Genomic DNA, 72,089 nt, shown 5'->3' on the forward strand with positions numbered 1-72,089 from the left:
TCTTAGTTTGTCTCCCTCTCTGATTTCTTCCCCTTCAGTTTTCCCTCCCCTCTCCTGTGGTCCTCCGCGTTGTTTCTTAAGTTCTGCATATGAATGAAATCATATGATAAATTATCTTTCTCTACTTATTTCACTCATCTGTGTGGATGCAAATGGTGGGTATTTGTCCTTTTTAATGACTGATTGATATTCCATTGTATATATGGACATCTTTTTTATCCATTCATCCACTGAAGGGCAGCTCAGCTCCTTCCAGGCTAGCTACTGGGGACACTGCTACTACGAACACTGGGGTGTATGTGCTTCTTCTTTTTACTACATCTATATCTTTGGGGTAAATACCTAATAGTACAAATTAGCTTTTAGTAGAGGATGGTAGTTTAATGCACTATCTTTGTTACCAGCAATGAAATTAAATATAAAATGGACATTGGACTTTAAAATTCTGAGGAGACAAAACCCTTTAAGCCACATAAAAAAACTAAAATCTAGCTTATTTCATGAACATAATAAGCAAAACGTAGGTTATTTCTTGTGAATGCCTCTGATAATCGTTATGAATTTATCTTTCTAACAAAAGGCATAAGATAGTAATTTTAGCCAATCCCTTGTCATCTGGAAAGCCCCATTGTAATAACCAATCACTGTAATCGCTTTATAAGCGATCCTGGTACATTATGTCCCTGACCTTCACAGGTTTTAAATCTGAAAGCTCCCTGGTCATCAACAGTCCTCATATGCACAATAAAGTCTTACTATTTGTTGACTAGAGTGTTTTAATTTTGCTATTTCTGGAATTTTAACACAGCACAACCCATTTCAAGTCCCTGCTCTGCCCTAAGCAGTAGCTTCTGACAAATACAAATACTTAACCTCTCTCTGTATCTGTTCTCTTCATCTTTTAGTTTACAGCGACAATAGTGCCAGCCTCATGGCTTCGTGAAGCATGAAGTTCTCTCATGATTGCCTTCACAGAAGTGATTTTACATTACAAAGACTCTTTAAAATAGTTACACATTCAACCTGTGGAAAACTCTTAGTAAAAGAAAAACATTAAGTCAACATTTCTTAGTGGAACTAATAGTTTTAAGTGAAGAATAATGGATTCCAGTTGACATGATACATCTCACCAGGGCCCATTCAGGATCCTTTAGCTCAGAAATACACTCAGTCACTGGGAACTGACAAGATGACTGTCGGGGCTCTGGCGGTGGGGGTGATTTCATCATATACTATGGTTGGAATCCTGGGCAATTTTTCTCTTCTTTACCATTACTGGGTGTGGGCCAAGGTCTTTATTTTTTATTTTACTGGGTGTGGGCCAAGGTCCATTGATTTGATTCTCAAGCCGCCGATTATAGCCAACTCCTTGGGCATTCTGCCTAAAGGAGTCCCCACACAATGATACCTTTTGGGTGGAGACATTTCCTCAATGACAAACGTTTTTTGCATGTTCACAGAGTGGGCAGGGTTGTGTCCAAGGGTAGCAGCAGCCTCTGGATTGTCTTCCAGGCCATCATGATCAGTCCTAGAATTTCAGGTAGACGGGGCTTAAAGTGAACTCCAAAGTACATAAGCACGTCCACAGCCCTGTGCTGGATCCTGCCCAGGCTGGTAAACACAATTTTTCTTATGTATATCACCAGGAAATGGAGCAACAAAAAAATCACAAACAGAAATAAGTTTGGATACTGTTCTTCAGTTCGTCATGACAAAGCCAGAGGCTCAATGTATGCAGAATTGTTACCATCCCCTGACGTGCTATGTTCGGGGCTCAGGCTCTGGGTCGGCAGCTGCGTGGTTTTCATCCTGTTCAAGCACAAGCATAAGGTCCCACATATTCACAGGATCAATGTCTCCTCCACATCATTTGAGTCCACATCCACCAAAACCATCCTTTGTCTGGTGAGCACCTTTGTCTATCCTCTCCTTCACCTTTCAAGTCATTTTGTCTGTTTTTGATAATCCCAACTGGATCTTCCTGAGCACCAATTCAGTAATCACTGCTTCCCAACTGCCTGCTCATAAGCCATGAGCACACACAGTCTATCTACATTCTGTCTTGCCTACATAATACAAAGTCCCTCAGCTAGGAGGAAAATGTAAACAGTGTTTTCACCCAATGTTCAGTCGCTTATCCACTCATCCCCCTCAGAATCGTATGAAACAGTGACATTGCAAGAGTGGTGGTAAACACACACACACACACACACACACACACACGCATTTGTGTATTATAGAATGTGTGTGTGTGTTTGGGCATTTCATGGTGTGTGTTCCTATCAATCTGATTATGATCACCCATCAGGTAATAATACTGGAAAACTATTAGAATGTAAAGCTCTTAATTTAAAATACTTATCTTTATCCTGACCTTCTAGTTGATCTTAACATACATGAAAGGTATTTTTCACTTACCTAATTTAGTTCTTATGTCCTAGTTGTATCTCTTGAAAAAAAAGTCTAAATGAATAACATTTATAAAATAAGTAACATTTGACTTTTAGCAGGATTAGTCTTTCATGTTTAATAATGGGCGAATTTGGAAAGCATTTACCAACTTATTATGTGTGCTTCATGATACCTATTCTATTTTATTCTATGTTGACTTCTGTGTTAGTTCTACATTTTGCTTCCAAGGTGATGTAGATTTAGTATCTTAGACTTCAACCCAGAATTTGCACAGCATTTGTAAATACTAATCACAATATAGTTATTTAATAGTTAACCTCCACCTTGACAATACAAGGTCACTGAGTACCAACCTACCTACCTTCTTATAACTAACTTTTTTAGTTGCTGATATGTATTGAAAATTTTTTAATGCATAGCTTATGAGTGCACTGCTCAAATTTCACAAACTGAACACACATGTATATAGATCCGAGGTTAAAAAAGAAAACACTGACAACCTTAAGAGATGTTTCGTCATGCCCTCCCAGGTACCCAAGACTAACCCAAGAGTAACCACTATTATGACATCTAACTGCGTACATCGATTTCACTTCTTTGTAATTCAACTGAATGGAATCCTACTGCCTGAACTCCTTTATATTTGGCTTTTAAAATTCCTTATGTTTGGGGGCACCGGAGTGGCTCAGTCCATTATGTCCAACTCATGATTTCAGCTTGAGTCATTTCTCATGGGCTGTGGAATTGAGCCCCATGTCAGGCTCTATATTCAGGCGGAGTCTGCTTAGGATTCTCTTCCTCTCTCTCTGTCCCTCCCCCTATTTGCATGCATGCCCATTCTCTCAGATAAATAAATCTTTTTTAAAAATTCCATGTTTGTTAATTTATCCATATTATTTCATGCTGTTCGTGACAGAATTCCACTGTGTGAACATCAATTTTCTATTAGTCAATCAATTTAATAATTCTTCTGTCCATGTGTATGAGTGAGTTTCATTTGGGGGCTATCATGAATAAACAGCACTGGTATGTAAATTCTAGAAACTGGTTTGGTGGTAAATGTATGAATGTCTGTTGGGTACATATTTGATAGACGAACTTTTGGGCCATAGGTTTACATCTACTCAGCTTTTGGAGACAACTGCCAGCTTTCCAAAATGTTTGTACAAATTTTATACCCATCAACAGTGTACACACCTGGTTTATACACAACTTTATCCAGGCTTAGTAATTTTTATCATTTTCACTTTAGTCTTGTGGTTGCTATGTGATGCTAAACCAGGCAGTGAGAGGCAGGCCTGAAACAAGCAGCTTCACTAGTTTGTCATTTACCCTCCTTCTGGCAGGATAACTGAGGACTTATCAAGGCTGATAGAGAACTGGGTGAATGAAAAGCATTAAACCTTCATGTCTCTTACCAGTGAACAGCCAAAGGTTGCAGGAAACAAAAAGGAAATGTGCCTGTGAGGGTGGGGCCAGGAGAATGGCAGAATGGGAGGCCCGGAACCCTCCTTTCCCTAACAGACACAGTGACTCAACAACAGTTAACAGATGCCTTCCTTTTGTTTGAAATCCATGAACTAGTTGAGAGGTTCCTGCACCCTGGGTGAGCATCAAACCAGTCAATGAGACCGCTAGGAAAATTTGAGACACTCTTGTCATAATCCCTACCCTTGGCAGAGCTCCCAGCTTCCTGGAGGGAAGAAAGAGCTGTATCATACATCCAAAGTTCCAACTTTTCCAAGGGCTGCCCAGGGGATTGGTTTGTTTTCTGTCTCAGAAGGCTGATGGAACCTGGCATACTCTAGATGCCTGGAGGCCAAGGGAGTAAAGAGAGGTTTAAACAAGCATATAAGCAGGCAACGAAACTCCTCTTCCAGCTCAATGCAGTGTGAGCAGAAGAAAAAGTTTAGATTCTACATTCTCCCTAGGCAGAGAAGGCCCGACTTTATGTCCAAAGTCCCAACTTCTCTGGTGATGACTGAAAGACTGGTTTCTGTCTTACCTGTCTCAGACTGACAAGACCCAACATATTTTAGATGCCTGGGGCCACTATAACAAAGATGGTAGTTTGGACTAGTGTGAAGATTTGAAAGGCTCCCCAAATCTATATGCCCAGTCCCTAAAGACTGGTACAGGTGGCAATTTTTTTTTAAACTAATGCACAACACATTAATAATAGTTAATAATTAATAATCAACACAGAGTCAAGGAAAATGATGAAACATGGAAACATGTCTCAAAGGAATGAGATACATCTCCAGAAAACCACCCTAATGAAATGTAAATATCTGATTTACCTGACAAAGAATTCAAAATAACCATCATAAGGTTACTTAATGCAGGAGAACAATGCATGAACAAAGTGAGAATTTCAACAAAGAGAGAGATAAGTATCAAACAGAAATCTTGGAGCTGAAGAATTAAAACAAAGGAACTGAAAAACTTACTACAGGGGTTGAACAAGAGTCTAGAGCAGAAGAAAAGATACACATAGGCTGAAAGTGAAGCAATGGAAAAAGACATTCCATAAAAAGGGAAACCAAAGAGAGTAAGAGCGGTCATACTTACATCAGATAAGACAGACTTTCAATTAGCATCAGTCAGAAGACAAAAGAACATCAATATATATTGATAAAGGGGTCAATTCATTAAGAGGATACAGCAAATATACATCCATATAATCCAGTACTAGAGTACCTCAGTATTTAAAGAAAATATTGACAGACCTGAAGGGAAAAATGGACAGTAACACAATGATAGTTGGGGACTTCAATACCCCATTTTCAACACTGATGCTTCATCCAGACAGAAAATCATCAAGGAAACAGTCAACTTGAAGAACATTCCATCCAACAGCACTATAATAATATCTTTTCAAGCATACATGGAGCATTTTATATATATTGCACGCTGTGCTATAAAACAAGTCTTAACAAATTAAAGAAGACTGAAATCAAATCGTGTATTTTTTCTGAAACACATGGCATGAAACTAGAAGTCAATAAAAGGAGGAAAACTGGAAAATTCAAATATGTGAAAGTAACACACTCCTGAACCAACAAGTTAAAAAAAAAAAAAAGTCAAAAGGGGAAATCAGAAAGTATACCGAAACAAATGAAAATGGAAATACAATATACCAAAAGTTACAGGATGCAGCAAAAGCAGTTCTAAGAGAAAGTTTATAGTAATAAATATCTATATTAATTTTAAAAAGTCTCATATAAGCAATTAACATTATGCCTCAAGAAACTAAAATGAAAGAAATAAACCTTAGTAGAAGGGAGGAAAAAATAAAGAGAAATAAATGTAATAGAGACAAGAAATAGAACAGGAAAAAAAAAAACCTGAAACTAAGGTTTGTTTTTTTTTTTAAAGAAAATAACAATTGTTAGCTAGACAAAACAAAACAAAAAACAGAGATAGAGAGAAGGGAGAGGGATGCAAAAAATTTATAAATGAAAGGAAAACATTATAACTGATTCCACAGAAATACAAAGGATCATTAAAAATCTATGAAAAATAATATGCTAACAAACCAGGCAATCTAGAAGAAATAAATTCTTAGATACATACAGTCTACCAAAATTGGATAACAAAAAAACAGAAAACCTGAACAGACCAATAACGACTAAGGAGACTGAATAAGGAATCAAAAACCCAACAAAGAAAATCCCAGGTCCAGATAGTTTCACCCATGAATTCTACCACTTAAAGAACTGACACCAGGTCTTCTAAAACTCCTCCAAAAAATGAAGAAGAACACTCCCAAACTCATTTCACAAGGTCAGCATGGCACTGATACCAAAGCTAGATAAGGACACAATAAGGAAACAAAACTACACGTCAATTTATCTGATGAATATCGATGCAAAATCCTCAACAAAATATTAGCAAACCCAATTCAAAAGCACATAAAAAGTTCCATACACCATAATCAAGTAAGATGTAAGGATGGTTCAATATATGCAAATCAACAAATGTGATAGACCACATTAACAGAACGAAGGATAAAAATTATACAATCATCTCAGTAACTGATGAGAGCACTTAACAAACTTTAATATCCTCTCATAATAAAAACTTTCAACAACCTGAGTATAGAAGGAATGTACCTCAACAAATCAGAGGCCATATATGAAAAGCCCACAGCCAATTATCACATACTCAAGAGTTCAAGTAAAGCTTTTCCTCCGAGATTAAAAACAATGGTCCCAACTCTTACCACTTCTCTTCAACACAGTACTGGAAGTCTTAAAAAGAGTAAATCTGTAATTAAAAAAAAAAAAAAAGGCATCCAAATTGGAAAGGAAAAAGTAAAATTATGTTTGCAGATATGATCTTTTATGTAGAAAAGCCTAAAAATTCCAGAATAAAACTGTTAGAATAAATGAATTCACCAAACTAGCAAAATGAAGTCAACAGAAAAACCAGTTGCATTTTTATATGCTAGCAATGAACAATCTGAAAAGGAAATTATAAAAACAAGAATAAGCAAATAGTCAGAGGTAAGAGATTTCTACAAAGAAAACTACTAAACATTTCTGAAAGAATTTAACATAAAAATAAATGGAAATGCATCCCATGTTCATGGATGGGAAAACTTAATACTGCTAAAATGTCACTACCACTCAAAGCAAAGAAATCTAGAGATTCAACGGAATCCCTATCAAGACCCCAACGATGTCTTTTGCAGAAATAGAAAAACCCGTCTTTTCTTTTTTTTAATATTTATTTATTTGAGAGAGAGACCGTGAGAGAGAGCATAAGCGAGGAGAAGGTCAGAGGGAGAAGCAGACTTCCCACGGAGCTGGAAGCCCGATGCGGGACTCGATCCCAGGACTCCAGGATCATGACCTGAGCTGAAGGTGGTCGTCCAACCAACTGAGCCACCCAGGCGCCCTAGAAAAACCCATCTTAATTTTCATATGGAATCTTAAGGGACCCCCAATAACTAAACAATCTTGAAAAAGAACAAAGCTACTGTACTGAACTCACTTTCCTGATTTCCAAACAAAGCTACTATAATCAAAGTAGTGCGGTATTGGTCTTTATGATCAAATGATTTCTTTTTAAAGATTTTATTTATTCGACAGAGAAAGATCACAAGTAGGCAGAGAGACAGGCAGAGAGAGAGAAAAGCAGGCTTGCCACTGAGCAAAGAGCTGAATGTGGGGCTTGATCCCAGGACCCTGAGATCATGACCCGAGCCGAAGGCAGTGACTTAACCTACTGAGCCACCCAGATGCCCCTATGATCAAATGATTTTTTTTTAATTTTTTATTTTTTATAAACATATATTTTTATCCCCAGGGGTACAGGTCTGTGAATCACCAGGTTTACACACTTCACAGCACTCTCACCAAAGCACATACCCTCCCCAATGTCCATAATCCCACCCCCTTCTCCCAAAACCCTCCCCCCAGCAACCCTCAGTTTGTTTTGTGAGATTAAGTGTCACTTATGGTTTGTCTCCCTCCCAATCCCATCTTGTTTCATTGATTCTTCTCCTACCCACTTAAGCCCCCATGTGATTTTTTAAAAAATATTTTATTTATTTGACAGAGAGTTAGAGAGAGCGAGCACAAGCAGAGCACCAGGGAGAGGGGGAGAGAGAAGCAGGCTCTCTGCTGAGCAGGGAGCCTGATGTGGGGCCCAATCCCAGGACCCTGGAATCATGACCCAAGCTGAAGGCAGCTGCTTAACCAACTGAGCTACCTGGGCACCCCTGATCAAATGATTTTTTTTTTTTAAGATTTTATTTATTTATTTTACAGAGAGAAATCACAAGTAGATGGGAGAGGCAGGCAGAGAGAGAGAGAGGGAAGCACGCTCCCTGCTGAGCAGAGAGCCCAATGCGGGGCTCGATCCCAGGACCCTGAGATCATGACCTGAGCCGAAGGCAGCGGCTTAACCCACTGAGCCACCCAGACGCCCTAGATCAAATGATTTTTAAGAGAGCCACAGCTCTTCAAGAAATGGTACTAGGATAACTGAATACCCACAGGCCAAAAAAACGAAGCTGGATCCGTACCTAACACCATATAAAAAAATTAACTCAAAATGAATCAAAGACCTAAAACTCTTAGAAGAAAACATTGGTCAAAACTTTCATGACATTAGATCTGGCAGTGATTTCTTAGATACAACACCAAAGGTACAAGTAAAACAGAACCCTACAATACCTGGCCTTTTGTGTCTGGCTACTTTCATGAGATGTTTCCAAAATTCACCCATTTTGTAAGATTTAACAATAGTTCATTTTATTTTTTTAAAAATTTTATTTGACAGACAGAGTCACAAGTAGGCAGAGAGGCAGGCAGAGGGGGTGGGGTGGGGGGAAGCAGGCTCTCTGCTGAGCAGAAAGCCCAATGCGGGGCTCAATCCCAAGACCCTGGGACCATGACCTGAACCGAAGGCAGAGGCTTTAAACCACTGAGCCACCCAGAAGCCCCAATACTTCATTTTTTTTTAAGATTTTATTTATTTGACAGATAGATCACAAGTAGGCAGAGAGGTAGGCAGAGAGAGGAATGGAAGCAGGCTCCCCGCTGAGCAGAGAGCCCGATGCGGATCTTGATCCCAGGACCATGGGACCATGACCTGAGCCGAAAGCAGAGGCTTTAACCCACTGAGCCACCCAGGTGCCCCCCAATACTTCATTTTTAAAAAAGATTTATGTAATTATTTTGAGAGAGTGTACCTGAATAGGAGGAGGAGCAGAGGGAAAGAATCTCAAGCAGACTCTCTGAGGAGGGAGCCCTACACAGGGTTCGATCTCATGACCCCAAGATCATGATCTGAGTCAAAATCAAGAGTCAGATGCTTAATCAACTGAGCCATCAACGTGCCCCAAACCTTCATTCATTTTTATGGCTAATATCCATTACATGGATACACCACATTTCATCAGGTAGATACTTGGGTGGTTTCCACATTTTTGCTATTGTGAAGAACGTTGTTACCAGTATTTGTGTCTATTTCTTATAGGGACAAAGGTTTTCAATTCTCTTGTTTATATACTTAGGAGTATAACGGGTAGGCAAATGGTAACAACCGTCACATTGTTTTCCAAAGTGAACACACCATTTTCCATTTCTACTGCAAATATATGAGGATTTCAGTAACTCCACACCCTTACCAACACTTGTTATCTGCCAATGTATGGACATAATTACTTTTTTATATTTGTGTCCTGCAATCTTACTGAATTTATTTATTTATTTTTGTGTGTGTGGATTCCTTAGGATTCCCTATATATATGATCATGTCATCTGTAAATATAGTTCTACTTCTTTCTTTCCAATCTGCATGCCTTTTCTTATTTTTCTTGTCTAATTACCCTGAACTACTACTACAATGTTGAAAAGTCTTATTTATCTTATGTGGTAAGTACCCAATCTTTTACCATTATTATAGTATCTGTGGGTTTCTGTAGATAACCTTTTATCAGATTAAGGAAATTCCTTTTTTTTTTTTTAAAGACTTTATTTATTTGACAGAGAGAGATCACAGTAGGAGAGAGGAAGGGAAGAGATCACAGAGAGAGAGGAAGGGAAGCGGCCCCCCGCTGAGCAGAGCGCCCCATGCAGGACTTGATCCCAGGACCCTGAGATCATGACCTGAGCCGAAGGCACCGGCTTAACCCACTGAGCCACCCAGGCGCCCTAGAAAATTCCTTTCTATTTCCAGTTTACTGAGTGTTTTTATCGTGCAAGTGTGGGTTTTGGTAAATGCGACTTTTTAGCATCAATGGAGATGTTGTCATGTTGTCTTTTACTGATTAGGTGTATTACATTAATGCTAGCCTTAGAACGAGTTGAGAAGTGTTCTCTTTTACTTTTGGGAAGAGCTTATGAAAGACTGGTTATTCTTTTGATGTTTTGGTAGAAAATTTACTGAAGCCATCTGGGCCCAGACTTTTGTGGGCAGTGTTTTGATTACTAATTGAATACATTCCATATATTCCTAAGACACACTTATTTCTGACGGTTATGTGTGTTCCATGCAAGAAAGATAAAAACTCTGAAGTCTTAAGTTGGGTTTTGCTACTATAATAGTACAGGTCAGATCAGGTTTTGCCCCCAGTGACTCATTACAAAGCCTACCATGGATTTCTACATTTTGCATCATAGTTAAGAGATTAGAACTCCCTATTTTCTGTAGGACCAGCCATGCCCTGCTTCTGCTCTTCCAGCTTGTAGGGCCAGCTTCCTGTCCTTGGTTGGGCCCTAAAAGGATCTTATGCATTATTTCCTTAAGAGGAAACATTTTTTTTTTCTTCTTCTGGAAGAGACTGTTGAGTTCTGATCTGGTAAGCCCATAAGAGCATGCATCAGACACCCAAAACACTGTGGGTCTGTGTTCTCATCTGAAAAAGTTTGGACAGGGAAGATCTAAAGGGAGTGGCTACAGTGGGGATTTCCTCGAGGTAGGAGGGCTGATAACAAGGCACGTGTTAAGACTTCATGTTTTGATTAATCTGAGAATAGGAGAGCAACAGGGCCTTCCTTCCAGCTGCTTCTTTTTTAACTTCCCATGGGTTTGAAAAACAGAAGTGGCCTCAAGTCCACCTCCTCAATCTCTCTGCCTATTCTCCTCAGCCCCAGACCCAGCTGAGGCCCTGCCCTTGCCCCCTAAGACCATCATCCCAGCCTCCTCCCTAGCACCCTGACCTTGTCTGACCCTGGAAGAATCTCTATCCCTATTCCCCACCACTAAGTCTTACTCGATCCTGTCCCTCAGGGTCACATTCAATCCTTTCAAGGTATTTGGAGGCTCTTCAAGATCTGGCCCCTACATACTTTTCCATGCTTACCTATGCCACTCTGCCTCTTTCCTCACTCTCCATACTGAATTACTTTGGTTTCCCAAGAAGTGAGGAGAGAAAGCTTTCCAGGTAGATGTTCATGTTACATGTGAAAGGCTGGAGATGTTGAAGCACATGTGGGTTTACAGGAACCCTCCTTTCCCAGGGAGAAGCAGGTGGTGAGTCTCAGAAGACTTGAATCCTGGCTGCCAAGATGACTGCATCCTTCCCTTTACTCCCCTATCCAGGTGTCACCCAGTCCCAATCTGTCTTCTTGGGAAGCTTTGTTTCCCCTTTTTACCTACAACCTCCTCAACTCCACGATACCTGCCTCCAGCTCAAAATTCTTTTGCTTAGACCATATCCTCCCAGGTCTCCTGGCTTCATGTCTCCCCCTTCAATTCTGATACTGTCAGTCCTTTACCAAAAACCCCTGTGGCTGCTCTGGCTTCTGGATAAAATTTACATCTTCAGCTTGCTCCAAATGCTCTATACACTGTAATCAGCCTCAACTCCGTAAGCTGTCGATGCTCCACCTGTCTGTAGCAGAGCTAAGATGGAACCCAAAGTTTCTCTCTGGACCATGTGTGGCTGACTGTCACACTGGCATTCCCCAGTGAGCCACGTGACTTGTTTCAGCTTGTGATGCAAGCTCTCATAAACTGGGCCTTGTGCTGCTCGAAACTGCTTTGGAACCATAAGCTATCAGATAAAGAGATCCAGCCACACTGGAGAGGCCACAGTGAGAGATGCTGTACCAGGCCTCAGCTGAGGTGGTAACCCCAAACATGGGGGTAAAGAAGTCATCTTGAACGTTCCAGCACCAGTAGATACCGTATGAAGCAGAGGAATCTTCCAACTGAGCTGAGCCCAGACTGCAGAATTACGAGGAATAATATTTTCATTGTTATAATCACTAATTTTGGGGGGTGAGCTGTTATACAGTAAAATGTAAGTGAAACACAATGGGTCATTAACTCAATGTTCTTTCAGCCAATTAGTGGTAGACTGTCAAATGAACTTCAACACTCATTAAGCTGAAAGTGACCATACTGCCCCACCCCCCAACCTCATCAATTCTTCACTCAGTGAGTCCTTCAAATATCTGTATCCTAGGAAAGTACGGTCCATTTGTGTTGGGTGCAGGGTGGGGGACCGAACTTAAACCACAGGTCCTTCTCTTATGAAACGAACATAAGCCAATACTGGGAGGAATAGGATCTCCTTCACCCTCATCCCCCAGGACTCAGTTGGGCATAACAATCAATAGGAGCTCAGTAACATGATGGCTGAGCTGGTTAAATCACCTTGCCACCCAGTACCAATTTCCCCTCCACCCTGCTGAGCAAAACTGTACTCAGTATCACGTCCTTTGTGAAACCTTACACGTACCACCATCCACTAAGTCTCCTGCTCCTCTCTCCGGGGCTCTTTGGCCCCTGCATCAGTTAGAATTCGGGTGACCTGCAAGTGATGAAACCCCAAATGAACAGTCACTCAAACAGTTTAACTCTCCCAGGTAACCAACACTGGTGTGGGTTTTCACAGCATCAGGGACCCAGGCTCCTCTTATCTTGTTCTGCCACCTTGCTGGGCCTATGCTCCTAAGATTACTTCCTGGCCCCAAATGGCTGCTCCCACTCCAGCCATCTGGTCTACCTACTGTGCAGAGTGCAGGAAGGAGGAAAAACAGGGGGCATTTATCTCCTCCCTTAGGAACACTTCCTAGAAGCAGCACACACCACTTCTGTTCATATATTATTGGCCAGAATTTAGTCAGAGCACCACACCAAATGTTAAGAGACCTGGGGAAATGCCTTGAAGCCAGGCTGACATGTGCCTAGCTACACACTGCAGTGTCTCTATTAATTAGTGAAAAAATGGGAGAACACATGTTGAGGGACAATGGGTTCCATCTTGCCAGGCCCCCTTCCATTCCCCCTTCCATTCCCTGATTTTCCTGCGACTTCCTCAGGGACATAGCCTGACCTACAGGGAGTTCAAGTTACAGCTGACCGTGACTGCTTCTCGCATGCCATGCAGCATAGTTAGGCACTTTGCATGTTTTAACATTTAGTCTTCACGTTGCGATTTAGATTCTACCATTCTCTCCACTTGACGAAGTACAAAACAGAGTCAGAGAAACCAGGTAACCTACTCAAGGTCACACAGCCTTTAACTAACAGAACGAGGATCTGGATCCTGGCAGTCTCGCTCCAAGGCACCTGCCCTGAACCACCACACACTTGACTGATGTCTGTGAAACTAAGCTGCACCAAAGGACTCTCCTGGCCAGAAACTGCATGGACCCGCTATCCTGGAGGCCAGCTACACTCCTGGTATGGCACCCCTCCTCCACGCTATTGACTAAAACCAGAGGACCAGCTATTTCTAGACCTTTATTTCTCTGTGAAAAGGGAAAACAGGAATAAAATAAAAACGGCACAGTTGACACACACACACACAAAAAAACCACTGAGGGAGAGGGGAAGAGGAGGGAGGAAGGGAGAAAGGAGGTGGAGAAGTAGATGGGGGAGGGGGTCCCCATTACAGCAGCAGGAACCAGTGACCTGGGATGCTCACATCTCTCCCCTGCAGACAAAAGTGGCCCCTTCCTCCCAGGGTCACTGCCCTATTCCACCTTGTGCTCCCCCAAGCCTCTTGGGAGATGGATTCCCAGGTGAGAAGTCGGATTCCCAGGCTGGGGAGAGGAGGAACCGTGCTGAGGGAAGGGGCCTGGGGTTAGACCATGCACAGGGAGTGACAGCCAAAGTCCCCCCACTGTCTCCCTGAGGGAGGGATCTGGGTGGGGGAGGAGGGTGGGTGGACACCAGAGGCCGGCGTTGGCTCCTCTTCCAGCATCAGGCGAGAGACAGAACTGGGGGAACAGGAACAGGCGGGAGTCAGAACCACAGCTAGCCCTCTGCCCACAAGTGCTCCTGCATATCCCCCTCCCAGGAGCTGCTGTTCTCAGGCCTAGGCCGATCCTTGCAGACCACCCTCCCAGTGGGGTCTCCCGAGTTCATGCCTTACCAGTCAGAGCTTCCTGGGCAAAGTATTTGACATCCACGTCCTGGTCCTGGGTCAGCTTCTCTAGGATGGGCTTGACTTCGCTCTGCAGTGTGCTGGAAGGAGAAAGGGAAGGCAAAGAAAGGGATGAGCCAAGCTGGGAGGTGCATGCGAGGCAGGCAGGGGGCTCCTGGGCAAGAAGGGGTCCACATACACAGATGGCGTGTGAGCCCAGAGATGAAGTTAATTTGCAGGCTGGAAACAGAATAGAATAGATAAAGGGAGGTCAGCCAGTATGGGAGAATGGGGTACAGCATAACAGAATCCAAAAGTCTCTGAGGCTCAGGCAAACAGATGTCTTTACTTATTGTATTTCCTGAGGCCTACTCTGCATTGGGTATGAGTAGAGTGGCAAACCCAACACCTGATTCTTGCTCATGGAGAGCTTGGGCTAGGAGAAAGACACAGACCAAACTGACCCTAAGTGACAGAGAAGTCTCAAGGGCCAAAGGAGAAGTGCTTGGCCTGAAGGGAGCCAAGGGGGTTATCTGCTCTCAAGTAAGGAGCCCTAGGAAATCTACCCACACTGAAAGTCGGCTGTTGGGGGAAATGAAGACATGTCCCCTTCCAGTTAACAATCTGTTCCTCCACCCCACAAAACTACCATTCTTAACTTTTACCATTTAGATCTGTTATGCCTGTTTCTGAGCTTGATATAAATGGAATCACGGACCCTGCTTTCCTGGGTCTGGCTTCGCACCGGACACGAGGTTGGTGAGAATCATCTGTGTTGTGAAGCAGAGCAAGTCTTCATCACTGAACAGTCTTCCACTGCAGGAACAAACCCGTGTGTCCACTGCACCGTGGACAGGCACTTGGGCTGTCTCTAGCTCATGGCTAGTATGAAGAAAGCTACCACAACCGTACTGGAAATAATTTTGCTAGAAATAAGCACTCACTTCCTCTGGATATACGCCCAGGAATGGACATGCTGTGCTGGCTCACAGCACACATACCCTTAGCTTCTCTAGATTCTACCAGTTTTCAGAGTGACGGCACCCATTTCCCACCTGGAGCTCCACCTGTGTATGAGAACTCCAGACATTCTACCAGCACCAAATGACCCTCAGTTTTTTAAGGTTAGCCATTCTGGGGGTATCCTTTTCTCTTTTAAACATTTATTTGAGACAGAGAGAGCGAGGGAGAGTGCAAGTGGGGGGTGGTGGTGGCAGGGAGAGAGAAGCAGTCTCCCTGCTGAGGCTCTCAATCCCAAGACCCCAGGATCACGACCTGAGCACAAAGCAGACGCTTAACCAACTGAGCCACCCGGGTACCCAATGGGGTATCTTTTCATTTACAACGTCCCAATGGCTGATGACGCCGAGCATCGTGCCACATGCATACTGGCTACAGGAGATCTTCTTTTGCAAGTGCCTGTTACAGCTGGATTCTGCCCATCTCTTTTTTTGGGCATTTGTCTTACTGATCGGTGGGAAAGTACTCTGGATGAGTCAGTCCTTGGTCAGAAATACAGATTACAAATACGTCCTCCCCACCAGTGTCTCACCATTTTACTCTCATAATGTTCACTCAAGGTGAACTCATCAGCCTTTCCCCTGGGGAGCTATTTAACAGATCTGAGCAATTAAACAAATCTTTGCAAGTCTTAAGAGTTTGTCCTGTTTTCTTCCAGAATCTTTTTTTATTTTTCTATTCTGGCTGTTATCTCTAATTCACTTGGACAGAGAAGTGAGTGGTTCCCAATCACACCCCACCAGCACACCTAACTGACCCAGCTGTCTATGAAAATACCTGCATTTCCCCCCAGAGCTGCAGGAGCACCTAGTGCCCTTACTGTTATGTACACACGGGTCTGTTTCTGTGTCCTTGACTCTGTTTTATTGGGCTATATTACTTTTTAATTACTGTGGTGTCATTAAGTCTTGGTATCTGGTAGAAGTCTTCCAACTTTTTTCTTTCTTAGGACCACATTTCCTACTCCAGATCTTTTCATTTCCGTCTTCATTTTGGAGTTAAGCGGTCAATTTTTCAATAAGGAATCTGCTGAGATTAGACTGAATCCATACTTAAATTTGGGGAACATCCCACCCATAAATGTTAAGTAGATCTTTAATTTCTCAAAGCAATGTTTCATAGTTTTCACTAAAGATGGTATACATCTTTCATTAAATTTATTCCTCAGTATTTGACGATTTTGGTGCAGTAGTAAATTATGTACACACATATACAAAAATAATTTCTATTTCTTAATTTTATTTTCTTTCTTTTTTGAAAGATTTTATTTATTTGACATGGAGAGAGACAGTGAGAGAGGGAACACAAGCAGGGTGAGTGTCAGAGGGAGAAGCAGGCTCCCCACTGAGCAGGGAGCCCAATGTGGGGCTTGTTCCCAGGACCCTGGGATCATGACCTGAGCTGAAGGCAGACAACTGAGCCATCCAGGCGCTCCTGCTAATTTCATTTTCTAACGTGTTGCTACCAGTACACAGAACTGCCCCCACTCTCCCCTCCTACTATGAGACAGGCCTTGAGAATTCTCATTCCACATTTGAAGAAACTAAGACTTTGGGAAGGTGAAGAGATAGGCCAAGCTCACACAGCAAGCCAAGAGCCACACTCGGTCTCAAACCCTAGACTCCCAACTTCAAAGGTCAAAGATTAAGATGCCTAGAATCAGCCCCACCAGTGTGTGAGGAAGGATCCAAGCCTCACCTGTTGTCCAAGATAGGCCCTATCTTCTGTAGGGACTTGGCCACGTTGAAGCGGACATTGGCGACAGGGTCCCCAGCCATACGCAGGACTGTAGGCAGCATGTGCTTGGTGGTGATGTCCTGCCCACAAACCTCAGACAGCACCTGGGGGTGGTGTGTGACAGAGGGGTGATTATACAAAGTTCATGGCTAACTCTCACTTCCCCCTTCCTCTGACCAGGCCACCTCAGAGATGACTAGGCCTGAAGGTGACACTGAGCAATATGTAGAAGTCTAAGCCCAGGGTGACGTGACCACCCCAGGGCCAGCTGATTCTCCTGAACGACCATCTCCAACGCCCTCCTAATGCCCTAATACCACTATCTCCCTGTCCTAGAAACCCCCAGCCCAGACTGTCCTGGTCCCATTTCCCCATCCTCAGAATTCTCTTTAACTTCTGGGGATGCGCTTGAATCCCAACCCTTGGGATGCCTTTCTTAGTGTGATGGTCTCCAGGGGGCAGTGTGGGAAGACATCATCAGAACACTCAGTTCTATTTATGTTTTTAAACTCTATCTTTTACTTTCTAGTTCCGTGTATGGTTTACTTAAATGAACAGAAAGGAGTCCTTGCTCCATATAAGATAACTGCTCTAAGCCCTTTGCCTGGATGGCCAGATTACTCTTCGCAACCTCCTGAGTAAGGTACTGTGGTTACCAGCATGAGTGCTCTACTGGTTAAGACAACTAAAGCACTGAACAGTTAGGAAATGTCCTAAGGTCCCTGACTAATACACGTTAGAGCTAGAATTAAAGAGAAAGTCTGACTCTAGAGCCTGCACACAAAACCAACTACCGCAAACAAATACACACATACACTTTCTGGAGGAAAGGGATGCTTGGAAAGGTCTGGCAGTCACTGCCCAGCAGGTCAAGCCTCCCTAGTCCTGGGGTTCCCACCCACCATGCAGGTCCCTACCCTGTGGCCTGGAGTTCCCCAGAGACTCCTCTCTCCCATGCTCAAACCTCACCATGTCCCCACTCCCAAGCCAGACGTCTTCCTCAGGACCCCCTCCCATCTCTCCTCTCCCAGGTACTCCCAGTTCCCTGCTCAGGCCAGCAGGCAGGCGGGGGTGCTCACATTGATGCAGAAGAGTGTTGTCATGCGGTGCAGGTAGTTGGGGTCCCCAGACATGGCTAAGACCTTGGGGATTATAGTGGCATGGGCCCACTCCTTCCCAAATTTCTCGACCAGCTTCTTCAGGTTGCTGGTGGCCGCCTCACGGATGGCATAGACTGCAAAAGAGGAGGGATTCAGGAGGTGGAGGGCTGAGCAGGCAGGGACTAGCAGTCACTCGCGGACCCAGGCACTAGGCTGCAGGTGAACCAAAGGGTTCACTAAGTGCTACAGGTAGGCTACTTTACCAAGGGCTCCAAGACACAGGTTTTTCGATTGGTCTTCTTTTATAGATGGGCATACTGCAGCTCCCAGAAGCGATTTGCCCAAGCAAATCATTCAGTAATTAATACTTGGAAGGGTACAATACAGACAAATGTTAACTTTAATTTTCACCTGTCGGTGAAAGCAGTGAGTAGTTCTCACAATGGCCCTAAAAGACTGAGAAGCCCTCTATCTCAGAAAGGAGAAAGGAATGTGCCTGAGCTTCCACAGCCAGGGGGCAGGATTCCAGCCCAGGTCATCTGCCCGGTGGCCCTCACCCCTCTCTCCACTGTACCAGGCCATCCCTAGGTGATCTGCTCTGGCCCCCTCCCATCCTGTACCTCTCCAGGATTCTAAAAAGCAGAGGAGTTGATCCACATAAGCAGCATCTGGCCTGGGAGAGTGACTCCACACCCCTCCCGACCCCGGCCAATGTCCATCTATCCTCCCTAGAGCACCAACATCCTCCCCCATCCTGCTGGAGACTCACCATGATCCACAAGCCAGGCCATGCACAAGGAGTTGAGCTTCTCATCAAAGAACTCCACCCCCTGCAGGAGAAAATAAGGTTAACCAGCAACACTCCAGGGAAACACCCACCCAAACACACCAGTATTTCGCAGCTTCACCTGGGGGACTCCTCTCCCTCTTTTCTCTTTTTTTCTTTTTTAGCTAAAGTCTACTCACCTTTACAGGCTCATGCCTCTTCCTCCTATTCCCCAGACAGCCTGACAGGCCCCAGTGACACTGTCAGAGCCCTGACCCCCGGCCACCGCACTCACCAGCTGTCCAGCCAGCAGGGGCATGTACTCAATGATGGCCAGCCGCACTCGCCACTTGGCATCTTCAGCCAGCTCCACAATGGCCGGCAGCAGGGACTGGGACAGCTGTCGGATGCCAATCACCTCATTCACGCAGTCCAGGTTGGAGATGATGTTCAGCCGCACCTCCGGGCACTGAGGAGAAGACAGGGGTCTGAGAAGATGCACCTGGCCCAAAACAGGGCTAAGACAGTCGCGCCGCATCAACTCTGCAGGAGCTACACTTCCGGAGGGCCTGCTACTGCCCTGGCCAGCTCCACCGGAGCAAGCAACATGGGTTATTACGGGAGGCAGCTCTTCGCATCTCCCCAGAGAGCAAAGACATGTTCAGTCGTTCCGAAGGACCTGTGGGAATCACTGCAGAAACACGGCGCTCTGGAAAAAAGAGACGTGGTAACATTCCCACTCTGCTGCGTGCCAGCTGGGAGCCCATCCGCAAGGGATAGCACACCCCTGGCCATTCACCTGTGACAGGGAAGCACCCATCCAGCCTCTCGAGGGTGGCTGAGGTCATTAAAGTGCCTGCTGGGGTCTGATCCCCAAGAGGCCTGATGTGTGGGAGCCCGTTAGCATCATGTCTGTGACTTCTCTTCTCCCTGCTAGTCTCTGAGCTCTTTAAGGAGCACATGTCACATCCTCATGTCCCCATGGGACAGTATCTGGCCCACAGCAGGTGCTCAGCACATTTCTTCTTCTTCTCCTTTTTAAAAATATTTTACTTATTTGGCAGAGACACAGCAAGGGAGGGAACACAAGCAGAGGGAGTGGGAGAGGGAGAAGCAGGCCTCCCGCTGAGCAGGGAGCCCGATGCAGGGCCTGATCCCAGGACCCTGGGATCATGATCTGAGCCAAAGGCAGATGCTTAACGCCTGCCTGAGCCACCCAGGTGCCCTGTCAACACATTTCTGCTGAAAGAATGCACAAAGGAATAAGGAAGTACTTCTGAGTCGCCAGCTGACTACCAGTATCATGAGCACTGACTTACTGTCATGTATACACATACATGTATGTTACTATACACGTATACACATGTATACACATATGTACCCCTACTTCCATAAAGCATGTGAACAACTTGTAAGAAAAGGCACATAAACATAATGAGTTCTTGTTAATCATAACAGAAGCCCTACTAGATCCTTGTCTTAAATGACATACTCGTAGATGACAGACATCACAGGTAGTTCTAGCTTTAACCAAGTGAGAAACCAATCGCTGAACCAAGTAAACAAGTGTACTTTGCAATAAAAGGTTAACTCAGCAGGTCCAGGTTGCTCAAATTAGACACATTCCAAACAAGGGTTGGGCTTTTCCAGCTTCTAGGAGATCTCTAAGCCCCTGGTATATCCTGTCTGATGACAGTACCTTTGTGGTTACCTGGGAGACATGGGCTGTGCCAGACACTTTGCTTACAACCTGACGTGACTTAGTAAGAACCGTAAGAATCGAGCTATCAACCTGACCTCTGGAGGGCAGGCAGACAGTCTACCTGGCTAACTAACATGGCTCCAATCCATGGGTGTGTAACCAACCCCCAGTAAAATCCCTGGAAACCAAGGCACAGCTGGCAATTCTCTGTGGGTACTGTCACATGTCATCCATGGGACTGCCCGGAAGAGGACTCCTAGAAGTTCACCCCGAGTCTCCCCTGTGTAACTCTCCCTCACTGACTTTAACCTGTCCTTTGACTGTGACCAACAGCAACCCCACGTATAACAGCTTTCCCGAGAGGGCTGTTCTAGCACATCACTGAACCTGAGCACAGAGGTGGGGACGCAGATGCAGAAAGCAGCGAAGAGAAAGGCAACTGCTGAGAGGACAAGAGGGGCTCGCCTGGCATCTCTCTAGCAAAATCCCCAGAGTCCCGATGACGAGAGCCTCTTTCCTTCAGCAAATACAGTAAGGCTTTCATTTAGGAACAGAAGACAGACAACTGCCTGCTGTAGTCCAATGGCTGAAGAAGAACTCTGAGAACCAATACCATTTCCCTCCCTACATGGTATCAATTTCTTTCCAGAGCCAAGGATACTGAGGGAGGGAGGAACTCTCCCAGTACTGACCATCCTGCTGGTTTCCTTTTCCTGTGACAGTTGCTTTAAATCTTACAGAGTGTATTTAAGCATTTGTGAAACATTGATTACATAAATTAAATCAACTCATGTAAATGATTGAACCTTAAGTCAACTTTTCTTTCTCTAAGAGACAGAGTTGGGGGGGTGTTGGTGGAGGAGGCAGGAGGAGGGAGAGAACCTTAAGCCGGCTCCACACTCTGCATGGAGCCTGATGTGGGGCTCAGGGCTTGATCTCACAACCCTGAGATCATGACCTAAGCCATTTTGACCTAAGCCAAAATCAAGAGTCAGATGCTTAACCAATCGAGCCACTTTTTTTTTTCTAAAACGAACAAAAAGTGTCCATCTGCACTCCTCCCAAGAAGGGGGGCAGGCCCCAGAACCCTTCGTTCTTTCTACCTTGTTTGGCCTGTTGCAAGGGGTCCCCTGTTAGACCATCAACCCCATTTGCCTAGCTGAAGCTCTGCATACAGTAGGCACTCACTCAGTGTTGGAGCAGGGTATCAACTCCTTTGAGGAGGGGCAGGGGGACCCCGCAGGCATGGGGCGTGCAGTCCTCAGTCCCCACTCAGCCTGGCCCCGTACTCCGGCATCTTGGTGACTGACTGCCAGCAAGATGGGGGTCAGGCTGGGGAGACCCTCTCCTGGAGTGTTAGCCCCTAAATTCCTTTTTGAATCCAAGACGAGATGCAGACCGAAAAAAACGAAAACCTTTAAACACTTTCCAAAAGTGATTCCTTAAACCATACAAACCCCCAGAGAGGCTGCCTTGGACTAGTGCATGGGAGCCCGGAAGCGGAACTGACCCTACGGGGCTCCACTGTCCGGCGTGGGCCAATGTGCCTCTCAACATTGCTTTTCTTAAAGGGACATTGTGCCCAATGTTTATAAAAGCCCGAACTGTCATAATGTTAAGAGTCTGTACCTATTCCTTCTTTTCCTAAGAAACATTTCTGGAGTGGGAACAGCTCCACCTGCCACCCTATCATGTGTCAGAGTCAACTCTACAAGAATGTAAGGAAGACAATCCAAGTCAACTCGGCGGGCCAAGATGCGGTCAGAGTCCAGGCTGGCAAGTGTGAGGAGAGAGCCTTGCCTTATCGCTCACTTGGTATGAAGGCATCTGCAACACCCAATATAAACAGGGAAATTTCTTTTTTGAATAAACTGAAAATTAACCGGATTGAGGTCTCATTTGAATAAAAAACATATGAAACGCACATAAAACCACTGCAATGGGTTTTTTGGACTGTGTGAAGACCCACATGCTGTGTCTGGCCTGTTTTCAAATACAATGAAGAATTAAGGGAGTCAGCATCTGTCCGGGCTGTGAGTGGAAATGTCCTGACGGTGAAGGAGCTTCTTTCCCTCCCCTAAAGGTTAGCCAGACAGAATCCTCAAGGTGGAAACTACTACACGTACTCACATGGGAGTCTCCCCTCTGGAGACAGGAAGAAACGGGCACCCAACAAAGCACCACCTGACTGAGTATGGGCTCTGCAGCCGCCCAGGAGCCAAACCAAGCCTCCTGTGTCAACCAGCTTACCTCCCCCAGCTGCCAGGTTACTCCCTGGTACGGAGCATCAGAAAGCCCAGAGGAGGAACTCTGGACCACAGTCGAAGAGAAACCCTTGCTGGGGCATCTGAAAGGTCAGCCAGAGACCAAAGGAGGAGAAGCCTTTCTCAAGTGAGGGTTTTCCCACAAACCACTACTTATCCTCAGAAAGGGCAGAAAACTATTTCCTTGTTGAAACTATTCTGGTCCTAAAACAACAACAAAACATTGAAATGAGACAATAAACCAAGTGAGCAAGGGTGTAGTGAAGGGTTAACTCAGCAGGCCTAGACTGTCCGAAACCTTCGCTTTTCAAAGACAGGGTTAGAGCTCCTGTGAGGTCACCTCTGAGGCCCTGGTGCAAAGGGCACAGTGTCTTGAACACATAAGAGAAAGCACAAGTCAGCACCTTACACCATGTAACTTCAGGCATACCCAGAAAAAGGCCTTTTTATTTGGGTAAGTATATAAACCTTAATAAATAGAAAAAATGAAGTTTACAGATTTAAACCTGAAATCTCAAATACAAGCCAGATGACTAACTCATACCAAGAAAACTTGTGATTTTTTTTTTTCTTTTCTTTTCTTCTTTGCAAGAGAAGCTGTGCTGGGATAGACCACGGCTGTGGGAGTATGACTGCCACACAGCACTTGCTAACAGTGAAACCGGCGCCAAAACCGGCTCTGGCTCTGGCGCTGTTCTAGCACATGGGGGCATACCTTCACACTCGAGCTCAGTGTGGATCTCTCCTTGATGCCAGAAAGCAAAATGCTCCCCCAGATGCTGGTGATGGGTTAAAAGGACACAAAATCCAATTCGAGGGACTCTCACTAGCTAAGCTATCCCCATTGTATTCACCTAAGCATGAGAAGTGAATACAAATGATAGCTACAAAAAGCATGCTTATTAAAGAAAACATGTGTGAAGCACCTTACTTGGGTCATAAAATTTAAGTCATTATAAAAATTATAAAATTTATTATTTATATATATAATGGTTTAAACTGTAACAACAACAAAACTGATACAAATAAATGACCAAAAGTAAGATTACTAAGCTTTTCTTTAAAAGGCACACTATCTTCAATATAAGAAACCCTGGTCTGTAATTTTGGGGCTGAGAGATTATCCCCTCATAGTAGAATTTATTTATTTATAAAGATTTTATTTATTTATTTGACAGAGAGAGATCACAAGTAGGCAGAGGCAGGCAGAGAGAGAGAGGAGGAAGCAGGCTCCCTGCCAAGCAGAGAGCCTGATGCGGGACTCAATCCCAGGACCCTAAGATCATGACCTGAGCCAAAGGCAGAGGCTTAACCTACTGAGCCACGCAGATGCCCTCATAGCAAAATTTAAAAACATGACATTTGGGGGGCAGCGGCAGAGGACTCAAAGCTGATGTGATTTCCTAGCACTGGGTGTGTTAGGCGGGGCAGGGCGTGGGGAGAGCAGGGAGGCAGGGAGACTGAGGCCTTTGGCAGCATGGAAGTTACAGACCAGCAAACTGTCCCACCATCTGCCTTGTCGCCACCATGACATAAACCAGGAGCCTGCAAACCACCCCCACTGCACAAGGTCCTGTCTACATCTCTGCAGCCATACCTCTCCCACCAGTTTGGTCTCCCTGCACCTCTTCTGGCCTCTTTACTGCTTTCTTTCTTTGAAAGTACCCTCAGCATTTCTTTCTAACACCCAGATCTGTTCCAGGGCCTCTAGCTCCCCACTGTTCAAGTCCAGACTCCTTCCTTGGCTGTCACCCCATGACCCATCCAGCCTTCACCCAGCACAGGTTCATCTTCTGTACTCCAGGCCAACTGAACAGCAAGGAATGGTCACATGACTGGCACCAGCCAATAGGGTGTGTGGGGTGGGAACAGGGTGATGGGTGCTCTCTTTTGCATCTTGCCCTTCTGAGGACCACACCTCCTGCTGTCTAATACCTTCTGCCTCCATGCTGGCTGGGGGTGGTGAAAATCAGAACAGCTGTCTCAGACTCAGAGAGCGCAGAGGTCAGCAGGGCTAACCCTCAGTGTAGGCCCACCTAGCTCTGAACCTCTGTGAGAAAAATACTTACATCAGCCACTATACTTTGGGGTCTACATTACAGCATCTCTGCCTAAATCCTAAAAGACACAAACATATCACAGCATCTGTGTGATCATGGAATCATGGAACTGGCCATCTGTCTCTCTCCACTGTCAGTCAGTCTATGAATGTCTCGGAGGAAGTGCAACCGTCTTAGGGTGTTTGGCATCCCTAACACCCAGAAAAAGCAGCAGCAGAGAGCAAGGGCATGCACAATCATTGTCTAATAAGTGAATGAGTGAACGCACAGGCCATGGTGCCCACCAGTATTCAACTCATTTGGGGCCTGCGCTGTCTGTTCAGATTCTAGGAGACTCCTGGCCAATCTGGGAAAGAGGCTGACCCAACCTGTCACCTCTGGCCACCCAGAGCTCAGAGCCTTCACACACTCTTACCTCATCCTTCAGCTGAGCCAGGAAGAGGGGCAAGAGGTGCTCAATGGTGTTGTCTTTGCCCAGGATCGGGGAGAGGCCCATGATGACTGAAGCCAGGGCTGATTTAACGTGTTGGTTGGCATCTGACACCAGCTCCTGGGAGGGAGAAGGAAGGGGGAGCCACAGGGTCAGGATGAGCCCTACAGCAGCAAGTAACCAGGCAAACACCCGCCCACCTCCTACAAGGCCTGAACCCTGGCCTGCTTTTGCCCTTCTCCCTCACGGAGCAGTGATGGTTTAGGGTACAAAGGTACAAGGCAGCTCCTTACCTGTCCCACCTGCTTTGAGCTCCATGAGCCCTGCTCCGGGAAGCCTCCCACCCTTAGGCCAAAGCTTTTGGAACTTTTGAGGGGAAGTACTCCCACCCCAAGCTCAGGCCCAAACCTCAGATTCTGCCTGCCCTCAAGGACCCCACCTGCTTCCCAATCCAAGACTGCCAGGTCCTAGAAGACTGGGGACTGTCTGCCTCTGAATGTCTATAAAGCCCAATGTCCACCCCTCCTCTTCAGCAGGCCAAGATCTGCCCTATTCCTCCCACCAAACTCCTGTTACCTTGATGCAGGGTAAGATCTGGGTCATGATCACATTCTCCCGACAGTCAGCAGAGAGATTTTCACAGAATTCTGTGGGAGGGAGAAAGGAGAGAGAGGAAAGTGAGACCTGTTGTCCTGATTCTGCGTCAGGCCCTCGGATGCCCTCCCGTCTGCTGTGTTCTGGTCGCCAGCACCAACCTTTGACCTTGTGGGAGGCTGCGGCCCTCACCTCGGCCTCACAGTCTTTCATCAGGTTCTGGAAGGCGGGCACCAGGTCTGTCTTGGTGATCTCAGGCCCCACTGCTTTCTGGAGCTGCAGACAGAAAGCAGGGCGAGTGAGAGGGCTGGGCACTACTCTCTCTGGGTGAATGAGAGCAGAATCACAGTTAAAGGCACCAGAACTGGGGTTAAGAAGAATGTGGCCCTTGGGATCACTGCTGAGATCTACTCCCAGCACCACAGGGTGAGCCCAGGCAAGTCTCCAAACCTCTCTGAGCCTGGTTCCTCAAAAGCAAAATGACGGCCACGAGAGTACCTACTGCACCGTGCTGTCCTCTGCGTTAACGGCAGTAACAGGTCTCCTTACTGTTCAGGCTACTTGGAGGGATTTTCTGTTATCTGATCCGAAAACATTCTAGTGATATGGCTCCTCCTTTCTCATTTATAGTCTTCTGTATTTTCCAAATTGGTTACCCGACCCCGAATTACTCTCGTAATGAAATTAAACACATCATGACTGAGGGGGAAGGCGGCATGCCAGGGAAGGCTCCTGAAGACCTAGCAGGGAGCAGGATAGCTCATGACTAAGAAGGCAACAAACAAAAACTCTGAAGGGCCCAATGCTGCCCCTTAGACAGACCACAGAGTATCTCCTGGGCACGGAGCAGCTTGAATCTAAAATCCCTGCCTTCACTGAGCTTTTATCTAAAACCCAGTGTGATCCAGTCCACGCTGTCCAGAGGCCAAGGACGGAAGCACCGTCTTTAACCATGGTGCCGAGCCTCCGGGGAGCGGCCGCGCTGTGCTAACATTCTCACAGGGAACATGGACGGTCTGGGAAATGCTATCCCAAGGCTCCGAGTCCTTCCAGCAAACACCACGGAAATAAGCACACTCACAGGAACAGGGAGCCATGGGGTTGAAGAGCACCCAAGCCTCAAGCCCGGTGCCTCTCTCCAGCCCTCTCTCACATGGGGCCCCAAGGGCAAGTCTGGAATGTTCTTACTCGCACTGGCTCTGGACTCCCAGAGCTCCATGGACATGCTGTCCTTTTGCTGGAACACAGTCCTATCCCCACTCTCAGCTGCCCATCTTCTAGAACCAGTGGCAGCCCCACCTCCTCTTCTCAATGCCCCATGCAGGGCTGTCGGCTTTGGTGCTGACAACTTCCCTCTCTCTCAACGGACCCTCCTGCTGTTCAGGCTGCCTGCTCCCTGGAGGCTGGGAATGTGCTGAATTCGCTGGATCCCCAGCACCCCTAAAAAGGCGGGTGTGCAACAAACACGATGGTAGCATAAGCAAACGTGGTCTCTGTGAGCAAGCACCGTCTAGGATCTTATCTTGTCCCTGTTCTGCCTGCCTGGTGGGTGTCATTCTGACCAGTTCTGAACTGTGCTACAGGCTGAACTACTGTGCCTCCAAAATTCCTTTGCTGCAGGCCCAACCCCTCAGTACCTCAGAAAGGGACTGCACTTGAAGACAGGGTTTTAAAAGAGGTCATTAAGGTGGCCCTCATCCAAAAAGACTGGAATCCTTTTGCGGGGGCAGGAGGGGATTAGGACACAGGCATGCACAGAGGGGAGACCATGTGAAGATAAGGGAAAAGACCAACTAGAAACCAAGAAAAGAAGCCTCAGAGGGGCGCCTGGGTGGCTTAGTCAGTTAAGTGGCAGACTCATGATCTCAGGATCCTGGGATCAAACCCTTCGGTGGACTCTCTGCTCAGTGCAGTCTACTTGTCCCTCTCCCTCTGTTCCTCCTCTCTCTCTCAACAAACAAGTAAATAAGTAAAATCTTAAAAAAAATTAGAAGTCTTGGAATAACCTCCAGAACAGCGAGGGAATGAAGTACCCCCAGGCTGTGGCACTTTGTCATGGCAGTCCCAAAACTAATAAGGCTATGCCCTCCCTTTTGTGAAAGAGATAGTCTGATTAGGGCAAGAGCACACCCATACCAGCCTTCTCTGCTCTGGGACTCTCCACAGAACCTGAACTTGGCTTCAGAACCCTTCCTAACACAGCACCTCAGTTGCGACAGTTACTCAACCAGGGCTGCCACTATGAAGCGAGATGCAGCCAGATGATCGGAGAGCTTACTGCTCAAGCACCCAGTGATTTGTTGGATTTAACCAAAAACCCGATTTCTACGTGTGGCCCCTCTGAGGGCCTCAGCTCTGTGAGTTATCAACAGCCCCCACCTCTGTGAACTTGTCAGCCACCATGTATCGGACGCGCCAGGACTTGTCCTCAGCAGCCTGGCGCAGGGTAGGCATCACCAGGGCCTCCAGATCCTCCTGGGGCAGTAGCTGGGCGATGTTCACACATGCCTCCACTGCCAACAGCCGCACCGAGTCCTGGGGAGACAATCAGAGCAGAGTGAGGGCAGCATGGGATTCCCTCTGAGACACAGGGTCTGCCAGGGGAAGGGGATGGAGGAGGGGCTTGGGGCTTGGGGAGCAGAGCCCACCTGCTCGTCAGAGGCCAGGTTGGAGAACATGGGGATGATCTCACTCTTGACATTGTCCAGCTCCAGCACCTTGGCGAACTCCCCCAGCTTGGAGGCTGCGGCCCGCCGCACCATGGGGGTGTCATCTGAGCACAGGTTCCGGAAGTACCTGGGGGTTGGAAGTGGGACTCAGGAGGAGGAAGGCCTAGCTAGGAGCCCACAGCAGCACGCAGAGGCAGAGAGGAGAAAGCACAGATTTTGCAGTCACGCAAGTTCTGGCTTTGCCTGAGTGACTCCGCACAAGCCATGAGCCCTCTGAGTCTTCCCAGGCCTATAAAATGGAGCTGAGAGTGATCGTTCCCACCGCACAGGGTCCTGATGAGGTTTAAATGAGATACGGTGTGTGAAAGAGCAGCCAGTCCACACATAGTGAGTCCTACTGAATGGCAGGTGCAGGATCTATCAGTCTGACTGAATCAAGTGGCTGAGCTAAGATGCTGCTTGGGGCCCCTCAAAGGTTTTACTTTTCAGGAGCATGGGGGACGCACGTGCGCACACAGACCTCTAAGCACACGTGGGCAGCTGAGCACCAGTGTTCCGTCATGTGCTTGAGCTCAGGGCCCGGGCTTGCTGCTCAACAGTCCCGGGAGCTGGTGAGTGAACAAAGTCCAGAGGGAAGGGAAGAAACGCATACTACTGGGAAATTTTAACCCAGTTAGAAGCACTTCCACTCACTGTTCCTGGAGAGGAGTCTGACATACAAGGAATTCTCTGGGGCAGCAAGCCCAAGGGGAGGAGGGGGGCGGTGGTGGACAAACTGAGCCAGCGTATTTGTGAGGTTTCTGGCTGCGGCAGGCCCGAGATGGCACCACCCCTCACAGGCCAAGCACTTTTACGAGCCAGATCTGTTCTGAGCGCTATGTGTGCACTCACTCTTGTATATCCTCACAAAGCCCGATGGGAGGAAGGAGCGATCGTTTCTCCATTCCCTAAATGAGCAAGAGGTCATGTCTGGACCAGGCCTGGGACCTGAGAGGCTTGAGCGGGTGGGGAGGAGTGGGGGCTGAGCCTGAGAGAAGGGTCCAAGCAGAGGGGAGGCTGGGACTCACTGCCGAAGTTCTGCCTTGACGGCGCTGGACACGCGGGGGTAGCAGACAGAGAAGAGGCCACAAGCCGAGGTGCGGGAGGTGAACCAGTCGCCGCCCGCCAACCGCTTCACCAGTGGCACGAAGTGGGCCTCGAGGTCCGAGGGTGAGTGCTCGTGCGAGATGGCCCGCAAGGACTCCACCGCCTTATCCCGCACCACCGTCTCCTCCACTGTGGCCAGCGACTCCAGGGGTGGCTGAGGCACAGAGCACAAGGTCACTGCAGGTCACCTCCCCACTGCCCCAGCCTCGAGCCCCACCCCGTGCCCCTCATGACTCATCTCCTGAGAAACCTTCCTTGACCTCCCCATCCCCACCTTCACCCAGCAGACCTTCTTGCAGAGCCCAGAAAACCTCATATAGACACCCTTGAAGGAGCTCACAGTCCTATGTATCACTTTCTAGCAGAGCCACAGCTGTCACCGGCACCTCACAGCGCATGGAAAATCGTGGCTGTTGACTGGAACATCTATTCGGTGGGTGTCCTAAGCAGGGTCACTGTGTCACACAACTTGGGACTGGAGGGCAGGGGGAAGCGAGGAACAGGGAACAATGCTGATGCTATGAAGCAGGTCCTGTGACGGTCTTCATTTTACAGAAGAGGAAACTGAGGCAGACAGTCAAATAACTTGACCACGCTAGTGTTAGCTAGTGCTAGACAGGATCCAAACCAGGCCACCGGGTTCCCGAGCTTGCAAAAGGACATGGCTGTGCTGACAGGCGACTGCCCCAGGAGCTCACGGCACGTGACTGGCAAACCTGTGGCTTGGGACGGGGTCGTGCTCCTTTAGGGACATCTAACTCGCTCATCACAATGTCCTCAGAGCCCAGCAGAGCATCTCAGACAGGGTGGAAACTCAGCAATTACTGACTGAATAAGGGGAGGCTAACGTGATTCTAGTCTGTTCAAATAAAGGTGTGGAGACCTGCAGTCCAAAGTCCAGTATGGCCTGACAGGTGTGGGAAGCAGGAAGAAACCACACATGGAAATGCCTCCAGGGCTCCAGCAGAATGGAGCAAGGAGCAAAGGTGGTGGGTGGGGACAATGGAAAGAGGCAGCAACTGTGGCAGGTAGCCTAGGAAAGGCAGCTGCTTCCTAACTCCATCAACTGCCACAAGAAAACAGAGCTGGTAGAAGCAATCAGTTTTCCAAAAGCAGCCAAAGGGGCCAGGTGTGCATCTCACTGAACACACGCCACACCACGGATGAACACTGAGGATATTATGCCGAGTGAAATAAGGCAGTCAGAAAAGGCCACATGTTGTAGGATTCCTTTATATGAGGATCCCAGAGTAACCAGATTCGTAGATGCAGAGAGCAGAATGGTGGGCCCCACGAGCCGAGGAGCATGGGCTCCGGGCAGTTATGGTTAATGGAGACAATTTCCGTCTGGGACAATGACAGCTGGTGGTGGTGGCTGCACCACAATGTGAACAGACTTAACGTTACAGAACTGTAGCATTAACTTAAAAATGGTTGTATATTTAATCACAATGAAAATAAAAAATCCCATTTGCAAAAGACTGACAATGATTCAAGAGGAAAATGTGACACTATGCCAGCCCAGGGGTTGCTCGTATGTGGCCTCTACCCTAAAGCCATGCCACCGCAGGGTTTCTGGTTCTGGACCGGCTCATGGAGTGTGGCTGAAGGTGGTGTCACTGGGCTACAACAGTGACCATTTTCCTCTTTGTTCCTGGTTTTCCTGCTTTCCACGCTGGGAGGTGGGAGAGAGGTACTCGATCAGTACTCGCCATTTACCTGTTCCACTTAGAGTAACCAGTCCTAACAAAGACCTGGGGACCAAGGCCACGTAGCACTTACGTCACGCCACAGTGCCTGCTGGGATCCTGCAGGTGCTGCTGCAGGGCCTCGCACAGTGATGTCTGTGATCCCCCAGGAGGCCTAGCTCAGCATAGAGCACAGAATCAGACCCTCCCGGGTGGGGCCTGGGAAGGTGCAGGTTTAGGAAGCTCCAAGGGATGCTTTCCCACAGTGGAAAGCCATGCTGTGGGGCCTCTATAAGAAGGAGCAAGGGCGAGTTCCTAATACCAGAGAACATGCAGGGGAGGGGAGACGTGCGAACTTCCAAAAGTCATTGTATTTTCAGGAGAGGCTCCAGAGTTTGCAGCACATTTCCAAAGGGATCCAGGACTCCAAAACGGTTAAGAGCTGCAGATACAGAACAGATCCTTGTGCAATCCTACAGGTCCCTGTGAAATTAATTCCAATTCATCTCTACAGAGAAGGAGGGCTGGGATTGGCTGTGACATGCCCCTGGGTTCCCAAGGCCCTTGGCTGGTACTCATGTCGGCGAAATGAACAAGCTGCCCAACAGCCATCTTCCACTTCTCTTTGTCAAAATCCAGATCCACTGCCACCTCCTCCTGGAAGCCTTCATTGACAGCTCCCCCTTTCCACCTGAAACAGGTTAGGTGCCTCCTCCAGGTTCTAATGTCCCCCAACTTCCCTCCTGTCCAGCTCCAATCAGCCAGTAGAGCCCCTGGCAGGGCAGGAGAGAAGAGTGGCAGTGGTTAAGAGGCAGGGGCCTGGGTTCGAATCCTGACTCTGTCTCTTCCCAGCTTAGGCAATTCACCTAATCCAGACCTCAAGCCTCAATCCTCATCTGTGAACTGGGGCTAGGGGACAAGACAGGTGACTGTGCAGAAGGCACCTGCAGGCACCAAGGAGCACCAGCATTCGGACCTGACTGGCTTCCGGGTTTCCAGCACTCCCTTACAGGGCCCTTAGAATGTGTCTGCCAGCTCATGTGACCATCATGAGTATCGGTCCCAGACAACATGTGACTTCCCCCCCAAATAAGTGTGGGATAACCCAAACCGGGTAAGGGAAGGATTCCAGGGTTCCTGTCCTGCTCCCCTACAAGTCTGAGTCCTACACCATCTGAGGGCCCTGGAACCCTTTGCTGAAGCTACAGCATCTGTGTTTTCTGCTCCCAAGTCCTCTGAGATGCTGCTGAAAACTACAAATTTGCTCGTCAGTAAAACTGAGAAATTCCAGGGCTTGCAGAAAGTTCCATGAAGCTCAAGGGACCCCTTTTTCAGGCTGGCCCCCAGACCTCATCATGTTCCTCATGTTAAGCAACCCTAATCTGGGGGCACCTGGGTGGCTCAGTGGGTTAAAGCCTCTGCCTTCAGCTCGGGTCAGATCCCAGGGTCCTGGGATCGAGCCCCACATCAGGCTCACTGCCCAGCGGGGAGCCTGCTTTCTCCTCTCTCTCCCTGCCTACCTCTCTGACTAGTTGCGATCTCTGTCTATCAAATAAATAAATAAAATCTTAAAAAAAAAAAAAGCAACCCTAATCTGTGTAAATATAAGAAATTATCTCATTTGCATACCAATGTCTGCATGTACATACAACACAAATTATACACATACACACAGATGAAAGCTCACAGACCAAAATTTAATGACAATTATCCAATATCTTCAGAAATAACACTGCTTAAAAGAAAAGTTCCCGTATCTTTTCAAACCCCAAATCCCCCCAATTTTAAGAAGTGCCATGATTTTATACACCACTAAAAGAAGGCGGCTGCTAACAAAAATTGTTAAGACATCATTAAGCGCAAATGCCAAATATAAAACTGTGTCTTTAGAAAGCATGACACAGGGGCTCTGAAGAACAACAAAAACCAAGGGACTCAGGAACCCAAGGCTCCCCGTTCCTGGACGGCAGGACAGGAGTCTTGCCCTGGTGACAACGGAGTCCTCCGTGCTCTTCTCACAAAGAGAAATTACTATTAGTATCTGACCCATTTCTGTGTCCCCAGCTGTCACCGAGCACATGGGTGTACAGGCAGGCACCTGGAATCACAGCTTTGCTATTTATTACCTGTGAGCCCTTGGCCAAGTCGCTTAACCTCTCTCAAGTGCGCTCAGTGGCTCATCTACAAAAGGGAAACGTCCCTACCCCAGAGGGTGGACATAACCTCACAACGTATGGCATAATGATCCTGGTGGCTAACACCTGATAGTCCTTACCATGTACCAAGTGCCATGCCAAGGGCTTAAATCAATTAAAAAGATAGATCTTAATGACTCCCATTTTATAGATGAGGAAAGTATAACACAGAGGTTAAGTAACTCTTCCAAGTCACACAGCAAAAAAGTGACAGAACTCGGACTGCCTCCAAGCCCAAAGCCCTCTAAGGACAGGTCCAGGCAGGGCTTGAAACCAGTCAGGCAAGTGTTCAGCTAACAGGAAGGTATACAAGTGCGTTTTGGGTATTGCTATGTGAAATGCCACTACCAATCTGCTGGATTCAGGGAATGTCTGGGCTTGCCTGTTCCTTGAACGTGACCCCCCCAGCTTCTCTTGCATTCTTCCTGCCCGGCTCCTAGCAGGGCCATGGGTCTGACCTGCCTGGAAAGGGGAAAGGGGATGCCCCCGCCCCCCAGACTCACCAGCAGGCAGTGCACGTACTCGGGGCCTCCCACCAGTGTGGTGAAGGTTCCCAGCTGTTCCGCCAGGGCCAAGAGCACCTCATCCTCATCGTAGATGGTATCTGTGGAACCAAGACAGACTCTGTTATAGTCCCACCCCAAGTCTGACCCCGGCCCCCGGGTGACCCAAGGTGGGAAGAAGCAGGCTCCATTTGGCTTCCTCCAACCACAGCCCTCAGGCTCCCCACCCCCACCCGGGCTGGTGCAGAGATCAGGGTGCAGGCCTGGGTCGGAGGACAGCACCAAAGCCCCTCTTCTGCCCTTCACTAGGTGAGGGACACTGGGGAAGTGAGACCAGTCTGCAAACCCATCTCTGAGCCTGGAGTTGGTGCTAATGTCCGTCTCAGGGGAGGGAGAGTGAGGAGCAAACCAGACCATGCATACGAGCACAGAGCCGGTCAACGGGGGCTCTTCGCTGTGGTCCAGCCTCTACCCTCAGCACCACCTTCTCTGCCAAGAACTCAACTTTCTCTTCAGCCCGAGAAGTTTTTCTCCATCCTTCAAGACTCAGTTCAGGTTTCCTGACCAGACCAGACCAGAGCAAGTCCCTTCTCTACGCTCCCCTCAACCCTAAGCTACCTTTACCACCATCCTTATCTTAGGTGCCCAGGACTGGCTCCTTTCTGTGCCCCCGTTTCTACCAGAAATGAGCACAGCAGGAGCTCAGTCCTGGTGCTGGAAGAACGGATGACTGGGGAAAGCCAGAGCTGCTGGGTCCTAATGCTCAAACCAAAGGCCCTTCTCAACACCTGACCAGTATGGCAGAAGACGCTTCCAGTAGGAACTGCTGACCTCTGTGGCAGAAGATACTAACATCCTGGCATCTGCACTGGCATTTCAACTCTGAGCTTACGTCAAGCCTATGGCAGCCCCGCCAGACACCTCCAGGCTCCCTTGCAGCTGGCACAACATGGGGCCTGCTCTGGCCAGCGGGGTTGAGAAGTGGTAGGTGCAGGCTCTGGGTCACTTTGCCACCATGCGCTCTGCTCATGAGGCTGTCCTCCCCCTCCTTACCCCGTGGGGGGCTCTCTGCTCTACTGCTGGCTGGGTGTGAGGCCATTCACTTCACCTGAGTCTGTTTTCTCACCCCACATCCTGAGAGAGCTGTGTGAGCCCAAAGTGAAGTGATGTTTTCTGTGAGGAGCTCAGTGTGGGGCCTGGCCCAAGTCAGTGCTTCAGAGAACGCAGGCCAGTGTGGCTCCGGGCCTACCAGGCCTTTGGGTCCTTCCCAGCCTGTTTCCCTGGCCTTCTCTATACACCCTATCCATTTTCTCAAGCTCCCAGAGACCTCAGCTTGTGGATGGCCTCACTTGTATTCAACTCAGCCCTCAGTCCAGACTCCTTGGCCAAGCCGTGTTCCTGAAAGCCAAATGCGTGGAATCTGCTAGCACCTATTTTCATGGTCCCCACCCCTATAGAACCGCCTTCTCAGCCTCCCCAGCCTCCTGACCTCAAAGGCTTAGGGCTGCCTCCTCCCCACCTCTCTGATGCAGACCTGTCCACCTTCCACCTCAGTGTCACTCTGATGACCACCATCTCTTGCCTGGTGACTACAACTGCTCTCTAACTGGTTTTCCTGCTTCTGCCCTGGCCCCCAAACCACCCAGCCTCCTTCCAGAACACCGAGTGATCCTTTAAATCATGACACTCCCCTACTTCAATCTCCCAATGGTTTCTAAAAACCATGAATTAAACTCTAGACTCCACGTACCATGAGCCCACGTGATGTGGCCACTGTACCAACCTCCAACTCACATCTTCCCACCAACACTGTGCCCATTCCATGCCCGCCTCTTCCTGCAGCTGGAACATTCTTCCCCCAAAGTCCTACAGGGTAGGACCCCCAGGAAGACCTGCCCTGACCCCACTGGAATATCGCTTAACCTTATTTCCACCTTGTGTCTCTCCCCACCTTAGCACTACTTATTCCCCTGACTGGAACAGAAGCTCCATGAAGACAGAACTTCGACTTATTCTCCTCACAGCACACAGTAGATGTTTATGAAACGTGCCCACAAACGGTCACCTTCCAAGTATTTTCTAACCGTGCTGTGCAACAGCTTAAATGAACCCAGATCTTTTAAACAGAAAACACTCTTTCCTGAACTTGAAGAAATGCCACGGCCACAACAAAAGGCAGTATCAAGCTGCTCTCCGCCTCAGGGAACCTCCACTCGTACACCTTCCCAACAAAACCACACAGTGTGTTTAAGGCAAATCTGGGATTTCTGAGGACACTTTTCACTGGTGTTTGCCCAGGTATAAGTCTTCAAACAGCAGGTGACTTTTCAGCCACGGGCACACACAGGTGACCTGACTCACCTGGGAACCCATCCACATCTCACTATGGCCGAAGAAACTACCAACACTTGTTTCTAACCCAGCGTGGCATCACATGGTGACTTCCTCCTCATAACACTGACTATGAATGTTCTATAGGTTTGAGCTCAGAGAGGGCTTTCAGCCTGTTCTGAAACAGCAGCACCTTTTCTGAAAGACGCAGTGCTATCTACCATCTGCTGTTTTGAACATTTTGCAGTGGGTGAAGCCCAAAGGACAGAAAATCTGCCACCACTTAACGAAAGCAGCCCAGAGAAATCTGTCTTGAACGCCTGACTCCTCTTCTATCTCGTGGCTTGTGCAGTTCCTCTCACTTGCATTACTGTGATGTCACCTGTGGCTCTGATGTAATAAAAATGACACGTATGTTAGATTTACTGAATCTTGGGGCTCCCGGGTGGCTCAGCTGGTTAAGTGTCTGCCTTCAGCTCAGATCATGATCCTAGGGTATTGGGATTGAGTCCTACATCAGGCTCCCTGCTCAGCGGGGAGCCTGCTTCTCCCTCTGCCTGCCGCCCTCCCTTGCCCCACGCTTGTGCTCGCTCTCTCGCGTATCTTCTCTTCCCCCACCTCTGTCAAATAAATACATCTTTAAAAAATTCACTGAATCTTAACAATGGCCCATGTATTAGATGATGATTCTTGTTTTACTGAGGAAAGAAAGCATGTCCTAGCTGGGACTGAACCAGGTGGCCCAACACCAGGGTCTCTACTCTTAGCCACTGGCCCAAAGTCAATTGCCTCTGCTGTTCCACCCCCCCACCACCCCGCCCTGCAACCTTTCAATAAAATGCTGGGTGCACAGGAGGTTTATTTTCTATATGTCATCCGCCCACCCTCCGGCAGCTATCTCCCACGACTGCCTGCCTTCACCTACAGGATTAATCGCAGACTGCCGCCTGGCCCTCGGAACCTGCAAACCCAACCCCCTACCACCCACCTGCCCCTGTGCCTCTCCCTGCATCCCATCACCACAGTCAATCCTGCCTCCATGTGCTGTTTACTCCTGCCAATCCCCTCCCCAGCGGCCTTCCCCACTACCTCACTACAGAGGGGCAAGCAGCACATACCGAGCATTTTCTACAGACTCAGCTCTGCATGGCGCACTTCATCCTCAACAGCCCTGTGGGTTAGGTCTTCCTCCCACCCTCGGACAGATAAGGGAGCTGAGGCCAGGGGAAACGGAATGGCTTACCCAGGCTTGCCAGCAGGCTGGTGGCACAGCGGGCCTCAAACCCAGGTCACACCAACTTCTTTACCCACTTGATTTTTTTTTTAACCTTTTATTTACTTGAGAGTGAGAGCGCATGTGAGCAGGGGGCGGAGGGACGGGACAGGGACGAATGACAGAAGGAGAAGCAGGCTTCCCGCTGAGCAGGGAGCTCAAGGTGGGGTTCAATCCCAGGATCCCGGGATCATGACCCGAGCCAAAGGCAAATACGTCAGTGACTGAGCCACCCGGCACCACTCTACCACTGTTACACCACCGTGCCACACATCACACTCCCTGCACCCGGCTGCCCCGTCTCAGCACTCAGAGCTTCCAAGTCCTGCACACAGTTCACCAGTGGAAGCCACTCGATTCAGGTCACCTGCTCAGTGTGACACTGATACCTGGCCTGCCCAGGCAGATAAACCTGTGCTCCGCAGTCATTAGCCGTTGTCACCGTGGGCAATCCCTGTCCCTCTGTAGGCCTTCATGTCCCCACGTGTCAAGAGAAGGAATAACCATCTCCGCTCCCCTCCGCCCTGGCATCACCACTGAGCCCAACTTATAGGATCACGTAAGAGTTTCACTAGTGACTCTGAGCCTTCAGCTGCCATTTCAATTAGTATAAAGTAGTAGTGAGAATAGTGGAACAGAGGATTTACCTCCAACTGCTGGTCCGGTGCGCATTAGACACCGTGCCAAGTACTCTGTGCGCATCTTCAGACGGGGTGAGTGGGGCAGCCGAACCACTAACACTTAGCAGTTCTTGCCATATGCTGAGTGTGAACTGCATGAGCGCATCACACGGCATCTTATTTAATTTTCATATCCGCTTACACAATTAGGCCCATTTCACACACAAAGAACCAGAGGCAGGCAGATGGGAAATACCCTGCCCTAGGCCACATAGCTAGAAAGTGGTGGGGCCTGGATTTGAACCCAGGTCATCAGGACCCTGAGTCATTAACCAGGACAGTCAAGTCCAGCTAGCCTGTCCAGACAGACAAGCCCTGCTGAGTCACCTCCTCTAGCCGCAGGATCTCAGGCGAATGCACTCCTTCATCTCTTCATCCTCAGGGTCCTCACATATAAAATGGGGGCAGGGCAGCAGTACTCCCCACCTCAAGGCACTGCTGTGAGATTAACAATGGGCAACACCATTGATGTGTCCTTACTGAGCACAGGCCCCCATTCTGAGGACCCTGAACTAACCCAACGCTCACGAGGGAGGGTCTGGAGCACTGCCCGGCACATGGCAGCAACTACTGGTATTGTTAGTCCACGCTCATATGGATGCCACAGCACGTGTGTGCTTACCTGTATTTTGTAAGTAAAAACTCCAAAGAACAGTTAGGTTAAGTGACTCACCTCACGATACTGGCTTTTAACTGTTAGTGCTGATTCAAAGCTGGCTCCAACTGCCTCCAGACCCCGCTGACCCATCCTGCCCCCAACCCTGCCATGCCGTACCTGGCACAGGGCAGACACTATGGTATGTTAGATCCCTAAGGAGCCCTCTGTCACCTAACAAGAAGTAACCCCTGACAGTCCCCACTCCACCTGGACCCCAGGAGTCCACCTCTTTACCTGTCAGGAAGGGCAGGAGCTCGCTGCGGGTCCTTTCCACACCCAGGGCCAAAGCGATGGTGGACAGTTTCTTGATGCTGTTGAGACGAAGCTGGTGAGAGAATGAGAAGAATAGGGGAGAACATTAGTGTGCCCAGACTTAGGAGTGTGTGACAGCGCCGGACCCAGGCAGCCTCTGGAAGCCTAATGTCAGGATGTGGCATAGTAACTCGGCACACACCTACCAAGTGACTGAGTCACTAAATTATGGTGTTAGCAGTGGCCTCAGTGAAAGCACCCACTGAGTCCTACTGAGCAGATACCCCTGCAGTGGTGTTTCCAAGACCACTCTCTACAACTGCACACTGCGTCCCCACACGGCTGGTCCCCCTCCTCTGCTTCGTCCCCTCCCGCACTCAGCATCACCTGACATGCTCCAACAGGGGTGGCCACATTCCGGCATGTTTACTCTGTGCCAGGTCCTAGGCTAGGAACTCACATGTACAGGCTCTCACAACAACCCAGAGGTCAGATGTGTTATAAGCCCTACTCTGCATAGGAGGAAACAGGCTTAAGCAGCAAAAGTCCCTTCTAAGGGTCACACGGTTCAGATGCTGTGGGGCAGGGACTGAAACCCGGGACCACCAGTGAGCAGCAATGACAACAGAACAAACAAGGTAACAACATTGCTACACAAGCAGGAGCACTGTTAGCAGTAGCAACAGCACCACCATAATGGGTTGAAGAACGGCCCCCTGAAGATATGGTCTGGTCCTAACCCCCTATACTCAAGAATGTGAAAATAAGGACTTTGTAGATGTAATGAAGTCAGCATCTCAAGATGAAATCACCCCCAATTTAGGGGGGAGCCCGGGAAACAGTGAAACAGAAAATACATTTAATGGTCTCTGCCCCTGGTTCCTGCTGAGAGCTCCTAAAGCCCTTGGGATTTCCTGAGCAACAGCACTGTCTTTCATTCCAATGAAGCGTATCTTGGTGGGCTTCTGGATGGGGACTAGTCACTGGAAAGACCAAGCCATCATCAGAAGCTTGGAACTTCCAGCGCTATCCTCAACACTGGGAAAGTGGCTGGAGATGGACTTAATGATCAATCATGCCTACGTGATGAGCCTTTCATAAAAATCCTCAAAGCACAGGGCTTGGGGAGCTTCCAGGTTTGTGACAACATCCAGGTACCAAGAAGGTGGCACACCCCAACTGCAGAGGAACAGAAGCCCCTGTGCGTAGGACCTGTCCCAATCTCACCCTTCGTCACTCTTCATGTGCATGTTCATCTCAATCTTTTATTAGAAATAAGCTGATAGGGGCGACTGTGTGGCTCTGTGGGTTCAAGCCTCTGCCTTCAGAGTCCTGGAATCGAGCCCCACATAGGACTCTCTGTTCCACAGGAAACCTGCTTCCTCCTCTCTCTCTGCCTGCCTCTCTGCCTACTTGTGATCTCTGTCAAATAAATAAGTAAAATCTTAAAAAGAAAAAGAAAAAAAAAGCTGATAAATGTTAAGTGTTTCCCTGAGTTCTGTGAGCTGTTCTGGAAAATCATCAAATCCAAGGACAGGATCATGGGAACCTCCAATGTGTAGGCAAGTCTGACAAGTTGTGGGTAACGTGGGGACCTATTACTTGAGACAGGCACCTGAAGTGGGGGCGGTTTCGAGGGACAGAGCCCTTCACCTGCAGGGTCAGCACTGCTTCTGGTTAGCATTACAACTGAAATGAACTGTAAGACATCTAGCTGGCATTGCAGAGAACTGCGTGGCATGGGAAAAACCTCACACATGGTATCAGAAGTGTGGAGTGTGGTAGTGATGGAAGAGTCAAGGAGACAAACAGAAGAGCGAGTTTTCTCTACGCAGCCAACGACTGTGTCCTGATGAAACAGAAAAGGGGGAACCTCGGTGGTTAAGCCAGTCAGTAAAGCATCTGCCTTTAGTTCAGGTCATGATCCCAGGGTTCTGGGATCGAGCCCCACATCGGACTCTCAGCTCAGTGGGGAGTCTGCCTCTCCTCCAGTTCATTCTCTCTCCCTCTCTCAAGTAAATGAAAATCTAAAAAAAGAAAAGAAACAGAAAAGGAGTAGACATGGAGACACAGGGAGCAGAAGGATGAGGATGGAGGGAGAGATAGAGGGAATGTGTCCACAAGCTATGGAGCACCAGGAATTGCCATCAGCTACCACAAGCCAGCAGATATGAAAGGCATCTTCAGAGTCTCCCGAAGGAAGCAAAAACTGCTGACACCTTACTTCAAATTTCTGGCCTCCAGAACTGTGAGAATAATTTTTGTTGCGTTAAGCCACCAAATGAGTAGTGCTTTGTTGTGGCACTGAGGACTCTAACACATTTGGCTAACACAGGACAGGTCTCACATGGAGCATTTAGGTGTTACGACCTCTTTCAATCCTCTCACTCCTAGGGAGGTTGGTATCCAACGCTCCCTTTCAAGACTGTGAACACAGGGACCTGAGAGAGGCAGACACGTGCCGAAGCCAGAGCCGAGAGAGAGCTGGGACCCCTGATGGTACAGCCCACCGGGAATGGAAACCCTTGTTTTTCCAGCACAATAGTGTGGCCTTTCCTCCTGGCTGGCAGGGCTGTGGCAGAAAGAGGTGAGGTCATGCATGTGGGGGTGGAGGGAAACACCCTGGAGAGTGAGTAAGCCACTGCTGGGCACAGAGAAGGCATCCTCTTCCTGGAAGGGGAGGCACAACAAGAAGGGACGGGGCTCCCTCAGCCAGTGCTTTTCCCAGAGAGGTCTGTGAGTGACTGTGATCCTACATCAGTTCCCTGGTCCCGGGGTTTAAAAATCTCAGAAATCACAGACAATACTGTCACTCCAAGGAAATGCCATGGTGGCCTCTCCTTTCAGAAAAATGCGTTCACATTTCTCATATAGTCACTGGGTATTTGGGTTTAACGCAGTCTGAACACTCAGCTCTCCAGCACCAATGAACCTAGAGATGAAGTATTATGAGAACTTCATCTTATTTAGCCTAAAAATAAATCACCCATAGAGACAGACCAACAGAAACATAACGAAACATGGTGAGCACTAATGGTGAATGACTACAGGTGGTGAATATAAACCTTCCCTGTAAACTGCTGGCAAGTGTGTACTTTCAGCATCTTGGGCCACAGAGTCTCTGTCCTAACTACTCAACCGTGCACTGACACAAAAACAGCCACAGAACCACACAATATGCAACCCAACAGGCAAACTGCATTTGCAAAAAAAGCAGATCACAGGTGGAATTCGGTCTACGGATCGCAGTCTGCTGGCCTTTGTCCGACTCTCAATGTTCTGCAGGCCTGAAGTTCTCCATAATAAAATATGGGGGGCCTACTGACTTAGATGCTTGTTTCCTTCCTCTCTGTCGCCTTCCAGTTTGAGCTTTGGGTTCCTCTCTCAGCTGGGCAATGGGGAAATGCATCCAAGGGCCACGGCCCTGATAGCTGAGCAGCAGCCTTGAGGACAAGACACTAGCAGGGGATGAGTGTAAGCATAATGCCAACAAGAGCTGCTGAAATCTGACTGCCTACTAGGTGCCCGACAGCACCCAAGTGCGTGACGTGGAGAAGGAACACATCTGATCCTTAGAAGTGAGCTCTGAGGCAGGTGTTGTTCTAAGGGTGCGGATGCCCATGCACAGAGAAGCTGTCATTTGCCAGAAAAGCAACAAGAGCCCAGATTGGAAGCCAGGCACCCAGACTCTTCATCTAAACATCTCTATATTTAAGAAAGGTGCCCAAGGGGCGGGTGCATAAGAATCAAGCCATCTCTGCCATGCTAGAGAGCCCCCTTCCCTCCTGCTGTCCCCGGAGACACTGGTTTTGGTGTCACTGAAAATGTCAGCTTGCCTTTCTCAGCACAGACAGCACCAGGAACACTCAAGAAAGGCAGGGAGGAGCTCTGGGGCCAAAGCCACCTTTAGCTAAGCACCTTTACATATTAGCTATGGGATCTCGGGCCACTCTGTACCTTTCTGGGTCTCAACGTCCTCATCTGCGAAATGGGGATTAAATATCACCCATCCTCAAAAGGTTACTATGACTACCAAGTGACATAAACCTGGAAATACCCTTCGACTAGCAAACACAATAATGACAGCTTTGACCTATCCTGTTGACAGCACCCTGATTTTGTTCAGGCATCTCAAGAAGGGCACACATGGCAGCAGGCCAGCTTTCCCCCTGGGGTCTCCTTTCCTTTCTCTCCCAGTAAAAGTAAAATAACAGCAAATACTCCATGGTGCATACTGTGTGCCAGGCACTATTCTAGGAGCCTTCATGTCTTAACTCATTTGATCCCCAAGACAATTGCATGAAGATTCAGGATCACCCATTACGTGGCCGAGGAAACAAAGGCACAGGGAAGTTAAGTAACCTCTCACAGCTTATAGGTGGCAGAGCCAGGATGAACCCCAATCACCTGGCTGTTACGCAGTTGCATCAATCTGTATTTCTGTGTTTTTAATTTGGGGGTGTGTGTGCTCACAGCAAGTCTAAGAACCATAGTTTTAAACGGAGGAGAACACAGACAACACTAGAAGTACCCGCAACAGATGCCAAAAGATGTGAATGGTCATGATTCCCACAGGCTTTTGCTGACACTTCCTATACTTTGCTATTGTAATACTACAATTCCTAATAGGAGGAAAGTTAAATTGGAGTTACAGGTTATTGAAAATAAAGGTGTTATTTTCCCCACCCGAATTGATGGACCTGTACTGGAATCTGAGATGGGCCCCAGGTTAAGGGCTTCTGCACTGACATTTCTGCAAAGATGACAGTCAAATGGCCTGCAGACACATGAAAAAGTGCTCCACATCACTCAGCATCAGGGAAATACAAATCAAAACTATAGTGAGATCCCACTTCACACTAGTCAGAATGGCTAAAATTAACAAGTCAGGAAACAACAGGATGCGGAGAAAGGGGAACCCTCCTACCCTGTTGGTGGGAATGCAAGCTGGTGTAGCCACTCTAGAAAACAGCATGGAGGTTCCTCAAAAAGCTGAAAATAGAGCTACCCTATGACCCACTCTGGGTATTTACCCTAAAGATACAGATATAGTGATCCGCAGAGGCACATGCACCCCAATGTTCATAGCAGCAATGTCCACAATTGCCAAACTGTGGAATGAGCCAGATGTCCATCAACAGATGAATGGATAAAGAAGGTGTGGTATCTACATACAATGGAATATTATGCAGCCATCAAAACTGAAATCTTGCCATTTGTAACGATGTGGTTGGAACTAGAGGGTATTATGCTAAGTGAAATAAGTCAATCAGAGAAAGACAATTATTATATGATCTCACTGATACAAGGAATATGAGAAACAAGACAGAGGATTGTAGGGGAAGGGAGGGAAAAGTGAAATAAGATGAAACCAGAGAGGGAGACAAACCATAAGGAGTCTTAATCTCAAGAAACAAACTGAGGGTTGCTCTCATGGAGGTGAGTGGGAGGGATGGAGTGGGTGACTGGGTGATGGACACCGTGGACAGTATGTCCTATGGTGAGCGCTGTGACTGTCTAAGACAGATGAATCACAGACCTGTAACCCTAAAACAATATACATGTTAATTAAAAAAAAAAAAATAGAGCTCCTGCACTGGATTATACTGCCGCTCATAACCCCTGGTTTTCAGCTATGCACATGACCCCCAGGAAAAGACATTTCAATCACTTTTTCATCCAACGTGAAATTAACGCCTGGCCAGTGAAATCTCAGTGGGAATGGTGTGTGTGACTTCTAAGAAGTGTCCATAAGGGGATCTATGATCACACTCATCTTCCCTCTTTCCTGCATGGAATGGGGCTATGATGGCTGGGCTTTAGCAGCCACCTTGGGATCATGAGGTGAACCTGGAGATGGGGAGGGTAGGATGGGTGACATGCAAGCAGTGTACGAAGTGGAAGAGCCTGAGACCCTAACACCAGAGACAGAAAGAGTGCCATACCAGCCGCATTGCCTTCAGACTTTTTGGTCGTAAGTCAGAAATAAACCTCAAGCTATTTAAGCCTCATTTAGAATTTTCCCCGTATTTACAGCCAAACTGAATTCCAGTGAACTCAACACATGACCTAGTTCTGGACAAAGAGACAAGGGCAAGTCAGCCTTCAACAAAGACTCTCCTCCTTGGGAAAAAAGGGAGGATGACAAGGAAAAAAAAAACTTCTCTCTCCGAGGTCAGCCCCTGCTTCCAGTGTGGTTCTGTGAGGACTTAACAACAACAGACAGAGCAACGATCTTGTGGCCACACGAGGCAGCTCAAAGGAACAGCATATTCTGACCCAATTCTGTGACAGCCTTGAGCTGCCGAACTGGTCATGTAAGGAAAAAATGAGCCCTTAACTTGCCGGAACAACTGTTGGTCGGGTTCTCTATGATATTCCTGTTGGAGCAACTATTAATAACATCAACAAGAAATCCTTGCTGTCCTTGATCGTGGCACAGTGCTGAAGTCTACCCTGTGCACTGTCCCCCGAGCAGGTTCCTGTCAAGTGCCCATGACGTTCCACATACATGGTTTTGCGAGAGCCTGTCACCCCGGGCTGGGGCTGCCTCTGTGCCCAGTGGCCCTCAGCACAGAGCCCAGTACATGGAGACACACATACTACATCTCCCTTCCAGCCACCGCATCCACTGTAGAAGCACTACTCACTTTTTAAGGTCAGTGTTTCCATTGGATCCACCAAGTTTCCCTGACCCAAACACGTACAGTGTGAGCCCAGGGAGCTTCCCTGTCACAAATGTGTATCGTGCGAGCCACAGGTAATCCACCTTCCCTTTGGAGTGAAATCTAAAGGCCTTGCTATGGTCTATGAGGCCCAACAGAATCTAGCCCCTCCTCACCCACTCTCACTGCCCACCACCCCCATACCCCTGGAAATCCTGTCAACAGCTTCCTCGACAGTAAAACCAATGCAACACCACCTTCACCCAGCTCTTCGCACTTGCTGATGTACCGTTTCCTCAGCCTGAAACACTCTCCCTCCAGTAACCTCAGGGCTTCCCCCACTTTACTCAGGCCTCTGCTGGATCCTCACACACGAGCACCCCAGGGAAACAGCATGCTGTCTCTCCCCACATGTTAAGCGCTCTCAGCAGTCCTGACACAGACTTCTCCGCTCAGTTTGTCCACTAGAACACCAGCTTCACAGGGCAGGGACCCTGTCTTCTTTCCCCCGTGCCCCAAGAATCTAGGACAACACCTGGCATGGAGTTAAAGCCCAATCAATATCTGCAGGATTTTTTTTTCTTTTTTTTAAATAAAGGAACTACAAATGTGAATACAAGCAGAGATAAAAGTGTCCAGGGGCGTATGCTCCAGACTGCTGCTGTCTGGAACAGGTGGTGGCCAGCAACGGGGCACTGGGGTCTGTAATGTAAGGTGTGTAACTTAACACGGAGCCTTGGCCGGCCAGGAGAAGTCTCTCCACCTCCTACAAAGTCCTAGTTTATGTATCTTTCTTCCTTGTTCCACAAAGGGTCACGTTTTTAAATGAACATAATGTGTGTGGGTGGGAAAAACCAAGCTCCCACCTGGTAATCATTTAGCGTTGCTGAAGGGTGAAAATGGGCACCACAACCTGTATTTCTACATTATTTGAAGAAATTTTTAAAAATATATGATAAATGAGCATGTACTCTGGCTTTACCTACTAGCTAAGGGTCCCTGGGCCAGTCTGGGCACTTTGGAGCTTCTGTCTCCTCCCTGTAAAATGGGAATTAACAGCAGAGCTGACCTCACGGGACTGCTGGAATATTCGTACAAGGAGAACCTGGAGACAGAGCCTCGCAGGCGGCAAGCACCTCACTGTTCGCTCTCCTTCACCATTGCTCCTTATGTATTTCACGTTTCGGGGGCGAGGCAGCGGGTATAAGTGCCGCACGCTCAGAAGCCGCAGCGCCGGAGTGAGTTACTTCTCACAGCAGTTTGCCTAGCATGATAACCGCTCATGGATGTGCCTGCTTCCCTTATCTGGAAGGTGACCAGTCTCTGGGACAAGGGTCAGGACTGTTACCAATGGTGATTCCTGAACCTAGTACAGGGCTGGGCTCACCAAAAATCATAAAAAGAAACAATTTCAGTTTTTGAACACCCAACTACACCTTAGACTACTTATGTGCCAGGACCACAGCTAGGTGCCCCACACACGGTCTCCCTGTAATTGCTACCACAGCGCCAGAGGCACATGGCAGCCCACAGTCATTCCACAGCCAGGCAGGCGGGGCAGAGAGGAGCGTGCAGCCATCCGGGGAACTGCGGCGTACACTGCAGCAGCAGCCCGCTTCTGCACTGCCTTCTTACGCAGCCGTCCCCCCAGTTTAACCGCCCGGAGAGCAACCTTGACTCTAAGTTCCGCTTCACCGGTTACCCGCGCACACCATGAAAAGAAGCTGGAGCTTTAGGTCCATGCTCTGGAGACATGGGGCGAGCTACCACAGGGTCTTTCCACGGTCCGCCCCACTAACCCCACACCACCCAGCCTGTGAGTCTTCCACCCTTTCTTCACATAACAAGAAAATCAAGGCCGAAGGGCTGAGGAACTTATGAAGTGGCCAGAAGAGCAGAACTCAAAACCCAGGTCTGCTTCCACCGTGGCACTGTCGCCCTGTGTTACTTTCAATCCTAGACTTTGTCTGCACAGGGGACTCAGCCTGGTGGTGAGGACTGAGTGCTACCCTGGAAACACAGTGCCCTTGGCTATTTCCTAGCGTCGTTACTTACATAAATGCCACGACTCAAAAAATAAATAAATAAATAAATAAATGCCACGACTCACAGTCAAATTCATAAACTGATTTAAACATGCCCAATGTAAAGGAGACTTCTGAAGCCCTTGGGGAAATCTGAGGTTTAGAGGAGCCTGAGGGATCAGAATGGCCTGGTCTGATGCAGATGACAGCAGCGCTGTCACCCAGTGTGAGTGAGACATGCGTAACAAAGCATGTGGGAGAAAATGTCTGAAGCCTGGAACTGACTTTTAAAACACTTAAAACCAAGCAAACCCCCCACAAACCTGAGGGAGAGTGAGGAACAGGTGAAAACATGTGGCCATTTCTGACATCAGATATTTAACTACTAAAAAACTCCTAGAGGAAAGTAAATTAGCACCTATCTCTGATGTCCTTTAAGAGGACTTAACGAACACAAAGTACTCATGGCCCTGCTGGGTGCACAGCAGGGTCTCTAAACCGAGGCAAGACTGACATCTGGAGCCAGAGCACCTCCGTGGTGGGGGCCGTCCTGTGTATCAGTAAGACACTGGGCAGCATCATAGGCCTCTCCCTGCGGGATCCCAGATGCACTCCCCCTACCAGTCCTGACCACCAAAAATACCTCCGGACATTTGTTTTCTGGGGAAACAAAGTCAGCCAGAGCTGAGAACCACTGCTCTAGAGGAATCAGGAAAAGAACAGTCTTTAAAGGGCATCTGGGCGGTGCAGTCGGATGGGCATCCAACTACAGATGTCAACTCAGGTCATGACCTCGAGGTCCTGGGATCAAGCCCCACATCGGGGGTCTGCGCTCAGGAGGGAGTTGGCTTCTCCCTCTCCCTGCTCTGGCTCATGCACGCGCTCTCTTAAAAAAATAAATACAACAGAACAGTCTTCGAAAATACTCAGGCACCTCGCCTTGACAAAGCCCCCATGATCTCATCCCCACCATGACTACTATAGGCCAACACTTACTGAACATTCACAACACGTCAAGCACGGTTCTAAGCATTTCCCATGTACCATACTATTTAATCCTCACAACCCCCTTACAAATACCTAAGTTACAAAATCACTCCCATTTTATAGATGAGAAAATAGAGTCTAATAGAGACATAGCCTCTCACCCAACAGACCACGCTGTAAGTAACATGGGGCCCTGAACAACTGGATACTGCAGTCTGGCCTCTGCTTCTTACTGACTGGGAAGGCCTTAGGGTAAGGGATGCCATCTCTTTGCACATCACTTTCCCAAGTATAAAACACAAAAAGCTACCACCACAGAACAAGGTCATCACATACTGAATGCTTACTTCCAAGCAGCCACTTAATTTGCCAATTCCACTGCATCTTCACAATCTCCCCAGCAGATGCTTCTTCCTCATCATCACTCCACTCCACAGACGAGGAATCCCAGCCCAGTGAGAAAAAAGTATTGGTCCAAGGACACACAAGGGACAAACTAGGAGAAGTGGGATTCAAAGCTGTCACCCCTGACTCCCCACTTTACCACCCAACACATTACATCCCACCCACCAGCAAATCCCACCTGCCCTCCTGTCAACAGACCCAGAGTTTAACCTCTACTCCTTACAACCATGCACCAACGCCAGTCCTGGGTGCCAACTCTGCAAGGACACCCCAACAGGTCCATATGCTCCTGCCCGGCCCCTACTCAATAGCCAAGAGGATCCTTTAGAATTAAGCCAGAACATGTCATTTCTCCATGCGAAGCCTTGCAAAGGAACTGAAACTCACAGAAGCCCTTGACCTGGTCCGCAGGCCTTCACTTGATCTCACTCCAGACTAGTCCTCACCTCTCACCACTCTGCCGTTCTTCCTGCTTCAGCCCCGCTGGCCTGCTTGCTGTTCTATGAACACAACTAGCATGCACCCACCTCAGGGCTCAATATCACTTCCCCAGTGACCCTCACTTCCTCCACTATCACCTCCTTGACTATCCTATCTAAAAAGCAGCGATGAGGAGTGTCTGGCGGGGCTCAGCTGGTTAAGCAGCTGACTTCAGCTCAGGACATGATCTAAGGGTCCTGGAACTGAGCCCCACAATGGATTCAGAGGGGAGTCTGCTGTCTGCTTCTCCCTCTTCCTCAAATAAATAAAACCTATAAATAAATAAATAAATAAAATAAAAAGCAGCCCTGGGCTTGCTCTAGGCCCTGGAGCCTGCCTTATTATTATTTTTTATTAACCTACCTTATTTTTCCAATAAGCAATTACTGCCACTGACATCACACTCTCGACCTACTGTCTGCCTCCTCTACTAGAACACAAGCCCCATGAAGCAGAAGCTTCGCTGTTTTACTCCCTGCTGTGTTCTAGCATTTAAAACAATCTGGTGCATAGAGGTGCTGGACAATTATTTGCTGAGCAAATCAATCAAGACTAGAGGGTGCCCAATCCCATGTTCATTCTAGTATCCTAGATTGTCTCATTAAAGACCAATTAAAATATCTGGCATATGAATATAGTCAGCAAGTTTCTGTCTGCCCCAAATTCCACTCTCTCCTTAGGTCTTACACATCCTTTGGGAACCTTTCCTGGGTCCTCCACTTCTCAGCCGCATGAATCTGACCAAGCTACATACTAGGCTGTGCTTTAGTTTCCTGCTCAGGAAGACACAGGACCTACTTCAGAGGGTGGCGATGAGAATTCAGGCTCATAAATGCAATGCCCTTGGTAGCAGTTAGCTTAGAGCAAGCACCCAACAGATATCCACCATTATCATTATTCATTCAATCCTTTCTGCGCTCCTCTATTCTGAGGCCTGTACTGAGCCGCTGAATCCTGAGATGAATCAGAGCCATGTCTCAGAGCCAAGCCCTGCCCTCAGAAAGCCCATACACATGGGCACAGATGCAATCTCTGAGATTTTTGTCTCTGATTCTTGGGAAAACGTTCAAACTCCTTTTAAACACAGATCTGTATGTACCAGCATGAAAAGATAAGGAAGAAATACTAAGTGAAAAGTGTAAGTTGTAGAACAAGATATTTAGTGTTTAAAAAAATAACCCACTGGCTTTCTTTCTCTATATATGAATACAGCATGACCTAGAGTCAGCACACACCGACAGATATATAATACAGACAAAAAAGAAAGAAACAATGCAGACAATAAATACAAGCCATACAGATAAGTTTATATTTTCTGGTAACATTAATAAAAAAATACTAAGCATACAAAATTAATATATTTTATTTAACCCAATGTTTTTATCATTTCAATGGGTAATCAAGATGAAAAGCTTCACCCTGATGTTTAACACTCTCCATAGCATGTCTCTTAAATCTGGTATGTATTTACTTACAAGTACATCTCAACTCAATTCAGCCACATCTGATGTGTTCAAGAGCCACAGAGTGGCTACTACACTGAAGAGCACATGTCAGCCAAGGTCTTTATGGACCTGGTAATGGGCTACTCTGGGGGCAGCAGGTGGGGGCAGGTTGAGGAAGAAAGGGTGGGGTTTAATACAGAGGTGTTTAAGTCTAAGGCGGACACTCTCCTTACTGTAAAGAACTAGGTAGTAAATATTTTAGCTTTTAAAATAAAAGCCTCAAATATTTGTCTCTGTGGCAACTACTCAACTCTACCCTGCTGTTGTGTCACAAAAGCAGCCATGGATAATATATAAATTGAAGGATCTGTGTTTTCAATAATACTTTATTAAAAAATAAAAAGGCAAAGGCCACCCCTGGCCATATGCCAATTCCTGTGATGAGGGAAAGAAGCAGAAAATGTTCACCTTTAGCCCAGAAGGCTGACCTACAGCCTGCATAGTTTCAAAAAGGACCAGAAATTAGCTGTTTGCTATGTTCTTAAAGGGTCTCATGACTACCTATACATCTCACCGATAGTTAATACTAAGCGAAATAACAAGCACCAGAGAAACCTTGTGAAAGTAGTTTTATGAGTAAAAATTCGAAAAAAAACTTATGATCTAATATTCCCTGCACATCCCTGCCCCTTGAGCACTAAGCATAAAACCACTGGCTTTAAGAGAGCAAAAGTACAGCTTCTTCTGTCCACAGGTCCCCATGTTATTTAAATAAACTTATTAAGCTGCATCGTAAACACCTCAAGAACTCTTTCTTGAACTGTGCTCAATGATCTGGCAACCCCTTGTTTAAGTCACTGCTCATAAGATCCTTCTGAGTCACAGCCTCCTTCATCTTCATCTCCCAACACCAACAGCTCATTCTGCTGGTGAGCTGTTGGTCATACTGGCTTCCTGCAGTTCGCAGAACATGTGTTGCACAGTGCTGCCATAGAACCTTTGCACTGGCTTCCTTTACCTGGAATGTTATTCACCAGATACCTATGAGGACCTGTTCCTCATTTCGCATCTCTGCTCAAATGTTCCCTTGAAGGCCTTACCTGGCCATTCTCTCTAAACTTGTAACACTCCCCCATCCACCACATCCCTGCTTCATTTTTCTCCAAAGCACTTACTGCCATCTTACACAGTACACCGCTTCAACTGTCTTCTCGTCTATCTCCCCACACTATAACATAAAGCTCCATGAGGCCACTAGTTTTTGTCACCTTGTTCCCTCTTGTATACCTGTGCCTAAAATAATGCCCTACTCAGAGCTGAGGCCCAACACTAACTGATTCACCATCACAATGCCCTGCTGTTGCCTTCCCACATCTCACACCTGTTAATAATGTATTCAGCTGTTTCACATCTGCTTCCTGTTTAACAACTAGTGTCACCATTATATCCTCAGCACCATAACTGATATGTGGCAAGTGTTTACTGAACAAATGAATCCACACAAGAACCCTATGAACTAGATAATTACCTCCATTTGAGAGAAGAGGAAAGCAAGGACTAAGGAGATTAACCGACTTGCCCATGTCAATTAGCAAGAAGTGGAAGAGCCAGGAGTACAACAGCAGCCTGTCTGACTCCACAACTTGTGATGTACCTCGAACTTCAGAGGCTGGGCCCAGTGCCATCCGCTCAATTTTATAAACAAAAATTGAGGCCCCTATAAAGGGAGAATGGGGCCTCTTCAATTACTACTCCCAATAATTGCCGCTAACATTTATTGGGCCCTTAACAACAACGAGGCACCGTTCTATTTCACTTGTAGTCCTAACTCATCCAGCCCATCACAACCACCAAGTGAGGCCTGAACTATTATTAGCCCACATTTCAGGGAAAACAAGCCCAGAGCCGTGAAGTAATTTGCACAAGGTCGCACGCAAGGTGGGTGGGAGGTGGAGCTGGGATGGGCAAACCGGGGAGTCCTTAGGCTTCTCAACCACTCGCCAGCACGGCTTGGCCGTGCCCCCATCCCACTCACCACAAATATGTTAACCTGTTGAATAAACTGCCCGCCCGCTGTTCGGCAGGATCCCAGAAGCTGGGGAGAATTTCAGCGTAAATCCGCGCTTGAATTTGGCTAGTTGCCCCCTTGGCAATCGGAGTGTTTTCGCCGCCCCTCCCCTTCGGGAATCTACATCAAAACTGAAGAGGGAGGGAGAGCAGGAATCGGAAAGGCAGCGTCATCTCTCAGACCCCATTTATAAGTTCACCCCACAGTGCTGAGGCCCAGCCGCCGGAACATAGGAAGGAGAAAACCTACCAGAGCCCCGACAAACCCGGGGCCCCTCCCCCACTCGGAGCGAGCCTTGCGCCCCCATCCCCAAAGGGCCATTCAGGGGCCGCCGCCAACCACTAAGCCCTTTCCTCTGCCCCAAGTGGCCGAACCCCCTCCCCCGCCGCTGCTTCCCAGGACCCGGGCCGCCACGCGCACTAGGCAGGCCCGGGACCCCTCCAAGAGAGGCCTGCCTCCCGCCCTCGGGGGGCTAATACCCAATACCGGGCGCCGTCTCATCCAGTCTTGGGACCTGGAGACGTGAGAACTGGGCGCTGATTGGCCGCCGCCCCCTTCCGCCACTCCCAGCGAACACTGAGCTTTCTCCGCGAGGGCCGTCCGTGCCCCCATTACCCCTTCCCGTATTCCCCAAGACCCCCGGGGCCTCCGGACCTGAACATCCTCGTTGCGAAGCTCGTCTATCAACACCGCAATGGGGTACAGCGAGTCGTCGCCGTCGGCGGCCGCCATCTTGGCTCCGTCCCGTCCCTGTCAGACTGCGACCGGCGCCGTGCAGAAACAGGGGCAGGGAGGGGTAGGGCTGGGAAGAGGACGAAAGACCAGCGTGGGGGCGCCCGAGCCACTTTACAGGGGCTGCCCCACGGTCATTGGCCGCGCTCCGCCGGGCCAACCCCGCATTTCGTTGGTCCGGGCAAACGAAGCCCCGCCCAGTGCCCATTTGCCATTGGTCGAAGGCACTGAGGTCGGGCTGCCTCCGTTTAGCAGAGAGCGGAAGGAAACGGAAGTATGCGGTATCTTAGCGACCAAGATTGTACCCGCCTACGTCACCGCTAACAACGAGCGAGACGAGCAGTTGTTCCTAGCCAATAAGTGGAGGGATTCAAAGGAGGCAAAACCTGTCCTCGGGCGAGTCCGGGACAAAGTTTCTGCGCAAGCGTCGCGAGGTTTGCATGACGTCATGTGGGGACCCAGATGGCCTGCAAGTTTTGGCTCCCAAGCTAGTGGCTCTGGTGGTTGGCGGCCGTGTTAAGGGCAACTTTGTAAGGGAGGAGACGCGAGTGAGTCTTTGGTTTTTGCCTTATTATGCAGCAGCCTAAAGAAGAGTGGTGACTTGCCTTACTCTCTGGATGAAACGCAAACCCCTCAGACTGATATTTAAGGTCCTTGTAGATCTGTAGATCTGGTTCCTAAACCGGCTTTAAGCACATCTTCTACTCCCCGTTTTACATTTCATTGGTCCTGGAAGGGGCGGCTTGGTGGCTCAGTAGGTTAAAGCTTCTGTCTTCAGCTCAGGTCATGATCCCAGGGTCTTGGGCCTCTCTGCTCAGCAGGGAACCTGCTTCTTTTCCTCTCTCTCTGCCTGCCTTTCTGCCTACTTGTGATCTCTGTCTTTCAAATAAATAAATAAAATCTAAAAAAAAAAGACCCTTAGCGGTCCTGGAAAATTAGCGCCCTCTCACGAGGTCATGCGTTTTCCCCTCAATCACAGAGCATTTAAACACACCATCCCTTTACTTCCAGAGCAGTTTCTATTTAATGTTCAGATCTCTGCATAAAATGTCTCCCCTTCACTGCTCTTCAGCCTTGGTCTTCCAGCCCCCAGAACCACGTACAACGACGACCACCACCACAGCCCAACCCTGCGTGTCTGTCTGTCTCTGTCTCTGAAAGTCCATCCCTAGGGCTGGCATTGTGACCATACATTGGAGTCTGTCTCCTTACACAGAGTGGAAGAAGTGTTATGTCTGACTAATGTATGTTCCACGCCTCACTCATCAAAGCCCCCACCCACCTCTGAGAACCACCTTAACAGAGGGATTTGGGGGATGGGGGAGGGAAGCTTTGGGATGCTTCTTCCCCCTTCATCGAACCTCTTGAAAGGCAAGGCTGAGTGAGTTAGGACTCCTGGACATGTCTGAACTTCAAACCCATGTTTCTTTTTAAAACACCCCTCCCCACTCTACTTAGGAAACTGCTCCCCATAAAAATGGGATGGTGGTGGCATTGCATATTTCAATTCTTGATCTCCATGTGCCCAAGATCTCCCCACCACCCTACCAGCTCACTGAGACTATGCGTCTTCATAGCTAAGGGTACACTTTGAATATCATACAGTTTTATTTCCCAAGTATACCTCAGTAATGCTGGGGAGGACAGTGGGGTGTCACAAGTGTGCCCTGCAGAGAACCTCTGCGTCATAAAATGGCTCAATCAGCAGCCTGATTCTAGTAATCTCTGAAGAACATACCCTTACTATAGGCATCTAAATGTGTGACCCAGACAAGTATTTCAGCACTGCAATTGGTTTCCACAGTTCACAGCCCAAAAAGGAAGTGGATGGAGGCGGTCCTTAATTTGCCAGTCTATAGTTTTCAAATAACATGATGAATAGCTAGACCCTTGGCAGCAGCCCAGGTTTCTGAGATGTGACCAATGAAGGAAGGACCTGCTTCTGATTTCCATTCTGCAGAGCAGCACTGAGACTAACTGGACCCAGTGGCTCCAGGGACACTATTAGGTTTCAGCTGACCTAAACCATCAGTGTCAGTGCCATGCATTTAGGGCACTCTCAGAGGACTGAGGGTTCCTAGTGCCAGTGGCTTTGGCTACAGCGTGGAGCTTAACATTTCCTGTGAAGGGATAGGCATCACTTATTCCTGTCAAGCTGAGTTGCTGCTAGAAAGGCCTTTGTTCCTGAATATGGCCTTTCCATTGAGCACAGGACTTTGGGGGCCCTTCCTACACTGTTACAATTGAGTCCATGTTGATGCATTCTAAACTTGGAATATCAGGCCAGACAGTTGATGTAGTTTTTGAATGTTGGTGAGGTCTGAAGCTGATGGCTAAAAAGGAATTCTTGAGACATCATAGGTGCAAAAAGGTGATTTTATTAAAGCATGAGGTTTTCAAGAGAAATTGCATACACTAAAGAGGACCTGTAAGATATCGGAGGACTTGCTGTTTGTCAAATTAAGGTTGTTTTTTCCCTCTAGCAAAGCTTTAATATTAAGACACTGCCTTCTGGAAGTTAGGTTATTGGTAAGAATGCTTTTTTGTTGTAAATTTCATGTAAGACATTTGTAGACTGAGGGAGACTCATGTCTTGCAGGACTGTAATCTCTGTAAGTTAATCATTTGTTTTTCCTTCCCTTAGTTGTAGGATAGCCAGGATTTTCCCAGTCAGGGTGAGTTTCAGGTAGAGAAGTGTTACTAGGACACAGAGTCTTTCATTTGCCACCAGTGGGGTGGGGTGGGTCTGAGATATGAATCTGGGTATAAGCTACCCAGCCTATGTAATTTTCTTATATCACTCCACACAGCCTGAGGGAGGCCCCAAAGACCACATCAACTCAGCTTCTTTCTGTTACTATGGCAACTCCCAAATGTCAGTGCTTGGAAGGTTCAATTGCTATCCCATCCTCACTGCCAAGACTGTCAAGAAAGGTAAAGGTGTAGGGGCGCCTGGGTGGCTCAGTGGGTTAAGCCGCTGCCTTCTGCTCAGGTCATGATCTCAGGGTCCTGGGATCGAGTCCCGCATCGGGCTCTCTGCTCAGCAGGGAGCCTGCTTCCTCCTCTCTCTCTCTGCCTGCCTCTCTGCCTACTTGTGATCTCTCTCTGTCAAATAAATAAATAAAATCTTTAAAAAAAAAAAAAGAAAGGTAAAGGTGTAAGATGTTAGCCCATTTACAAACCAGTAAGTTAGCCTTTCAGTTGCATGGATGCTGGGAGAAGACATGAGACTCCAGGGATAGAGACAAAAGGTATTCTTATTCATGCCCAACAGGCAGCAAGAGCTTCTGGTTCACATCTCTTTACTTCAGTTCCACATACAATATCCCATATTCTGAACGAATTTAAATTTGTTAGCTTATCAGAAAAAAAAATCACTATCCATATATCACAATTCAATTCTGGAAAGACTGCTGATCTAAATTTTAAAGTGATATAATGTTTTTAAAATAAAACAAAGAGGGGCACCTGGGTGGCTCAGTGGGTTAAGCCGCAGCCTTCGGCTCAGGTCATGATCTCAGGGTCCTGGGATCGAGTCCCGTGTCGGGCTCTCTGCTCAGCAGGGAGCCTGCTTCCTTCTCTCTCTCTCTCTCTGCCTGCCTCTCAGTGTACTTGTGATTTCTCTCTGTCAAATAAATAAATAAAAATCTTCAATAAAATAAAATAAAATAAAACAAAGAATGAAACTTGACCATTCTTTTACACTATACACAAAGATAAATTCAAAATGGATGAAAGACCTCAATGTGAGATAGGAATCCATCAGAAGCCTAGAGGAGAACATAGGCAGTAACCTCTTCAACATTGGCCACAACAACTTTTTTCAAGACATGTCTCCAAAGGCAAGGGAAACAAGCGAAAATGAACTTTTGGGACTTCATCATGATCAAAAGCCTCTACACAGCAAAGGAAATAGTCAACAAAACAAAGAGGCAACCCACAGAATGGGAGAAGGTATTCACAAATGACACTACAGATCCTGATATCCAGGATCTATAAAGAACTCCTCAAACTCAACACACAAAAACACATCAAAAAATAGGCAGAAGACATGAGCAGATACTTCTCTAATGAAGACATACAAATGGCTAACAGACACATGAAAAAATGTTCATCATCACTAGTCATCAGGGAGATTCAAATCAAAACACATTGAGATACCACATTATACCAGTTAGAATGGCCAAAATTAACAAGACAGTAAACAATGTGTGCTGGAAAGGATGTGGAGAAAGGGGAACCCTCTTACACTGTTGGTGGGAATGTACATAGGTGCAGCCACTTTGGAAAACAGTGTGGATATTCCTTAAGAAGTTAAAAATAGAGCTACCCTATGACCCTGCAATTGCACTACTGGGTATTTACCCCAAAGATACAGACATAGTAAACAGAAGGGCCATATGCATCCCAATGTTTATAGCAGCAATGGCCACAGTCACCAAAATGTGGAAAGAGCCAAAATGCCCTTGGATAAAAATATATGGCCCAAGTATACAAGTATACAAGTATACAATACATAATACAAGTATTATGCCACCATCAGAAAGGATGAATACCCAACTTTTGTATCAACATGGACGGGACTGGAGGAGATAATGCTGGGTGAAGTAAGCAAGCAGAGAGAGTCAATTATCATGTGGTTTCACTTACTCGTGGAGCATAAGGAATAACACAGAGGACATTGGGTAAAGGAGAGGAGAAGTGAGTTGGGGGAAGTCAGAGGGGGAGACAAACCATGAGAGACTGTGGACTCTTGAGAAACAAACTGAGGGTTTGGGAGGGGAGGGGGCAGAGAGGGTTGGGAGGGCCTGGTGGTGGGTATTAAGAAGGGCATGTATTGCATGGAGCACTGGGTGGGGTGCATAAACAATGAATCTTGGAGCACTGAAAAAATAAAATAAAATTTAAAAAGAAAAAACAAAGGACAAGAATATCATTGTAGCCTCAGAATAGGAAAGTATTTCTTGGACAGAATAATAAACATTATGTATAAAGGAGGGAATAGTTGTATTAATATTAAGCTTTTTTCCTCATCAGAACAGACACAAGACAGGTGCACAGAGAGCATGAAAAAATCAACAGAAGAAAAATGTCCAACACATATACACAATCACTATAAATCAATAAAGACAATACAATAGTAAACACGGACAAATTAAACTAATATATATTTCAAAAAAGGTCGCCCAATGTCCAAAGATATCTGAAAGGATGTTCAACTTCCATAGTATTTCAGGAAATGAAAATAAAATGATGACTTGGTACCATCACACACCAACCAGAAGTCAAAAATAAAAATAAAATCAAACCTGTTGGGTGCCTGGGTGGCTCAGTGGATTAAGCCACTGCCTTCGGCTCAGGTCTTGATCCCAGGATCCTGGGATCAAGTCCTGCATCAGGCTCTCTGCTTCAGCAGGGAGCCTGCATCCCCCTGCCCCCTGCCTGCCTCTCTGCCTACTTGTGCTCTCTGTCTGTCAAATAAATAAGTAAAATCTTTGAAAAAAAGATCAAACCTGTTAGCAAAGATGTGGAAAATCTGAAAATCTCCCACATGGCTGGTGGGTATGAAACTTCCTACAAACATTTTTCAGACCTGTTTGGCACTGTCCTCTTTTTTTAAAAATATTTTTTAATTAATTAATTGTATTAACATGTATTGTAATATTTGCCCCAGGGGTACAATTCTGTGAATCATCAGGCTTACACATTTCACAGCACTCACCCTAGCACATACCCTCCCCAATGTCCATAACACAACCACCCTCTCCCTATGCCCTTCCCCACAGCAACCGTCAGTTTGCTTTGTGAGATTAAGAGTCTCTTATGGTTTGTCTCCCTCCTGATCCCATCTTGTTTCACTTTCTCCCTCCCTACCCCCCAGAGCCCCACCCTACCTCTCAAATTCCTCTTATCAGAGATATCATATAATTGTCTTTCTCTGATTGACTTATTTCACTCAGCATAATAGCTTCTAGTTCCATCCTCGTGGTTCCAAATGGCAATATTTCATTTCTTTTGATGGCTACATATATACATATATACACACCACACCTCTTTTTTTTTCTTTTCTTTTTTTTTTTTTTTGGCTTTTAGATCCCTGCTGAAAGGGTGGCCTTTATTAACCTCCTTGGCTTTTGTCAAGAAGAGATGTACTTCCAATGAGTCTTGATTCATCATACTTGCACAGTCATATACACGCACACTACAAAGAAACAACAAAACAATTTTTTTGTACTTTTCCTTTTGCATTATTAATCACTGTTCTGCCTGGTGTTTATTTAACCACTTTGAACATATCTACATACGAGTTACAGAAATATGTATTGCATTCTATCTTTTAATGGCAGTTTTTTCTTTCTTTCCTAATAAATAATGAACTTCTTTTTTTTTTAAAGATTTTTTAAAAATTTATTTATTTGACAGAGAGAGATCACAAGTAGGCAGAGAGGCAGGCAGAGAGAGAGGAGGAAGCAGGCTCCCCGCTGAGCAGAGAGCCCGATGCGGGACTCGATCCCAGGACCCTGAGATCATGACCCAAGCCGAAGGCAGCGGCTTAACCCACTGAGCCACTCAGGCGCCCCAATAATGAACTTCTTGAATAGCCTAATCCCACTTGACAATCTGGCAATCCTTCCATAAGATTTTCATATAGTAAATGTGTGATAATTGTTAATTAGAACTACACATAAAAACACTGAATGTAAAAATGTTTAAAAATCAGAAGTAATTTCTTCTCACTTTGGAATACTGTTAGCTATTCTTTTTTATTTTTAAAAAGATTTTATTTATTTTTTTAATTTATATTTGTGTTTATTTTTTTTTTATTTTAAAAATTTATTTTCAGCATAACAGTATTCATTGTTTTTTGCACCACACCCAGTGCTCCATGCAATCTGTGCCCTCTCTAATACCCACCACACCTTCTTTAAACATTCTTCTGTTGATGGACATCTAGGTTCTTTCCACAGTTTGGCTATTGTGGACATTGCTGCTATAAACATTCGGGTGCACATGCCCCTTCGGATAACTACATTTGTATCTTTAGGGTAAATACCTAGTAGTGTGACTGCTGGGTTGTAGGGTAGCTCTATTTTCAGCTTTTTGAGGAACCTCCATGCTTTTCCAGAGTGGTTGCACCACTTGCATTCCCACCAACTGTGTAGGAAGGTTCTGCTTTTCCACATCCTCACCAATATCTGTCATTTCCTGACTTGTTAATTTTAGCCATTCTGACTGCGAGGTGGTATCTGATTGTGATTTTGGTTTGTATCTCCCTGATGCCGAGTGATATGGAACACTTTTTCATGTGTATTTTGGCCATCTGGATGTCTTCTTTGCAGAAATGTCTGTCCATGTCTTCTGCCCATTTCTTGATTGGATTATTTGTTCTTTAGGTGTTGAGTTTGATAAGTTCTTTATAAATTTTGGACACTAGCCCTTTATCTGATATGTCATTTGCAAATATCTTCTCCCATTCTGTCAGTTGTCTTTTGGTTTTGTTGACTGTTTCCTTTACTGTGCAAAAGCTTTGGATCTTAATGAAGTCCCAATAGTTCACTTTGCCCTTGCTTCCCTTGCCTTGGGTGATGTTTCTAGGAAGAAGTTGCTGCAGCTGATGTCAAAGAGGTTGCTGCCTGTGTTCTCCTCAAGGATTTTGATGAATACCTGTCTCACATTAAGGTCTTTCATCCATTTGAGTCTATTTTTGTGTGTGGTGTAAGGAAATGGTCCAGTTTCATTCTTCTGCATGTGTCTGTCCAATTTTCCCAACATCATTTGTTGAAGAGACTTTTTTCCATTGGACATTCTTTCCTGCTTTGTCAAAGATTAGTTGACCATAGAGCTAAGGGTCTATTTCTGGACTCTCTATTCTGTTCCATTGATCTGTGTGGCACTGTAGACCCTATATACCACTGCCAATGAATGATCAATAACTGCATGTATCAATAAATTCACAAACAGGATAGGAAATGACAAAAGCTAAATACAAAAGAGTTCATGCTCCATTACTTCCTTCTCAAACTCAACACCCAAAAAAGCAGATAACCAAGTCAAAAAATGGGCAGAAGACATGAACAGACACTTATCCAAAGAAGACATACAAATGACTAACAGTCACATGAAACAATGTTCATCATCATTAGCCATCAGGGGAATTCAAATCAAAACCACATTGAGATGCCACCTTAGACAAGTTGGAATGGCAAAAATTAACAATGCAAGAAACAACAAATGTTGGAAAAGTTGTGGAGAAAGGGGAACCCTCTTACACTGTTGATGGGAATGTAAGTTGGTGTGGCCACTTTGGAAAACAGTGTGGAGTTTTCTCAAAAAGTTAAAAATAGAGCTTCCCTATGACCCTGCAATTACATTACTGGGCATTTACCCCCAAAGATACAGATGTAGTGAAAAGAAGGGCCATATGCACCCCAATGTTCATAGCAGCAATGTCCAGGATAGTCAAAATGGGGAAGGAGCCAAAATGCCCTTCAACAGACAAATGGATAAAGAAGATGTGGTCCATATATACAAAGGACATAGTACGCAGTCATCAGAAAGGATGCAACTTTTGCATCAACATGGATGGGACTGGAGGAGATTATGCTAAGTGAAATAAGTCAAGAAGATAAAGCCAATTATCATATGGTTTCACTTATATGTGGAACATAAGGAATAGCATGGACATTAGGAGAAGGAAAAAATGAAGGGAGAGAAATCGAAGTGGGAGATGAACCATGAAAAACTATGGACTCTGGGAAACAAACTGAGGGTTTTAGAAGGGAGGGGAGTGGAGAATGGGTGAACTGGTGATGGATTGCATGGAGCACTGGGTGTTACACACATACAATGACTCATGGAATATTACATCAAAAACTAGTGATGTGGGGAAAAAAAAAAACAAACACTAGTGATGTGGGCATCTGGGTGGCTCAGAGGGTTAAGCCTCTGCCTTCGACTCAGGTCATGATCTCCGGGTCCTGGGATTGAGTCCCACATCGGCTCTCTGCTTGGCAGGGGGCCTGCTTCCTCCTCACTCTCTCTGCCTGCCTCTCTGCCTGCTTGTGATCTCTGTCAAATAAATAAATAAAATCTTAAAAAAAAAAAAAACTAGTGATGTACTGTATCGTGACTAACATGACACAATTAAAAAAAAATGCAAAACAGGCTAAAGTAACCTATGATGTTCCATACCAGGGCATTCATTACCCAAGAAACGTCAGGGAGTTTGACAATATTCTGTTTAATGAACTAGGTACTGAGAACAGAAAGGTGATATCTTTCTGAACTTTTGTTGAGCTATGCACTTATGACTCGTGCAGGTGCCTTTTAGATTTTTTTAAATACATCTCACCAATCGAGAAGATGAGATGTGAGAAGAGAGGAAAAAAATGGTGGAGGAGTAGGGGACTCCATTTCAACCGGTCCCCTAAATCGAGCTAGGTATCTACCAGACCATTCTGAACACCCACAAAATCAGCCTGAGATGTAAGAAGATATAACTGGATCTCCACAAACATAATTATCTCCAGTGGTTGGTCTTGAACTATAAAGTGGGGAGCTGTGACTCTGTGGGCAGATATCAGAAGATAAATGGAAGGGAGGGAGCTGCCATAAGTGCCTGAGCTGGGAAGGTGAAATAACACAGGAACTTGCAAAAGCCTCCCACACTGGGGACCATGCACAGATTTGCAGACCCCAGTAGCAGCAGGGAAAGGACTTTAGGGTAGCCCCCTAGATTGAAACCTGGAGCTCTGGAGGTGCATGTGTGAACTGGGGGCAGATTGTGGTTTTAGCACAAAGGGCAGAGACGTGCCCAGAATGGAAGTGAGGGCTGTGAGTACTGCAGTGGGGCACACACCCTAGGACAATGCGGGTTTTAGCAGCATGGACAGAAACAGAGACAGTGTAGCCTGAAAAGCTCAGTGAAGATCAGACTGATCTCTCTGTTTGGAGACAGAGCTTTGGATATGGTCATTTCTGCTCTGACTCTTGGAAGAGATGCAGAAAGCTGCCAGAGAACAAAAGCTCCCCCCCCCCAAAACAGTTTTCACTGAGCCCATCCCCCCTAGGGGGCAGGACAACTCTGCCCAAACAGGGTTGCCAGAGTAACAGTGAGGCAGGCCCTTCTCCCAGAAGACAGGCTGGTCCACAGATAGGCGAAACCATATGATAATTGACTCTCTCTGCTTGACTTATTTCACTCAGCATAATCTCTTCCAGTCCTGCCTATGTTGATACAAAAGTTGGGTAGTTATCCTTTCTGATAGAGGCATAAGACTCCATAATATATAAGTCAATCAGAGAGAGTCAATTATCATATGGTTTTGCTTATTTGTGGAGCTAAGGAATAACACGGAGGACATGGGGAGGGAGACGGAAAGGAGAAGGCAGTTGGGGGAAATTAGAGGGGGAGATGAACCATGAGAGACTGTGGACTCTGAGAAACAAACTGAGGGTTTTGGAGGGGAGGGGAAGTGGGAGGTTGGGTGAGCCTGGTGGAGGGTATTATGGAGGGCATGAATTGCATGGAGCACTGGGTGTGGTACATAAATAATGAATTCTGGAACACTGAAAAGAAAGTTAAAAAATAAATAAAATTAAACAAAGAAAAAAGAATACAGGCTAGAAGAACAAGAGGCCAATAGCCCTGAGGGCCTTATAAAACGGGTGCATCTTGCTTGGGTTGTGGTCAATAATTTGGGCTCTTTACATTCCCTCAACCACCCCTCAACAGGATAACTAGGAGAAACCCCCAACACAAGAAAGAACCAGAGAAAGTGGCCTCTGCCACAGAATTACTGGATATGGATATAACCAAGATGTCAGAAATTGACTTCAGGGGAACAATTATCAAGGTGATATCTAGGCTTAAGAAAAATATTAATCTAAATATCCACATAAGGGGATGAGATAATAGCTAGTTACTGGTTACCTGGAAACTATTTTCCACAGTCTTTCTAAACAAATAAAAATTATCTTTTTATTATTACAGTACTCTAACTAGTTTTGGATGGCTGTTGTGAATGTTGTCGATATTTAGCATAGTTTAGTGTTAGTTATTAATTGTTTTTAGTCATTGAGCTCTCAGAATCAAAATTAATACCTGTTTTAGGCTGAAAACACTTAGAATCATCTTAGTAGTTTAACACTTTAGCTTGGAGTCAAAGTATTGGATTTATTTTCAAGTTACTTAGAATTCTACATAGATCAAATATTATTCTGCTCACTGAAAAGCATACTGTGGAAGCCCTTTAGCTGGAATGGTCCGAAGGCTCACCTTCGGTACTCGGGGCTGAAAATGACCTGTGAGGAGGTTCCAGAAGGTTTATTTGAGGGTAAGTCCCAAATTCTTTAAAATATTTTGTGTGTTTTACAAGGGAGTGGAAAGGGAATGTTTATATTCTGGTAAACCTTAGGGCTCTTTTGATTATTGTGTTTTGCATATATGAATAGACCTAATATTCAGTGACCACCAACTAATTCTGCCACCTGTGCAGGTAGTGAGAGTACAGTACTTCGTTACAAAGCCATCTGGGTACAGTCCACAGATGCCTGAAGATGTCCTAGTTAAACGTATAATAGCAGAGACTTCCCAAGGTTGAAGTGTGAACAGAAACGTAAGTAAACTGTAGATATAAATTGCATTGCTGGGAAGTTAAAGAAATTGTAAGGCCTAAAATGCCTGTAAAGGAAACCTCTACAGAGCATAAGCATTTCTATCACAGAGAAAGGAGGAGGTCAAATAAATGAGGCAATACTTTTGCAAACTTTGGATAATTTTTTTTACTCCCTGTTTAGCTTTACTTCCTTTTTGTTTTTTTTATCTTAGATTTTTATAAATATATGTGTTGAAAGAGTCCTAAGTGAAATGGGATGGAAGTTTTATTTCTTTGGGCTTTTTCATGACTTTAGAGTACCATTATTGTGTTTAGTATGTTGCTATGTAAGTGCAACATGAATTTCACTTTTAAATAAACATTTGAGGGGTGCTTTATGGCACAGTTGAAAAAAAAAAGAAAAATATTAATGACAATATAGAATCTCTAAGGGCAAAAATGAGATGTAATCAGGCCAAACTTAAAAATGCAATGAATGAAATGCAGTCTAAGCTGGATATGCTGACTGCCATGGTAAACAAGACACAAGAACAAATTAGTGAGATAGAGGATAAAATGGTAGAAAAGATAGAAATCGAGGCCACATGGGAAATACAAATTGAAACCCAAAGAATCAAACTGTGAGAGATTAGTGACAGGATGAAACTTTCCAATATCAGAATTATTAGGATCCCTGAGGGGGTGGAGAGAGAGAGACATCTAGAAGATATATGAGCAAATAATACCTGAGAACACACCTAATCTAGGGAAGGAAACAAGCATTCATGTCCAAGAGGCAGAGAGGATCCGTCACAAGATCAATGAGAACAAACAGGTGCCACAACATAAAATAGTATGATTTGTAAATCTTAGATTCAAGGAAACAACCTTGAAAGTGGTGAGAGGGAAGAGATTTCCTATGTACAGAGGGAGGAACAATAGAATAACATCAGACCTATCCAAAGAGACCTGGCAAGCCAAAACGGGTGGCAAGACACATTCAGGGTACTAAATGGGAAGAACATGCAACTAAGGATACTTCATCCAGCAAGGCTGTCATTCAGAATGGATGAACAAGCACCTTCCAAAAATGGCAGAAATTGAAAGAATATATGACTACCAAGCCAGCCCTGTAAGAAATATTAAGGGGGGTTCTGTAAAAGGGGAAAGAGCCAGGAGTGATATAGAACAGAAATTTACAGAGATAATCTATAGAAACAAAGATTTCACAGGCAACACGATGACAATAAGATCATATCTTTCAATAATCACTCTCAACATGAACCGCCTAATGCTCTCATGAATTGACACAGGGTTGCAGATCAGATAAAACTACAGGATCCATCCATATTCTGTCTACAAGAGACTCATTTTGAACCTAACAATACATTCAGACTGAAGGTGAAGGGATGGAGAATCATTTTTTCATTTTTAATGCCAACCGACTGCAAAAGAAAACTAGGGTAGCAATTCTCACATCAGATAAATTAGTATACTAAAGGCTGTAGTCAGAGGTACAGAAGGATACTATATCATGCTTAAAGGGTCTATCCAACAAGAGGATCTAACAATTGTAAATATCTATGCCACCAGTATGGGAGCAGCCAATTACATAAGCTTAACCAAAATAAACATATTGATAATAATATGCTAATTGTAGGAGATGCAACACTCCACTGTCAGCAATCCACAGGTCATCTAAGCAGAAAATCAAGAAAGAAACAAGAGCTTTGAATAACAAACTGGACCAGATAGACCTTATAGATATATACAGAAAATCCCATCCCTAGACAACAGAATACTCTTTTTCTTGAATGCACATGGAACTTTCTCCAAAATAGACCACATACTGGGTCACAAATCAGGTCTTAACTGATACCAAATGACTGAGATTATTCCCTGCATATACACAGATGTCAATGCTTTGAAACTGAGATTCGATCACAAGAAAAAGTTTGAAAGAAATTCAAACACTTGAAAGCTAAAGACCATTCTGATTAAGAATGTTTGGGTCAAGCAGGAAATAAAAAAGAACTTAAACAATTTATGGAAACCAAGGCGAATGAACACACATCAGTCCCAAACCTATGGGATACTGCAAAGGTGGTCCTAAGGGGGAAATATATAGCCATCCGAGCCTCACTAAAAGAAAGAAAGAAAAAAAGATTGATTCACCAACTTTACACCTTAAATAACTGGATAAAAAACAACAACAACAAATGAAATCTAAGCCATGCATGAGAAGAGAAATAATTAAGATTAGAGCAGAGATCAGTGAATTATAAAGCAGAAATACAGTAGAGCAGATCAACGAAACTAAAAGTTGGTTCTTTGAAAGAATCAATAAGCTCAATAAACCACTGGTCAGATTTATCCAAAAGAAAAGAGAAAGGACCAAAATCAATAAAATTATAAATGAAAGGGGAGAGATCATGACTAAGACCATGGAAATATAGACAATTATCAGAAATTATTATCAACAACTATTAGCCAATAAATTAACCAAACTAGAAGAAATTGATGCCTTCCTGGGAACCTACAAACCACAAAGCTGAAACAGGAAGAAATTTATAACCTGAATAGACCAATAATCAGTAATGAGATTGAGTGATCAAAAAATGAGAGTCCAGGACGGATGGATTGCCTAGGGAATTCTACCAAACATTCAAAGAAGAAATAACACCTAGTCTCCTGAAGTTGTTTCAAACAATAGAAACAGAAGAAAAACTTCCAGACTCTTTCTATGAGGCCAGCATTACCTTGATCACAAAATCAGGCAAAGACCCCATCAAAAAGGAGAATTACAAACCAATAACCCTCATGAATATAGATGCCAAAATTCTCAACAAGAGCCTAGCTCATAGGATCCAACAGTACATTAAAATCCCAATCAAGATACCATCTGCATTTTTCAAAGCACTGGAACAAACAGTCTTAAAATTTGTATGGAACCAGAAAAGACCCCGAATCACCAAGGAAGTGTTGAAAAAGAAAAACAAAGCTGGGGGCATCAAGTTGCCAGATTTCAAGCTATATTAAAAAGCTGTAATCATGAAGACAATATGGTACTAGCACAAAAACAGACACATAGACCAATGGAACAAAATGGAGATCCCAGATATGGACACTCAACTCTACAGTCAAATAATCTTTGACAAAGTAGGGGAAAATATCCAATGGAAAAAACAGAGTCTCTTCAATAAATGGTGCTAGGAAAATTGAACAGCTATATACTGAAGAATGAAACTTGACCATTAGCTTAGACCATACACAACGATAAATTCAAAATGGATGAAAGACCTCAATGTGAGACAGGAATGCATCAAAATCCTAAGGGAGATCATAGACAGTAACATTGTCGACATTTGCCACAGCAAATTCTTTCAAGACACGTCTCCAAAGGCAAGGAAAACAAAAGTGAACACAAACTTTTGGAAAGTCATCAAGATAAAAAGCTTCTGCACAGCAGAGGAAATGGTCAACAAAACTAAGAGGCAGCCCACAGAATGGGAGAAGGTATTTGTAAATGACAGTACACATAAAGGGCTGGTATCCAAGATCTACAAAGAACTTCTCAAACTAAACACCCAAAAAACAAATAATCAAGTCCAAAAATAGGTAGAATACATGAACAGACACATCTCTAAAGAAGACATATAAATGACTAACAGACACATCAAAAAATGTTCAACATTTATTCTTCTCGTTGGGAGGGGGTTTGGGAGAAGGGGGTGGTATTATGGACATTGGGGAGGGTATGTGTTTTGGTGAGTGCTGTGAAGTGTGTAAACCTGGTGATTCACAGACCTGTACCCCTGGGGCTAAAAATACATGTTTATAAAAAATAAAAAATTATATTAAATTAAAAAAAAATGTTCAACATCATTAGCCATTAAGGAAATCCAAATCAGAACCACAATGAGACACCACCTTATACCAGTTGGAATGGCAAAAATTGACAAGACAAGAGACAACAAATGTTGGTGAGGTTGTGGAGAGAGGGGAACCATCTTACACAATTGGTAGAAACACAAGTTGGTGCAGCCACTTTGGAAACAGCGTGGAGATTCCTCAAAATGTTCAAAATAGAGCTACCCTATGACTCAGCAATTGCACTACTGGGTATTCATCCCAAAGATACAGATGTAGTGAAAAGAAGGGCCATATGCACCCCAACGTTCATAGCAGCAATGTCCATAATAGCCAAACTGTGGAAAGAGCCAAGATGCCCTTCAACAGATGCAAGGATAAAGAATATATACAATGGCACGGATTGCATGGAGCACTGGGTGTGGTGCAAAAATAATGAAAACTGTTGTGCTGAAAATAAAAAATAAATAAATAAAAAGAATATATACCATGGATTATTACTCAGTCATCAGAAAGGATGAATACCCAGCTTTTGAATCCACATGGATGGAACCAGGGGACATTATGCTAAGTGAAAAAAGTCAAACAGAGAAAGCTAATTTTATCATATGGTTTCACTTACTTGTGGAACATAAGGAATAGCATGGAGGACTTTAGGAGAAGGAAGAGGAAAGTGAAGAGGGGAGATCAGAGGGGGAGATGAACCATGAGAAACTATAGACTGGGAATCAAACTGAGGGATTTGGCAGGGGAGAATGGATGAGCACAGTGATGGGTATTAAGGAGGGCATGGATTGCATGGAGCACTGGGTATTATATGGAAACAATGAATCATGGAACACTACATCAAAAACTAATGATGTATTGTATGGTGACTAAGATAACATAATAAAACAAATGTTTATAAAATTTTGAAGTGAAGCATGCTAGAACATAGACAGTCTTTACTTTTCACAGTAGTGTTGGGTCATAAAAATGACAATGCAAGATGAAACCATAAAGCCTTATTACCAATGGGTAAATAACAATGGTTCTGAGACCCTTAAACTTTTTTTTCAAACAATAAAAATTCTCTTTCCAACAGAAAAAAAAGAAGATGGTATGTGAGAAATAGATTAGTGTTGTCCTTATACTATAAAGGTGAGAATTCATATGACTCTCTAATGAAATGATACTGTTGTTAACTTTTTAAAGTTTGCATAAAATTTTACACAAAACTAAGAAATGAGGATACAACTTCCAAAAAGGGGTCAACTAGGTAGAATTACAGCATAAACACTGTATTTAAAATTCATAACGTTAGCACAGATAAAGAGAAAACAACACCCATTAATAATCAAATGTACACATTATATTAATCTTAGACTAATTACTATTTTTATAACTTTGACAGAAAATACACATTTAATATAAAATGATGCTTGTTTCATGAAGAGAATAGAAAAATAACACCATGAGCTTCTAAAAAGTTCTGGAGCTCACTCTGAGGAATGAGTGAGAAGCTTTGGCATCACCCCGGAAGCTGACCATCCTGAGACTCTTTGCATTCGTGTGATAGGGGTGGCACAGCACATATGGGAGTATGTGGTTTTGGTCCTTTTAGAAGTATAAGGAGACTATGCAGTCCACACAAGATACCTTGGCCAAAATGATCAAAGAGAACCAGAGGGCAGCAGGAAACTGCTTCTAAGAAGGGACAGGATGTGATAACTTTGCCTCTCCCAATAATGGAGTGTAGAACAGTCCTTAGATCTTGGTCTTGTTTTAGAAGAGGACACCCAGTGGCCTTGTTGAGGAAAAGCTGTGACCTTTCCCAGGGCAACCTGACCCACCAAGTCTCCCTGTTATGGCCAAAGATCAGAAGTATCTGTGGTCTCAGCCCATGATGGCTGCTGGCTGAAATCTTTGTACTTGAAATCCTCTCCATACTGGAGGAAACAGGCAGGGTGAGTACCTAAAGCGGCAGCAGCTCCAAACCACAGAAGAGCAAGATGCTGTTCACGATGACATCCTGGCAGAGCATGGAGGTCTGCAGCAGCAGGCAGTAGGAGGACAGCATGGTAGACGGGAAGGTCAAGTCCATCCTATTACCAAGTAGCATCTTACAATGGCAGAGAATTCCTTTTGTACCAAAAAAGACTCACACTCCTTCAATTCCAAGGCTCACAAGAGGTATCACCACATCCTCTACTAGATCAGCTGTTGGAGATGGTAGCAGTAGAACTTCGTACAGAAATATGAAGAGTTCCAGCAGGAATAGGTAGCATAATACCACCCACTCAGAAAGAACAGGTTTTCCAGGGGGTGGAGGACAGCCCTTTTCCTCTAGACTGTCACCTGGCAATGCCATCTTCACTCTAATTAGCCTTTTTAAAAGTTTTTTTTTATTTTTTTTATCCATTTTGAGTTTATCATTGATTGTTTTTCTCAGATTGTTTTTATCTCAGATTGTTTTTCAGAGTCCATAGTCTCTCATGGTTCACCTCCCCTTCCAATTTCCCTC

At 46.1% G+C, this 72,089-nt stretch overlaps 1 protein-coding gene across 3 annotated transcripts; it reads right to left on the reverse strand.

The window, feature by feature from the left end:
* Nucleotides 1-360: 360 nt before the first annotated feature.
* PPP2R1A (protein phosphatase 2 scaffold subunit Aalpha) lies at nucleotides 361-54,215 on the reverse strand. Of its 3 annotated transcripts, XR_001177428.2 has the most exons (16): nucleotides 54,042-54,215; nucleotides 39,296-39,386; nucleotides 34,120-34,220; nucleotides 29,655-29,887; nucleotides 28,567-28,714; nucleotides 28,298-28,453; nucleotides 26,080-26,194; nucleotides 25,901-25,971; nucleotides 25,310-25,444; nucleotides 19,164-19,337; nucleotides 18,872-18,932; nucleotides 18,082-18,236; nucleotides 16,964-17,106; nucleotides 14,255-14,346; nucleotides 12,614-12,685; nucleotides 361-1,809 (listed from the first exon to the last, which is right to left on the reverse strand). XR_001177428.2 is itself a non-coding variant. In XM_013049657.2 (15 exons), the coding sequence occupies exons 1-15, from the start codon at nucleotides 54,117-54,119 to the stop codon at nucleotides 12,666-12,668; spliced, it is 1,773 nt and encodes a 590-aa protein (XP_012905111.1). In that variant the 5' UTR covers nucleotides 54,120-54,215; the 3' UTR covers nucleotides 10,007-12,665. The 3 variants fall into 3 exon arrangements, 2 of the variants coding, with proteins under 2 accessions (XP_012905111.1, XP_004779961.1); XM_013049657.2 differs by lacking the exon at nucleotides 361-1,809 and having other exon boundaries at nucleotides 10,007-12,685; XM_004779904.3 differs by lacking the exons at nucleotides 361-1,809; nucleotides 12,614-12,685 and adding an exon at nucleotides 13,937-14,099 and having other exon boundaries at nucleotides 54,042-54,214.
* Nucleotides 54,216-72,089: the final 17,874 nt, after the last annotated feature.

This window comes from Mustela putorius, unplaced genomic scaffold, assembly GCF_011764305.1.
Source record: "Mustela putorius furo isolate JIRA1106 unplaced genomic scaffold, ASM1176430v1.1 tig00000196_pilon_pilon_pilon, whole genome shotgun sequence".
NCBI lineage: Eukaryota > Metazoa > Chordata > Mammalia > Carnivora > Mustelidae > Mustela > Mustela putorius.

Excerpts from the sequence above, each read along its gene's own strand:
- PPP2R1A (XM_013049657.2), bottom strand. The coding sequence starts at position 54,119 with ATGGCGGCCGCCGACGGCGACGACTCGCTGTACCCCATTGCGGTGTTG. Across the intron at positions 25,972-26,079 it reads AGCCTCCCACAAGGTCAAAG|AATTCTGTGAAAATCTCTCT; the intron begins GTTGGTGCTGGC and ends TCCCTCCCACAG. Across the intron at positions 18,933-19,163 it reads CCCTGCTGGCTGGACAGCTG|GGGGTGGAGTTCTTTGATGA; the intron begins GTGAGTGCGGTG and ends TTTCTCCTGCAG.